Here is a 72089-nt window from a genome sequence, read left to right as displayed (position 1 = left end):
TATTAACAGTGTAGGAGACAAGAAATTCTAAATCAAACAGACTGTGCAATAAGCTATAAGGTCTAGCAAGCTATTAACAGTGTAGGAGATAAGAAATTCTAAATTAAACAGACTGTGCAATAAAGAAAGTGTAAACATTGTATCTCACTTTACAGGAAGTGTTTAGGAAGGGTGTGCATGTTGCATGCAGAGAGGTGTGACTAAGGCTGCATAAGCAAAGTGATTTACCTCCTAAATGGCAAAGAATTGAACAGTGAAACTGCAGAGACATGAGCTGTATAGCAATACAGCTTCATTAAAGGATCACTATATGGTCAGGAACACAAACATGTATTCCTGACCCTATAGTGCTAAACCCACCATTAAAGTGGCTTTAAAAGCAATTCAAACTCACCTTATTCCCAGCGCCACGCAGGTCCGCCGGAGCTGGTCCCGCCCCCTTGGTGACATCATCAGAATTGCCAACATTTTGGAAAATCAGCACCTCCTCACAGAGGTGCATTGAATCAATGCATCTCTATGAGGAAAATTCAGCGCCCCCATGCAGAGTGTGGGGACGCTGAATGGCAAAGCTGCCTACTGTGCTGCACTGAGCCAGGAAGCACCTCCAGTGGCCATCTGAGGAGTGGCAACTTGGAGGTGTCCCTAGGGGCAATGCAAACACTGTCTTTTCTCTGAAAAGGCAGTGTTTGCATTAAAATGCCTGCAGGCAATAATTATACTCACCAGAATAACTACATTAAGCTGTAGTTGTTCTGGTGACTATAGTGTCCTTTTAACCCCTTAAGGACACATGACATGTGTGACATGTCATGATTCCCTTTTATTCCAGAAGTTTAGTCCTTAAGGGGTTAAGCTCCTTAAGTCACCAAAATCAGCTCTCTTCAAGTCCATAACTCCAACATTTGTGTGACAAATTTCAGACAATTACGTGAAATTATATTTATAAACCCCATCCATGTTGTTTTAAGCCTTCACTCCATTGCATTTAAAAAAAGCCTACACCCACAGCAATACCTTACACTGTGATGTAAATTTATTTAACTCACAATATGGAACCTTACAGTGACACTTCATCTCAATTATATAATTGGAGATATTATTTATCTGCCAGTATTACAGGGAACTTGGGGCTAATATGGAAATGGTGCCAACATTAGACATGGGGCTTTTCCTGACTCCACTAGGGGCTCAGTCAGATCCCTCCCTAGTAACACACATGCAAATCCTAGACCACTGATGCACCTTGATGACTGGTTTGGGAAACACAGCCATAGAGAACACAAAATCACTCATCTTAGATAGGAATTGTTTAGAGTCCGTAATGGGATTTCTAAGATATAATTTTGTTGCCAGGATTGTCCTTGTCAGGTGCAATAGATGGAGTCACGGTCAAAGAGACAAACTCAAGGAAAAGTGCAAGCATTGTTAGAAAACAATAACATATTTTGGATTCCGTTATCGTTCTGGGAAATCTTGCAATTTTGTATAGGATTTTGCAGTTCTAGCCGTGCCTTGGTTCATCCATAATAATAAACATAAGAGTCAACAGCGTATAAAACTCAGAAACACATTTAGTTCACTTTGTAAATCTCTGGCAAGGTCTTGGTCTTCTGGCAACTCATCAAGATGTCTTGATTAAAACCTGCATTGGAAATTGTTAATCAAGCTCAAAAACTGTCATAATTGCATAGGGTGAAACAAATATTATCATTGTATCAGCTTTGCCAGGGTTTGCTGTTTTAATACACAAAGTGTTATGTGTTAATAGTTTCTAAATTCATTTGAGCAGAGCGATGCTCTAATAATATTAAGTATAAAAATAAAGGAACACAGAAATGAAAGATACAAAAAAGAACACAAAATAGAATTTGTTAGTCATAAACAATTGTCAAAATAATGATTTACGCAAACTGATCCACCCTCTTCATAATCTTCAGAAACACAAGTGATCAATGACTTCTGGCACCGGAATTTGTACCTCTACTCCAGAAGTTGGGGGCAATGCTCTTACATCCATAATGCTGGCAAAGCATCAGGGAACATGAAGTCCACAACATCTTAAAAGCCGGAGGTTGCCTACTCTAGGCTTCTGATCATTCCTGGAGTATAAATGAGGATGAGTGAGGTTTTATGGACTATTATTCAAAATGCATGAAAGTAAAGACGTTTAGACTTGAGTTTGCTATTGAAATAATTAAATAGAAAATTTGCTCTTTAGTCTCCGCATGGTGCATATCATGTTCAGAGTTTAAAATAAACATTGTTAGAATGGACATTTGTTTACGGTTATGATTTATTTTTGTGAATCTTAAACAAAGGAAATATAAGGAAAAATAATGAAATGCTATCATTCAAAAAGCCGTGTCTAACTCCGTAGGTTGTTAAACAATACAGTTAATAGCAGAGTCTTGGGAAAAGATGCCAAACATTTTACAAAGATAAAACCGTACACACCCTTCTTATTGCTGTGCAAAGCTGAACAATTTTGAAGACATGCACTTATATTTCAAATAAATAAATATCTGGGGAATTTTTTTTTTTTTATTCTTATAAACTTTGTTGAGGAATATCATGTGAAAGATGAGTCATGTTATCCAAATTAAATCTATCTGTAGCAGGTACTAGTTAATAAATCTTTTCAAACAGTTGTATAAAAAAGATCTTCTCATGGTTATACACCAGCAATAAAAATTTTATGGCTCGTATTTAGACCTCTATTCACAAAATAGAGTTGTGGTGAAGTGAGAAAAAAAACATTTGGAAACTAAAGCCTAAGGCCTCAACGTAATACTGTTCGATAAACTTTCCAAATGATGAACCTTTAAAATATATTTTTTCAATATATTTAAATATTCAAAAAAATGATATGTATTAAAAAAATTGAAAAGCATTGCAAAATGTAAATATTTTTCCTGATATTAAATCATCAAAAGTTCAGCCTATAATATAAAATAATTTGGAAAGCTTATATAATAATATTAAATTGAGGCCAAAGTTGGCAAATATGTAAAATGTATCTCAGTTGGTACCTACTGCACCAGAAATCATTTAAAGGGATGTCCCTGACCCCATGTCACTTCAGCTTGCTGAAAATCTTGATGTGTGATGAGTGTGTTCTCTTTTTCATTTTGCAAAAAGTGCAGATTTTAATAGAAATTGACACTTTCATAAATTAACCTGGTTACTCCCCCTTGCTTTCAAGCAGACACCAGGTCCTGTTACTTCCTGGTTGTTTAGCTCAGTGGAGCGAAACTCAAGAGGCAGCAATTGCCCAGAGCACCTGCCTTGCAAAGACTTCACATAGAGCTGTGGTTGGAAATCCACAGAAAGTGTGGGCATGGTAAGAAGGAAGAGTTTGCAAAGTAGACAGTAGACAAGAGATATGCAGGTTTTGCAAGCTGTTTTTAAATATATCACCATGAAAATAAGCATAAATAAATGTATGCAAGTTTTCATTTAGGGTATACCTACTAAGCAATGACTGTTGTTGTGTTGGAGGGCACTTGAGTGTAGCATCTACTCCCTAGAGGTTAAATACACTGATTAACCACAACATTAAAACCACTGACAGGTGAAATGAAAAACATTGATTATATCATGTGACGGACCGCCTGGCACCCCGACCCGGTGCCACTGCCAATCAATGCTCCTTGTGCTCACCGAGGACTCCAGCACCATCAGCAACATACAATCTCTCCTCTCTGCCTGGGAGATAATTTAGTCAGATACTGTGTTAACTTAATTATCTCCAGGCAGAAAAAAAACACATATTTCCATAAAACCTCAAAAGTACCCCAAAAACACATAATATCCCCACAAATGTTACATCCCCTGATAGCCCTGATCCAGGTGACCAAGATATCCAAATATTGTCAGTTCAGGGGCTCAGGAATTCTATGGAAGTCACATTTTGACTGACCGCACACATGGTCCATGCCCAAAACAGTTCCAGAGAATCAGGCTGTGCGATCGGTCTACTTCGAGGATTCAAAGTAAAGTCCAATATACCAAATGTAGCCGTTGTGAGTAAAGTAAGTTTATGTCTCTCGTTCGGGAGTTTATTCTTACCGAACGCCATTCGACTCCCGTTCGAATAGCCGAACATCCATGGAAGGTAAATAGTTAGCGGTGTTTGTTGTCAGGATCGGGACAGGGATCCAACACGCAGAGTACAAACAGTAGCCAGATACGTATACCGGACCTTAGAATGGCCGGACTAACGTAAGTAGTACAGTATAGAATGGTCAAAGACAAGCCGAGGTCGAGGGTAACAGAAGACAGGTAAGCGAGAGACAAGCCGAATCAAGGGTAACAGAGATAAGCAGAGTAAGGTAAACAAGCCGGGTCAAAACCAAAAGGGATAATAGAAAACACAAGCACTGAGTGACTAGAACAAGCTAGAACCACGACAGGGCAATGAGCTAATGAAGGAAGCTCTGTTAAATACCCTGTTCAGAGCAGTAACCACACCTCCGAGACGTCCTGATTGGTCCTGCAGCAATTGACTGACAGGTCGATCCGGGGGAGTGTCCTGATGATGACTTCCTGCCTAGATGGTGTAAAAGGCAGTCACTCCCTCGCGGCCGGCCTTGCATGACCGGATATACCGCAGGGAAGGGAGTCATCAGACCGTCTGAATGGTGGAACAGCTAAGTCTCTACCTCTTTTGGAGGTAGAGACCACAGGTACCCTGACAGTACCCCCCCTCTCAGATACGCCCACCGGGCGGAATGAACCGGGACGAGATGGGAAGCGAGAGTGATACGCCCTGCGGAGACGGGGAGCATGAACATCCTCCTGAGGTACCCAACTCCTCTCCTCAGGACCATATCCCTTCCAATCAACCAGATATTGTACTCTCCCCCGGGAGATTCGAGAATCAATAATAGAGTTGACCTCATACTCCTCCTGACCCTCCACCTGAACGGAGCGAGGAGGGGCTATTGTGGAGGAAAATCTGTTACATATGAGTGGTTTCAGCAATGAAACGTGAAACGAGTTCGGAATGCGTAAGGTATTAGGAAGAGCTAAACGATACGCAACCGGATTGATACGGGTCAGCACCCTGTAGGGTCCAATATACCGAGGAGCGAACTTCATGGAGGGCACTTTTAAATGGATGTTCCTCGTGCTCAGCCATACCCTATCACCTGGAACAAAGACCGGAGCCGCCCTTCTACGTTTATCAGCGTGTTTCTTGACCAACATAGAGTTGTGCACAAGGATTTGTCGAGTTTGATCCCACAACTTCCTCAAATTGGCAACATGAACATCAACCGACGGCACCCCCTGGGAAGGAGAATCCAAAGGAAGAATAGACGGATGAAAACCATAATTCATGAAGAAGGGGCTTGAATGAGTAGAATCGCAAACGAGATTGTTGTGTGCAAACTCCGCCCAAGGAATCAAACCGACCCAATCATCCTGGTGTTCAGAAACAAAGCATCGTAAATATTGTTCAATTTTCTGGTTGGTACGTTCAGCAGCTCCGTTAGACTGAGGATGATAGGCAGAAGAAAAGTTTAATTTAATACCAAGTTGAGAGCAGAAGGACCTCCAAAAGCGGGAAACAAATTGGGAGCCTCTGTCCGATACAATTTGAGAGGGTATCCCATGTAGGCGAAAAATCTCCTTGGCGAATATCTCTGCCAATTCGGGAGAAGACGGAAGTTTCGGCAGGGGAATGAAGTGTGCCATCCTAGTAAACCTGTCAACCACGGTGAGGATAACAGTCTGTCTTTTAGAGATAGGTAGATCGACAATAAAGTCCATGGCCAAACAGGACCATGGTTTCTCTGGAACCTCCAAGGGTTGCAGGAGTCCACATGGAAGCGTATGGGGTTGTTTGGTTTTAGTACAAACTTCACATGCAGCGATGAACTCCTCAACATCCCTCCGTAAAGCAGGCCACCAGAAGTCCTTAGAGATCAACGCGTAAGTCTTGCGAATACCAGGATGTCCCGCCATCTTGCTATTATGTAAACACTGTAAAAGTTCCAGTTGAAGAGCAGGAGGAACGAAATGACGGCCCGCAGGAGTCTGTTTAGGTGCTAGATGTTGCAACTTAATGATCTCGGCCAATAATGGAGAATGAATCCTGAGATTCGTATTAGCAATGATATTGCATTTCGGAACTATAGAAGAAAGAACTGGTTCAGGTACAGTAGAAGGTTCATATTGGCGAGATAATGCATCGGCTTTAGAGTTTTTAGAACCAGGTCTGTAAGTCAGTACATAATTGAAGTGAGTCAGGAATAAGGACCAACGAGCTTGTCTAGAGGATAAGCGCTTAGCCTCCCCAATATAGGACAAGTTTTTGTGGTCCGTCAAAATCGTAATAGGGTGTAGGGTCCCCTCCAACAAATGTCTCCACTCCTTTAAGGCTTTAATGACTGCTAACAGTTCCCTTTCCCCGATGTCATATCTGCTCTCAGGCCCAGAAAATTTCTTAGAGAAGAAACCACAAGGGTGTAACGGTTTATCCACCCCTAACCTTTGAGACAGAACAGCCCCAACTGCTGTCTCAGAGGCATCGACCTCGAGCAAGAAAGGCAGAGTCGTATCAGGATGGACTAGAATGGGAGCCGAGGCAAAAAGTTCCTTGAGAGTCTTGAAAGCACCCAGAGCCTCCTTAGACCAGAACTTAGTATCAGCCCCTTGTTTGGTCATATTGGTAATAGGCGCAATGATAGAGGAGTATCCTTTAATGAAGCGCCTATAGTAGTTGGAAAAACCAATAAACCTTTGGATAGCCTTGAGTCCTTTGGGCAAGGGCCAGTCTAAAATAGATTGAAGTTTTACAGGATCCATTTTAAAACCTTCCCCAGAAATCACGTATCCAAGAAAGTCTACCTGAGACTGATCAAAACTGCACTTCTCCAATTTGCAATATAGACCATGTTGCAGCAGCTTGTGTAATACCTTTCTGACCTGTCTATGGTGAGTCTCAATCTCCTTAGAGTGTATTAGTATGTCGTCCAGGTAAACGATAACACAATCATGCTGAAACTCCCTAAGTACCTCATTAATCAAATCTTGAAATACTGCAGGAGCATTGCATAGTCCAAATGGCATCACAGTGTATTCGTAATGGCCATACCGGGTATTGAATGCCGTCATCCACTCGTGACCTTGCTGGATTCTCACCAAATTGTAAGCCCCTCTGAGATCTAACTTGGTGAAGATTTTGGAGCCCTTAAGACGATCAAATAACTCGGTAATCAGTGGGATAGGATAGGCATTTCTGACAGTTATTTTATTCAAGCCTCGGTAATCGATACAAGGTCTCAGCGTGCCATCCTTCTTCTTAATGAAAAAGAACCCAGCCCCGGCCGGAGAAGAAGACCTCCTGATGAATCCCTTTTCTAAATTCTCCCGAATATACTCCTCTAGAACCGAGTTTTCCTGAACAGACAAAGGATATACATGGCCCCTCGGAGGCATAGTGCCGGGTAGAAGCTTAATCTTACAGTCAAATGACCTGTGTGGAGGCAAAGAATCGGCATTCTTCTTGTCAAACACTGCCCTTAAGTCTAGGTAAAGGTCTGGTATTTGTCTTTCTGTGGACTGAGTAGGATTCTCCGGTATGTTAATATTAGCTAATGGAGAAACCTTGCACAAACACCGATCCTGGCAGCCCTGGCCCCACGAGAGTATCTCTCCTAACTCCCAATCGATAATAGGGTTATGTTTTTTCAACCATGGGTACCCCAGAACTATGGGAACGGAAGGAGACGAAATGAGCAGAAGAGATAAATTCTCCACGTGTAGGATACCAACATTTAAATTAATGGGTATGGTCTCACGAAAGATAACAGGGTCTAGTAGTGGTCTACCATCTATGGCCTCAACGGCCAAAGGTGTCTCCCTTAGCTGGGATGGGAAATTGTTCTTACTAGCAAAGGCTTGGTCGATAAAATTCTCAGCAGCACCGGAATCTATCAATGCCTTAGCCTTTACTACTTCCTTCCCCCAAGTTAAGGAAACTGGTAGCAGAAGCCTGTGATCTTTATAATCAGGAGTAGAGGACAAAATAGAAACACCCAAGGCCTGTCCTCTAGAGAGACTTAGGTGCGAGCGTTTCCCGGGCGGTTAGAACAGTTCGAGAGTAAATGACCCTTGGCTCCACAATACATACACAAACCCTCTCTTCTCCTGTGCTGTCTTTCCTCCTCAGAGAGGCGGGTATACCCTATCTGCATAGGTTCAGTAAGCAAAGATATCGTGGAGTCAGGACTTGGAACAGCGGGAGCTAACCTAAAAGAAGGTCTCTGGTTCCTCTCTCGAGTGTTCTGTCTCTCTCTTAGACGTTCATCTATACGAGAGATGAATGAAATTAAATCCTCTAAATTCTCAGGGAGTTCTCTGGTAGCAACCTCATCAAGGATTACATCAGATAGGCCATTCAAAAATACATCCATATACGCCTGCTCATTCCACTTGATTTCTGCCGCCAGAGACCTGAACTCTAGTGCATAATCCACCAGTGTTTGGTTCTCCTGTCTCAGGCGCAACAGTAATCTGGCTGCATTAACCTTTCTACCTGGAGGGTCAAATGTTCTTCTAAAAGCAGCTACAAATGCGTTATAGTTATAAACTAATGGATTATCGTTCTCCCATAGTGGGTTGGCCCATCTCAGAGCTTTCTCAATGAGTAGGGTGATAATAAATCCTACTTTTGCCCTATCTGTAGGATAAGAGCGAGGTTGCAATTCAAAGTGGATACTAATTTGGTTTAAAAAACCACGACACTTCTCAGGAGCCCCACCATAGCGTACTGGGGGGGTAATGGGAGAAGAAGCACCCACTGTGGCTACCTCTAGACCTGAACCGACAGGAGAAACAGGGGTATTACGTATCTCCTCTGGTGGGTTATTGGCACCAGCTAATAGAGCCTGTAGCGCAAGCGCCATCTGATCCATTCTGTGATCCATGGCTTCAAACCTAGGATCAGGAGCAGCCAGCTGACTGTTTGTACTTGCAGGATCCATTGGCCCTGTCGTAATGTCAGGATCGGGACAGGGATCCAACACGCAGAGTACAAACAGTAGCCAGATACGTATACCGGACCTTAGAATGGCCGGACTAACGTAAGTAGTACAGTATAGAATGGTCAAAGACAAGCCGAGGTCGAGGGTAACAGAAGACAGGTAAGCGAGAGACAAGCCAAATCAAGGGTAACAGAGATAAGCAGAGTAAGGTAAACAAGCCGGGTCAAAACCAAAAGGGATAATAGAAAACACAAGCACTGAGTGACTAGAACAAGCTAGAACCACGACAGGGCAATGAGCTAATGAAGGAAGCTCTGTTAAATACCCTGTTCAGAGCAGTAACCACACCTCCGAGACGTCCTGATTGGTCCTGCAGCAATTGACTGACAGGTCGATCCGGGGGAGTGTCCTGATGATGACTTCCTGCCTAGATGGTGTAAAAGGCAGTCACTCCCTCGCGGCCGGCCTTGCATGACCGGATATACCGCAGGGAAGGGAGTCATCAGACCGTCTGAATGGTGGAACAGCTAAGTCTCTACCTCTTTTGGAGGTAGAGACCACAGGTACCCTGACATTTGTGCCGTTGAGTGTCTAATTTGAGTTCCATGTACTCGACGACCAAACACCGCTTATTGTATTCGCGGCTTAAGATGGCAGCCGCCACGTGTTCGAATGCCGCTTTGAACCGCTTCAGGAGTTTGGGAGTTCGAAGTGCCGCTTCAAACCACTTCGGGAGTTTGAAGTGTTACCATATAAGTCATAAACAGTGGTTTTAACCAAGGTTTATCACAGTGGCCATATTCACAGTGTAGGAGGCTGGCAAACAGGCCCCTCCAAAAGCCTATGGCGAGGTGACTTTTGCCACATATCATTACAATAGCATCAGTCAAGGGGTAAGATTTAGGCAGCAAGTGAACAGTCAGTGCTTAAATTTCAGGTGTTGGAAGGAGGAAAGATAAGCAAAAAGAGAAAAAAAAGAGAAAATATCTGAGTGACTTTGACAAGGGCCAAATAGTGATGGCTAGACAACTGGGTCAGAGCATCTCCAGAACTGCAACTGGTATTCCCAGTATGCAGTGGTTAGTACCTACCAAAAGTGGTGCAAGGAAAGACAACCAGTGCACTACTGAAGCATGTGGGGAACAACGTTCAATGGGGATGTGAGCGTCAGATCTGGACCATGGAGGAATGGAATGAGGTTACCTGGTTGGATGAATCACGTTTACTTTTAGATCAGGTAGATGGCCGGGTACATGTGCATTGCTTACCTGTTATTATTATTATTATGGTATTTATATAGCGCCATCAAATTCCGCAGCGCTTTACAATGGGTGGACGAACAGATATGTAGTTGTAATCAGACAAGTTGGACACACAGGAACAGAGGGGTTGAGGGCCCTGATCAATGAGCTTACATGCTAGAGGAAGTGGGGTAAAATGACACAAAAAGGTAAGGATAGTATTAGCCTAGTGACAGTTGCAGAAGAGGAATCAGTCAGGAGCTATTAACAGTTTAATTGATACGCTTTTATGAAGAAGTTGGTTTTTAACAATTTTTTGAAGGAGTAGAGACTGGGTGAGCATCTAACGGAGGAGGGAAGCGAGTTCCACAGAAATGGTGCAGCCCTCGAGAAATCTTGAAGGCGAGCATCAGAGGTGGGAGTACGGACAGAAGATATACGTAAGTCTTCAGCAGATCGTAAGTGCCTAGACGGGACATACTTATGTATAAGGGAGGATAGATAGGTGGGAGCAGTATTATGTAGAGATTTGAAAGCAAGAACCAGAATTTTAAATTGAGCGCTATATTTTATAGGAAGCCAATGTAGAGACTGACAGAAGGGTGAGGCATGGGAGGTGCGGGCGGAGAAGATGAGCCTCACTGCCGCATTCATTATGGACTGTAACGGTGCAAGTTGGGAGCACGTAAGACCACTGAGAAGCGGATTACAGTAGTCAAGGCGAGAAAGGACAGTGGAATGGACCAACACCTTAGTTGCATCTGGCGTTAAGTAGGGGCGGATGCAAGCAATGTTTTTGAGATGGAAATGACAGGATTTGGCGATAGATTAAACATAAGGCTTGAAGGAGAGGTCGGAGTCAAAGAAAACACCTAGGCAGCGAGCCTGCGTGGTGGAGCTGATGGTAGCAACGTTGACTTAGAGGGAGACAGACACAGGAGTAACAACACTTGAGGGAGGAAAGACCAGAATTTCAGTTTTGGTTAAGTTTAGTTTAAGGAAGTGGGCAGCCATCCAGATAGAAATAGCAGAGAGGCAGTCAGAGACACTAGTCCAGAGGGACGGGGAGAGATCAAGAGAGGACAGGTAGATTTGTGAGTCATCTGCGTAGAAATCATATTGGAAGCCAAAGGAGCTAATGAGTTTACCAAGGGAGGCAGTATTGATGGAGAACAGTAGGGGACCAAGAACTGAACCTTGGGGGACATCAACAGAGAGGAGTTGGGGAGAAGAAGCAGAGCCAGAGAAAGAAACACTGAAAGAGCGCTGGGAGAGGTAGAAGGAGCACCAGGAGAGAGCAATATCTTGTAGACCGATATTGCGGAGGATGAGAAGAAGTTGTTGATGATCAACAGTGTCAAAAGCTGCAGACAGGTCAAGGAGAATTAGGATAAAGTAGTGACCACAAGATTTTGCAGCGAGTAGATCATTGGATACTTTGGTCAGTGCCGTTTCCACAGAGTGCTTAGCGCGGAAACCAGACTGAAGCGGGTCTAGCAGAGAGTTGGACTCGAGGAAGTCTGTCCATCTCGCATACACAATTCTTTCAAGGATCTTGGATGCAAAAGGCAGTAGCGAGATAGGACGATAGTTGGATGGGGAGTTAGGGTCAAGATTGGGCTTCTTTAGAATTGGGGTTACAGTTGCATGTTTGAAAGGCAATGGAAATATACCAGAGGAGAGAGAGAGATTGAGAATTTTAGTGAGAGGTGGAGAAAGAGAAGAAGACAGAGTATGAATGAGATGCGAGGGAATTGGATCTAGGGAGCAGGTGGTGGGGCGGGAGGACTGGAGCAGAGCAGAAACCTCTTCCAATGCAGCGGGTGCGAATGCACATAGAACAGCAGAGGGAGTGAAGTTAGGGGAAGTATTGTAAGGGGAAGATGAAAGATGAGAGATCTCTTCTCTGATTGTAGAGATCTTGTCAGTGAAGTGAGTTGCAAAGTCTGAGGCGGTCAAGTTAGTAGGTGGAGGAGGAACAGCAGGGCGAAGAAGAGAGTTAAATGTGTGAAATAGTAGTTTGGGTTCGCGGGAGAGTGTGGTTATGAGGGTATTGAAGTAATTAACTTTTGCAGAGGAAAGAGACAAGCTGTATGAGCTCAGCATAAATTAAAACATAAACATAAACCTGTGGAAGAGATGGCAGCAGGATGCACAATGGGAAGAAGGCAGGCCGGCAGAGGCAATGTTATGCTCTGGGCAATGTTCTGCTGGAAAAGCTAGGGTACCACCTGTCTACAAAAGGTTGAAGATCACATACATATCTTCTTGGCAATGGTGTACTCTGATGGCAGTGGCCTCTTTCAACAGGATAGTACACATTACCACAGTGCAAAAATTGTTCAGGCATTATTTGAGGAACATGACAAAGAGTTCAAGGTGTTGTGCTGGAGCAACAAATCCAATCCCACCTCACAAATTGCAGGTCTTAAAGGATCTGTTGCTAGTGTCTTGGTATCTTGGTGCCAGATACCACAGGACACATACAGAGGTCTTGTGAAGTCCATGCCTTGACACATCAGAGCTGTTTTGGCAGCACGAGATGGACCTACATGACATTAGGCAGGTGGTTTTATTGTTGTGGCTGATCAGGTTAAGTCATTCATATAGCTCACAAGAATGCAATATCTTCCACTTGAGTTATTAAAGTCAGATGTTAGAAAATTTTCACACCAAGTAAAAATGATGTACAATTATTATTTAATCATGTGTATATCTAATCAGTTACCCTGGCGTAGATAATGAACTCTTGGTAAATTTACCATTCTAAATTGGATTCTTTAACGTCAGGAATCCATCACTCGCCCTAAGCATTTACGCTATATTCCGATACTACAAGCCAGACTAGTAAATCTTTTTTAAAAAGAAATACAAGCGTAAATCTTTTTCCTGTTAACATTGGTTTTTATGTGCACTAATAAATCCAGCCATTAGAATCCAATACAATCTTCACAAGAGCAGCACCTTCCTGGTGGATCTTTAGTCATTTTGGTGTACATTACATACCAGAACTGATCGATTACAATTTTCTGGTGTTCAGCCTGTATCATTAGATGGTTTAGAAAGCAAGATTCACAGACCATTTCTCAGCCATTCAAACAGCTGAACTCGTAGAGCAAAACATTAATGGCCTAAAACCCGGTATACTTATTTTTTAAATGTTAATCTTTCTATGTCACTCTCAACAGACCAATATCTCGAGAATGAGAACAACCACAAAAGATAAAAAAAAATCTGGTGCCTTAGCAGGCTTTTTAATTACATCACAGAAGGTTACATACAACCAAGGGCAATAATAAATAGGTACCAGGTGTGTAATTAACCGTTAATTTTTAATATGGATATTACATGTATTGTGCACACGTGTATTTTCTTATGTTATCTCTTTCACAATGTTATATTGTAGTTGCAGTGTCTCTGGGTCCTTTAATTGGTCTTTATGATTAATGAGGCTTCATTAGTTAGCATTGTTTTCACACATCATCAAATCATGGAGATTTTTGTTTTCGTTCTACTTATCCGCCAACACTTAGAAATAATTTGCGGAAATAGCTAATTGTTAGAAAATAATTTTCATTGACCTAAGTAACCTATGTGTATGAAAGCCTTATTATTGTGTTGATAACTTCCCTTCAGAAGGATTGTAAATGTGAATAGTTAAAGGGACACTATAGTCACCTGAACAACTTTAGCTTAATGAAGCAGTTTTGGTGTATAGAACATGCCCCTGCAGCCTCACTGCTCAATCCTCTGCCATTTAGGAGTTAAATCCCTTTGTTTATAAACCCTAGTCACACCTCCCTGCATGTGACTTGCACAGCCTTCCATAAACACTTCCTGTAAAGAGAGCCCTATTTAGGCTTTCCTTATTGCAAGTTCTGTTTAATTAAGATTTTCTTATCCCCTGCTATGTCAATAGCTTGCTAGACCCTGCAAGAGCCTCCTGTATGTGGTTAAAGTTCAATTTAGAGATTGAGATACAATAATTTATGGTAAATTACATCTGTCAAGTGAAACCAGTTCTTTTTCCATGCAGGCTCTGTCAATCATAGCCAGGGGAGGTGTGGGTAGGGCTGCATAAACAGAAACAAAGTGATTTAACTCCTAAATGACAGTGAATTGAGCAGTGAAATTGCAGGGGAATGATCTATACACTAAAACTGCTTTATTTAGCTAAAGTAATTTAGGTGACTATGGTGTTCCTTTAAGTGTTCATATTTTACTGATCTGATCATTGTGAAATAATGTAAAAAATATCAAAACAGTGGAACTCGGGTTCCTGCATGGTTTATCAGCAATTTCCTCCATTATGTCCTAGTAAGTTATCTGCCTTAATAAACATTGAAACACACAGGCATTAAGTCTTACAATAAACAGATAGAGAGAGTTTGCATTAGCAGACAGTGTTAATTGCTGAGCGAAAATATATTTTTATATTGTATCTGTGTCTAAACATTTACTAATGCTAAAACACATAGCCTGCAGTAATACGCACTTTACCAAAATTGGCCTCCTGGAGCAAACGGTTCAAGAACCACTAATGAAGGTATTTCAGTATTGCTTATGTTAATGAAATGGGAAAAAGTCTGTTGATGTTGAAACAGACACAGAGTCTGTAATGTGCATTTACTCCGAAAGTGTCATGAAGGAGCACAAGACAGATAATGATTCTATTTTCTTGGGTGGCCTTGTTTCAACTCGGCTTCGGATAATGTTACTTCAGTTCATAACTTGATTTTTTTTTTTTTTGATCACCGTATTTCAGACTGTGACTTGTTGTCTAATTTTAAGGCTTGTGTCAACAACAGTTACTGACTTCTTTTTATTCTTAACATTTTCCTGACTAGTTCAACTTTGTTTTCAGCGGGAAATTTTCTGCCGCCAAGAAAAACTCGATTTCTTTACAGTAGTGAAATTAGTTTCTGGTCAGGATGCAGTAAGTCGCTCATCAGTGTCAAACTCTTGGCCACAGCAGTGAAATGCTATGTGTCTGTCATTTCCAGAGGATGAAGATATCATGAGAGCCCATTACCCTTGTAGTGATGGAGGATGAAGTTTTTCCGAGGTACCTTAACTCTTTAATTGCATCATTTAAAGTAGTCAGCTTGATTTTTGTGTTTTTCTCTCCAGTTAAAGCAAACCTACCGTTTACATTTTCTAACAGTAAATGTAACTATTCCAGGCAGCTATAAATATGATTTCGCTTTATAATTATCATCTCATTAAAATGTAGATTTCAGTTAGGTTTTACTGCAGCATTGTTAATGGCCTTCAATGGCCTCAGTGGTTGTGGTCAAATTTACTTCTGCAAATTCATTTATTAGCAAATAACCCTCACAATGTTCGGACATCTAACTTAGTGCTCTAAAACTAAGAAAAGCTTTGAATACATATGGGTTCATTTGTTATGTCTAGAAAAAAGGTGGATCTCATCTCCCACAGAGCACAGATTTTGCTGGCGGTAGTCCTCGTATGTGAATTGTTTTTGGAATGCCTTCTAACTTAGATCAAATGGTTACAGACACAAAATGCATCACTAATCTATATTGTATAGTCATGCATTGTTCTCTGTCTGTCTGTCTGTCTTTCTGTCTGTTATGACCTGTATATTATTTTAATGGTCAGGTCATTATTTCGAATCCCGATCTGCCATTATTCCCCGCAATAAACTGGTAATAATTCACAGATCACTTCAGTGCAGTCTGTGGGCCCTAATCTCATCAGATCGAGACACACATGTTCCGCTCTGAGAGTAGTGTGAGTTACACTGCTAAGGGGCATCCAGCATTTTGATGGACTGTATCTCCCACTAATCTCAGGCAGCACTAATACATGCATGCCCTGCCTTTACAGTAAATTCCTCTCCTTAATCTATACACTATCCCAGTACAATATACTACACCAGGCATAGGCAACCTTCGGCACTCCAGATGTTTTGGACTACACCTCCCATGATGCTTTGTCAGCATTATGGGTGTAACAGCATTATGGGGGATGTAGTGCACAACATCTAGAGTGCCAAAGGTTGCCTATCCCTGTACTACACTATACATTAATCCCTACATTATCCTAACACACTGTACATTAACCCCTACATTACTCTAACAAAGTACAGAATATCTAAACATTAACCCCCTACACTACATTAGCACTAAACATTGAGCTCTACACTACCATAAGACTAACCGTTACCCCTACAGTACCACAGTACCATAACACTAACCATTATCCCTTACACTAACACTAACCTAAACATATAATGTAATATAACAGATACAAAACAGTATTACTATACAGCTTGTGGAAATTGTAGGGTAGTCTTATAATTGATCCTTGTATTCAGAAAACCATCCTAGCGATTATTTGGGGCATGTTTAGATAAAACATTTAGAAAGTCTCTCATTTGAAGGATTCTACTGTATTCCAAATCTGCAGGAGATCTTCTATAAAATAAATTAATCATTATACCAACTTCAGCCAGTTTCCTTATATTTTTATGACCTGGAAACCATTCTTCTGTTTGCCTGAACATATTTTATTTTGGACATTTGATGAACTACTTTATCTCCTTGTAATTAAAATTATGAGGCTATTCAAAGCTAATGATTCACTTGTTTGTGACTATCTTGAACATCAAACGAAAGGTGAATATTTGCACTTTGTAACAAGCTTTCTGTTAAACCTGCAGGTTAAGCAGATGTTTATTAAGAAGAAACACAATACAGTAACACACTCGGGGGCTTTTTAACTAAACAGTGAGTAGTGATAGATTAGCAACCATATATATATATATATATATATATATATAAGGTGTCCTGATGAATGCTCCTGTGAGGAGCTGAAACGTTGATTCTTTTTCTTCGCAATAAATGAAGACTTAATTTGCTGAAAACCCTTGAGTGCCGGTATTTTTCGTGTTTTATATATATATATATATATATATATATATATATAAAAACAGCAATGTAAAATATATATATATACTGTCACCCTATGGAACAAGAATAGCAAGTTCAATGTGATATGATATGATATAGCAAGTTAAATGTGAGATGAAACTAAGAGCCTGTCCCTCCTCCAGCCCAGTTGTTAGCTGTCATTAAATAGGGAGTTGTTATGGGAAGCTGGTAGGAGGGATGTAATAAGATTGTAAACTGATTTCTTCATATCTAGAGCAGATACTGGAGTTACAGTCTCTTTCTGCCATAGATCTCTGGAAAGATTTGGGGACAACATGGCAGCGTGCCGCTGGCTTCTGGGTACATGGATTGTCATCCAATACGGTAAGTTCATAATGTCATGAGTTTTCAAAAACGGTAACGTTCAACTTTATCATATCATACGTTGGGAAGCAATCTAAAGATATGGTGCAGTTTTAGAATTTAATTATTCAGGTTTATTAACTTAGCTGTCTTGAACCGACCAGAGAATTGCAAATTTTAGGCCAAAATAATAGTGCTAGGAGATGGCAGAGATGGAGAATCTTTACATTTCAGCTATTTTGGGCAAAAATGTGCAAAATAGAATTTAACATCAGTGTGCTTATATATGTATTAACGTTGCAATATACTGGTACATGTTGGTAAGAGAAAGTATGTGAACCCTTCAGAATTATCAGTGTCCCCACTTTGCTTTGACCTAAAATTTTATCTCAGTACTGATAAGCGATAAGGGGGAACCTAATTAAACATGTCATTTTAACTTTTATAGTTACTTAACACAATGAACAGACAATCAATATCTTTATTGCAAATACTACGTATATCTCTCTGTGCCCCACACTTTTGCAGCGATCACTTCACAATTCGTTTGTATCTATTTATCAATACATCACTCCAGATACTTTCGATACACATATATATAAAATAATGCGAAAAGTCAATGTATAGTTCAGACTCATGTATTTTCTCAAGTGTCCGAGTAACACCCATCTGTGTGTCCCCTTGATTCTTCACATAGAGATGATTAATAGGGCCAAGTAAATTAATGGTTCCAGCTTCTGGGTCCCCTATCGAATTCATATCTTATGTATCTTATTCAGCCGTCTAGGGTCACCTTATGGTTAATTCTGCTCTGCTTACTTTTAATCTGAATCTGTGGTGAGGCATAAAACTGCATTGTTTTGAGAACAGTTGTTCGAAAAACACTGTATAAATCGGAACTATCATTATTTTTATCAGATTTATAGACTCTGCTTATTAAGTGCTCTCTTCAGGTTATTCCAGAACATGTCAAATGAGTTAATTCTTCACTGCTAAATTGTTTTTTTTCAGTAAAAAAGTTACATTTATTTGAAATATGGAATGATTAGCTAAGGTATTAACTCAGGATAAACTCGTAAATGTGCGGGTAGATTATTGTCCAGAGATATCTAAAAAAAATGCAGTTATACAGATTTACATAATTTTATTTTCAAATTAATTTATTTTAGCCTTTATGAAAATATTGAAATAAGAAAGCTTTGAGGATTACACATACGTGTTAAGCCTTATTTTGCAATGTTTCTGGCAGGGTCTATGTATACATGGGGTTGGATGTCAAAGGGTTAATGTTTAGACATTCATTGGCTCCAGACTTTTAGTTGTAGCTTTAACTGTTGCAGTAAAAGAATATCATTAAAAAGCTCACTGTAGTGGTTGTGGTGCCAGGAGGGCCCTGGCACCACCCATTGTAAAGAGTCAATCTGTTTTAGAACAGTTTAGCGTCTTACCTGGTTTTTGCCAGATGCTACTCCTCAACCTCCACTACCTCCTCAACCTCCAAGGAGGAGCTTCCTTTAGTTCTCCTGAGCTAAACACTGCAATTCACTACTTGGCCAAGCTCAGACGTAGAGCTCTATCGTCAGTAGTGGAGTGGGGAGCAAATCCCTGCAGACCCCAGATAAGTCAAACTGTTGTAAAACAGTTTGACTCCTTGACAAAGGCCCTGTTGTGGGCCAAAACATTGCTTTCATCTGCTCCACAAAACCTGCTCACTTTGGATTTTCCGTGAGTGCCTGGACCATCATTTATTTCCTTAACATGGGGAGGCGTCAGGGAATTCCTAGCACCATAACCACTACAGCAAGTCGTATTGCTTTTGGTGCTGAAAGTATATCTTTAAAAAAACAAAAGTATATTTGTATTAATATTATAATCTCCTGTTGATAACAACATCTAAAGAGTTCAACATTCGAAAACAATAACAAAAAAAAAATCTGAAACATAAAAGTACTTTTACTTGCTTTTTATACGAAATGTATTAAATGTTTAAAGAACATTTATATTTAATGTTAGTGGCTGTAATTCTGACAGCCACTAGAGGCATATTAATGGCCCAATGTAAAATATTATCAGGCTTCAGGGACAGTGTCTACTGTCTATGGCTGCACTCAAATCACTTCATTATGATAAAGTGGTTTTGGTGCTTAAATTGTTCTTTTAATCTGTTTATTTGTGTCATAAGACTCATAATATGTTTATTGTATAGCATGTTTATGATATAATATGTTTACTATATGGTATTTATTTTATGTTTATGATATAATATGTTTACTATATGGTATTTATTTTATGTTTATTTTATAATATGCTCATTTATTTTATATTTTGTTTATTTATACACAGGGTGTGCAGTGGGTTATCCTAAAGCTACTCGGGATTCTACTATGAGGGACTGTTCCAAAACACCTCCAGTATGTTCATAAATATATGCTTTGTTATACATTAACTATATTATCACCAGTATTAAACTATTCTCTGTATAGGGTTTGATGTCTTATGTGTTTTATATTTGTAACTAGCTCACATTAGACAAAATGGGCCAAATTATTATTAGTAAAAATGAAACGCAACAGAACTCACCCCAACTTGTTTTGCTGTTTGCCACCTGGCTTCAAATTCCCTACACACGGTCATATGGAGTCTACATTGATTTAATAGTTCATTGGTTTATTAGCTACATTTGGGGGAAACTGGACAGAAAAGAAAATAGATTTCACGATATTTGGAGAACAGATGTAACTAACAAATTTATCGCAGAGAAATAACCTCACTTTTGATCTTAGTATAGGAATGAAAATATGCTTGGTCTCTTTACGGAACCTGGGCTCCTTGCTAACACCTGGGCTCTAGACAGGGACTTTAGATTTGTCATGGTTGATTAACCCATCTACGAATTATACCCTCACTGCACAGGCGTAGCTAGATTACATTGTTCCTGGGCAGAAATGTACTTTGGCACATTTTCTCCCCCCAGAACTGTAGAATTTTTTGTATGTTGTCTCACGATGCATTTTGTTAGGGAAATTACATGCACATACACAAATTCATGAACGCATACACATACACATTCATATACACTCATATAGTCATATTTATGTTCATGCACAAACATACATCCAAATACACACATATACACAGACACAAACTGATATATATACACTGACTCATATGCAAGCAAATGGGCACATAGACACACACACAGACTCGTACACAAACACACATTCACACATACATAAATTCATATACACACACAGACACATACACAAATACACATTAACATACATTCACACAGACTTTTACGGAAACACACAGACAAATAAACACAAACATGGAGTCATACACTTGCTCACACATAAATTTATATTCACACACACTGAGTCACACAACACAATTTTTATCTTGTTTTTGAGGGAGGGTTCACAGTGAGGTCCACCCAAATGGCAATCTTCCCATGGGGCAGGGGGGCACAGGTGGCAGGGGTGTGTACCAAGCAGACCCCTCCACAAAAACAGGCACTTGCCTATCGGGTCATTGCTGGTGGGGGTGTCGCATGGGAGGTGCCTGCTTCAGGGGACCCCAGGGATGTCCTTCAGCTCTCAATTTCAAAGTAAGAAAAGGGTGCAGTATAAACTGTAACATGCCATGTATTAAAACAATGAATAAATGCATTAAATATTCACTCGCACTCATAGCAGATATATTTATTTTCCATTTTTTCTTACCTTCCAGTATCTCCCCGCAACTGTTAAAATCAGCACAGAAGATCTTCGTAATCTTCGCCAGGAGATGCAAGCCCAGAACATCAGTGCCTACATCATTCCAGCTACAGATGCTCATTTGGTAAGAACACTCACAGCATTCCGTCTTCAGAACAGTGAAGATTATTTTGTAGCTCTAAAGTTTGCTTATTCAGAAAAAAAGTAGTTGCCTTGTCCCCAGCTACAATCAGAGGCTCACAACATTCAATATTGCCTGGTGCGTTTATGCCACTTGGAAACGGATGAATAACAGTAAAAAGATCAATTTCTTTTATGTCAGGGATAATTAAAATAAAAACATTTTGCATCCTTTAATTGTTAGCCAAATTGCCCTGTAATATGGAGAGAGATATAACAGATTTAATGCAGTGGGTGCAGGGTTAATATCTTGATTTTGGTTATTACATCCTAATAATATAGTCTAGAGTCTATATAGATTTATATAATCTGATTTGTGTGATTATGGGATTCATAGAAGACACTAAGGTTTTGTGTTGGATCTAAGGCCAGTGGCTACTCTAGGAACAATATATAGGATACCACAGTCAAAACTGGGGAGTCACAAAATATTTCCACTTAAGGGAAACTTGTCGCCATTAGTTGTCTGACACCAACATGCACACCAAATTTGTCTGACTAATGACACCTCTTAATTTTGATCTTTAAACTGTTTAATAGATAGTTCCCCTATTTGCTATCTTTATGTAGGATTGACATATTTAAGGACACCAAATAATGGGGCAATCTGCTAAACAGTCACCTAATTTGGTATCCTTAAATATGGAGATCCTATATATTGGTACCAATTTAGGAAGTTATCTACTAAACACATACATATTTTCATGCACACACACACACACAATCACAGAGATATATAAACATAACCAGAGACATGCTCACACACAACCACAGACATACATACACACAATATTAGACACGGATAACCACACAAATACACACAATCCCAGACACACACACATACACAATCATAGACACATTCTATACACACAATTTGTATTTATTTAAGGGTGCAGCCGACCTCACTAACTTTCCCTATAGAGGTGAAGTTAACCCTGCATTGCAGGGTTAATGTAAGAGACCTGGGACACTGCACCCAGACCACTTTGATGAGCTGAAGAGGTCTTGGTGTCTATAATGCCACTTTAAGGGGAGGGAGAGATGTGTGAGCAAGATTCAGTTTGACAATGTGTTGTGTTTGACCCATGTACTTTCATTTAGCAAGATGTCCTTTAGATAAGTCCCAGTAGTCTTCAGTACTACCTGCTGATAGGGACATTATGAAACTTATGAAATATGTGACAATGTAAATAATGTCTGCAGGCACAGAGTAACAGCTATTTATATATATATATATATATATATATATATATATATATATATATATATATATATATATAATAGAAAATGAAGGGAGCACACTAGGACTCTTCTCAGTGGAAAAAAACGGGTATTTACTGTATCAACAAGTAATACATATTCTGTGCAAAGTACAAAAAATCGACGTTTCGACCCTCCTTGGGTCTTTATCAAGATCTTGATCTTGATCTTGATAAAGACCCAAGGAGGGTCGAAACGTCTATTTTTTGTACTTTGCACAGAATATGTATTACTTGTTGATACAGTAAATACCCGTTTTTTCCACTGAGAAGAGTCCTTGTGTGCTCCCTTCATTTTCTATTATATATTTACGCGGGATTGCACCTAGGCAATTTATACTTTACATTTAGAAGCTTTAAGGGGAGTGCCTTGCTTACTTATTTGGGTTATATATATATATATAAATATATATATTTAAATTCTAATGTCTTCATTATAGGTAAAAATCTAATATCCCCATGATAAACAGTTTATTAGTATGCCAGGCCAAAAAAAAAGAATATTTTCCTACACACAAAATAAATTGTAGACATTTTAAGACAGACTTGCAAAAGTAACCCAGATGTTGGTCTGCATGCAATGTGTTTTATAATAGGAGCTTCAGCACAAGACATAAATCTAATATATCCGCAGAAAAAGAATTCAGTAACGCTACATCAGTTATCTAAGTGAATGACATTTTCAAATGCAGATTTTATGCTTCAGATCATATCATTTATTTTGCCAATTCGTCACACATTTTGACAATATCCCAACTTTTCAACACTTTACAATGATGCTCTTTCTACAGCTTTTTATTTATGTGTTTGTTTCTTTATTGTTATTTTATTTTTATTGAGAAGTTTAAGCAGAGGAGTATATGCAGAAAATCGTTGCAAGTACATTCTCTTTGTAAACAGACAATAGATAAATCTGCTGTATTGAAAGTTAGCAAAACAATAAGGGCAGCAAATTGTGTATCATGGCTTATTTGTAGTCAATAAAAAATAAGACACACAAAGAAAGATTCAAACAGCATATATCAGCCACTTTCAGAAAAGAAAATAGGAGGCATCTGAATAAGAAAATCCATAGGGCTACAAAATTTGTGACATCGCTAGGTTCCAGAAAACCCTTGGATTTGGACCCAAATCAAAACTCGATGACCTCTAGACTAACAGTGAGGTGGGATATGTATGGCATTACACACTCCAACCTTTCCATACTATGTCCCCTTCTCTCGCCCCTTGACTGGGCCTAGAAGTTGATGCAGATGGGTCTTGAGCTTAAAGAAAGCATTCCTGCATACAAGCTACACAGCCAGGTATTGAATGTTATAATGACACGCTAACTGACAAACATAGAGACATTCAGAAAGTTCTGTTCCCCAGCAAACTCTCCTGAAATTCACGTCGGGACACCACCATCTCTCCCTTTCTAGTCTTGCAGCAGACTCTGCTAGTGATCTGTCCACGTGAATCAGGTGGCTGCATTTGAGAATCAACTGCTTTATATAATTTACAAAAATAATAGTAATATCCTCCTGCCCTCTCCACTAACTGTAGAAATCCAGAGCTAAACAGCCCACATCTGGGGCTTGAGTTTCTAATGCCCTTCCACCCTCCAACAATGCCTATGGCTACCTTTGAAAGAAAATGAGTCAGAATAGGAGGTCAAAAAAGAAAGAAAAAGAAGGAGTAAGAGAAAACAAGGAATACAATGATATACAACACACAATAAACAAAAAAAACTTTACTAGCTGTATTTATCTATTTATTTGACATATGTATTAATTTACTTTCTTTACCCTTAAAGTCAAAAAGGGCCTCTTGGATATAAGTCAATCACTATATATATATTCACAAAGTTTGTGAAGTAGAATTATTATTTAAAGTGTTTTTCCAGAAATTACACCTGAAAATAAAAAAATAAAAAAATAAAAACACAGCTTAAAGTCCATTTTGTTGCACTCCTCTAATCTATCCTGTGTCAATTGATATATGATCAACTGACAACATTTCCACCACCAATGGGTCCTTCTCAAGCTTCTGAACGGTTGATATTTTATCACAAAAGAAATTCAAGCTGAATAAATTAGAGGGGTGCTTGAAGCACTTTGTTATTTGTGCATTTATATTCAATTTAACTGAACTGGAGGGTCTCCCCAGCACCATTATTTGTATTAAATGCTCAATCATTCTGAGAAATGAAATGTATGATTGGTTGATAGACGGGAAGAAGATATCACCACCCCGCCCCCTCCACTCCAATTTGCATATTCTCAATATAATATTTTTTCGTAGTTACATTTATGCTATAATGAACATGTGATATGCGGGTCCTTTAATTTCTACATTATTGCATGATCAGGGTGGATATTCAGCACCGCGAGAGAAAAGGAGACAATGGTTGAGTGGCTTTACCGGATCTTCAGGTAAATAAATCAATTAATTAGTGTTTGCAACAACTTAACAGCAATCTTCACTATAGAATGAATAATATATTATTAATATAATGAAAAATACAATGAATATTACATATACAATAGATTAAATACCAATCTGAATTTTACGTTTTGATGGTTTTCCTTTATTTTGCAAGTATTTTCCTACTTAAAGTGCTACTCGTTTTCTTTAATATTGCCGTTTTCGTAGAAGCAAAAAAAAAAATTGACTTGGAATTTGAAAAATGTGATTGTATTGTTCCAATTATTTTCAGTCCAGTATCTGCATTTTTCATTGTTAAACATCCAGACTAATCAACCCTACAGATGTTATCTTACGTCATAGCATCCAACAAGGAGAGGTGTGGAATCGGAATTTGTTGGGCAGACCCTGATGTTGTGTCACCAGTGACCGAACAGTGTCACCAGAGATGCCCCACTGACAAGCTGTCAGGCTAGCCCTAGCCTTCAGGACCATGCAGGAGGCATTCTCTACATGGACCTAGTACTGTACAACAATGTTTGCTCTGTGCTGCCTGGAGAGTATTCTCTGATGTCCCCAGATGCAGGCAAGCGAGATACGGGATAGGACCCTGCAATCAGGATAGTGTCCCTTTAAATGCAAAGTGAGCCTATTGCTGCAATTTTATTCTAAGGCTGCAATACAAAGAAATGACAACTGAAAGTACCTTGAGAATACATGGCCCTTGACATACCTGTGTCCTCTAACCCAATTAGAGTTGGACAGCCCCAATTCAGACCTCCTTCTTGGCCAATCTTACTGCATTCTCCATTGACATCTGGGAACACTAAACAAGTGTAGAGGAAGTAAATGTTCCAACTTCTCTTTAGCTGTTCTTTTCCTCTTGTGTCAGTGCACTTCAACAAAGCTAGTTTTCTTTCTGGACTAACATGTCCCTCTAAACAGCGACACATATTGCTTTACTGACATAATTTCATCCCGGCTTCCTTATGTTCTTTGATAGAACCCAAAGCAGCCAGGAAACTTGAATTACAGAGCAATCACCCCTGGTTAAAGGAATTACACAATACTAGAATGAACCAGCAGTTTTTAATGTTATGCAAGAAAAGAAGTACGGTAGTTTGAGTTTAGGTATAATAAATGTAAATATATTGTTAATGGTTATCCTTTTGTAGATAATAAAATACAGATTCTAACCAAGAGATAAGAGTAATCATGGATTGGAATGTTGCACATTCTACCTGTCACTAGTGAATATTCCTAGATGTTTTTTTTTAATACATTTAGTACATTTTATACATTATGTCATCCGATAGTTTATTACAGTTTCACGTGATCTGTGACCTACAGCTGTGGTTCTTTCCTGAAATTTGAAATTGATTATATATTTTAGTAGTTACACTGTGTTTCCGTGATTTTCAAGATTTCCATGTCATTCTGTGTCACATTGGTCATTCACTGTGCATTACACAGGAAGGGTTTTATATTGAAGAGTTTTTGTTCTCCAGGCCTAGGGTACAGGTGTGGTAGAGCAGGGGCTTAATGTATTTTTAAGGCCCAACAATCAGATTTCTGATACCTTGCCAGACTTAAAGGATCACCCCAAGCATCATAACCACTACAGCCTGCTGTAGTGGTTATGATGCCCTCAGTACTCCGGCTCTGTTTCTCGGTAAGTGGCCATGGTGCTTGGAGTAATCCTTTAATAGCAGTCTTTGTAGATGGGGCATTGTCCTGTGGGGTTGGAGGTTTGGTTGTACTAACCTCCACTTGAAGGATATTTGCCAGGTCATCTTCCAGGCAGTTGACTTCTGAAAAGGCTAAGGCGTAGAACCAGGCTTCATCATAGATGGAATAGGCCTCTAGGTCTGTCTAGGTAATGTTCCCATATCGCAAGAGGCAGAGCCAAGATCCTTCCCATTTTCTGCAGCCAGTGACGGCCAGGTTTGGAAGTTTATTTAGTTTATTTGCAATATGGAACAGTAGTTAGAATCATTATAAATTAGCTTTCCTGGTCACTATTGAGGATAAAAACTAAAGATATTATAGGGAGTAAGACTTCACATCTGAAACAAAAAATTAAAATCATCTCATTAAAATCTGCTATTCATCTCTTTAAGGCACTCAATTTTTATTGCTTCAATATATTGTTTTAGTTTTTACTCATCAATGAAACATTTAGTATAGAATATTGTTGTTATTATTATTATTTATTATTATTATTATTATTATTATTATTATCATCAATGAAACATTTAGTATAGAATATTATTATTATTATTGTTATTTATTAAGTGTTCTTGCATAGCAAGACCACTTAATGTTATCTCACATATATATTATTATTATTATTATAGCCAAATTTACCACCCTAACTCCTCCCACAGTTTTTACACTACATAGACAGTAATATACCGAAACGTGCGGATTGTTCCCGAACGTTTCACCGAATGGTTCACGGAATATCGTCATTCTTGTGGCGAAATTGGTCCCATAGGAATGAATGGCAAAATGTTCAAAACTAGCGTGGGAGCTGGCAAAAGCTGAAAAATCAGGACATGATTTCTAAACTGCCACCACTCCCTCATTTTCAAGCCCACCTGCACAAATCTTATATCAAAATGTTCAGCTATCCCTGCTGCCACTAAAAATGTCCACGGCTAAGCCATAGTCCTGATAGTTTTCACAATATGACCATTTGTTTGCAACTCACGCTGTCCATTGACATTCATTGAAACTCCACTCTAGCCAGCTCAAATTTGAAGGGCAATTTCTAAACTGTGACTGTGCCTTCATTGTTAATATTTCAGAGACATACTATGCATCAAAATATAGGTCTGGGTCTTGTGATTCTCACAATATTAAGCTCTTCGCTGTAGGATGTATAGTTAAAATACGACCGTTTGAAGATGGCAACCGCTAAAAAATACTCTGAACTGTGCCAGGCTGGAGCAGCAAGTGATGTCATAGACAGACCCTTTTGTACACCTGCTAATGTTTTTATAAATGTATGTTTTAATGTAACTGTGAAGCACTTTGGGCAACAACGTTGCAATTAAATGTGTTATATAAATAAATAATAACAGTTACTCTGCCCACTCCAGTTGTAGACTACTGGTGGAGGCAAGAACACTTCACACAATTTCTCCAGAAATTTTAGCTTTTCTAGTTATTATTATTATTATCAATAAACATTTAGTATAGAATATTATTATTATTATTATTATTATTTATTATTATTATTATTATCAATGAAACATTTAGTATAGAATATTATTATTATTATTATTATTATTGTTATTTATTATTATTATTATTATTATTATTATTATTATTATTATTATTATCAATGAAACATTTAGTATAGAATATTATTATTATTATTATTTAAGGTTTAGTTAATTTTAACTAATTTTTATTAATAGACTGCAGTTTATTCAATAAATAGAATGGCGTTTAAGAGCTCATAATTTATATCTCTGATTTTTCTGTCTATGTAAAATAAAAAAAATAAAAAAGGTATGAAACCATTAGTATTAAAGACATTTACTCTTTACAATATTGGACTTGCAGTGTTCCATGTATGTAAGAAATTGCTGTTCTAATTTTAGGTACTGCAGTTGTGACAAGTTCTCGGGCAGCTGTTTTTACTGACAGTCGATACTGGACCCAAGCAGAGCGACAGATGGATTGCAATTGGGAACTTCAGAGGACAAGTCAGTGAACTATCTATAACAGTATATTACAAACATGCCAAAATATACATTTATATTGGCCAGACAATATTTTGTATAGATTTGCACACAGACATCTGGAAAAACAATCATCTCCACACTTTTATTATAAATAAGCATCACATGCAGATTTGCAAGCCTATAAAATAAATAGATTACATTTGAATGTTGGCACTGAGCCGTGATGAGCAACCAGTCTAACATAGAATGTCATAATAATAGCTAGCCAAGTGACAATGGCAGTCAAATGACAATTGTGAGTGACCCTATTCTCATTAAAATATTTACAATTTTGTTTATTTTTTTTCCATGTTCTTTTTACAAGATACTTAAAGGTATACTCTGGGCATCATAGTGATATAATAGCGATAAAGCTATTATGGTAGCTAGAGGTACTGTGCACCATCTTAACCATTTATTAACAGTTGAATTCCAAAGTGCTTACAAAAGTTGCCATTCCCCTGACTCCTCTATCTCCTCCCCTAGACCCCCCTTTAATGCAGAAGCCTTTCAGTTTTCATTTTTTATCAATATGGTGCCAAAATTGTTCCAAAATGAATAATCCACAGCAAAACATTCTAGTCATACCCAAAATTGATAACTTTTCTCAGTGATTAGCAAATGTAATGTTATAACTTATTATGAGTATGTAACGGATCCCCTACACTCCGACTGAGTATATCCGTTGAAGTCTCCCAGGTCCAGAAGTGAAGCAGTGATTATAACTCTGAGCTACCCTAAGCATCAGCCTAGACTTGATGAAGGGTACAAATGAACTGGTTTATTATGGCCAAGTTGCCTGCTTATATACACAACCCCCAGCAAGGGTCTCCACACAATACAATGCAAACCCCTCCCAAAGATCTCTGTGCCTGGGGGATAATTGCGTTAAAAACTGTAAGCTAATTATCTCCCAGGAACAGAGACGCAAACATAAAAATATAAAACATAAAAATACCCCAAAACATCATAAGAATATATAATAACCACACAAAAATACATCCCCAAATAGCCCTGATCTGAGCGCCCAAGTTCTCAATAGCGAAACACAACCATGTTAAAGTTCTGATCAGCCGCACACTTGGTCCTATGCCCAAAACGGTTCTAGGGCATTTGGTGCTTTGGCCGGTCAACTGTCAGGATCTCCGGCAGCCGCAATACGGGGTGGTCCACCTGGCTCTTAGGTAGCATTCGTTCCCCTTAGTCTCAGGCACGTTCCCTCCAAAAAGCGCTCTCCTGGCGTGTCGTTCAAAACCACGGACCAAGTCACGGAACGATCACGGCTAAGTACCGCTGAGGACAAATTATGGCTTTTGTCATGAGAACAGCCGCCAGTGAGCTAGTATTCGGTTACATTCGAATGATGGGAAAGTGCCAAACCAGGGGCGCCCAGGGAAACCTGCTAATGGTGGCTGGGGAGATTTAACTCACGAATAGGGTCTTTGTATATGACCCATAGTCCTTGGGCAGGAGGCTAGCTAGCAGACTCCTCCAGGTGTATGTGTATCTTGTCTTTTTTAATTTAATGTTTGTGCAGGGTGATACAATGTAACCAGTACTTAATTTTCCATAAGGTATTTATATTGATAACTGACTCACATTTGAAGCTCACTCATGGGATTGCCCTTCCCTCTACACTGGTAAGAATGCAAAAACATCATTTTAATATCGGATTCTTAATGCCAAGTTGTCAGCCATTTTCCCCTTTAAAAGATTCTTAATTGGTTATATTTAAAAACGTGCACTTCATATACTAACCTGTGGATGACAGTATGACAATGTAACTTTATCTCAACAGTCTGAGCTTCATGTGCAAGAATGATAAATGATGAATACTCCTTCAGTGAAATTCTTCATTCAGTTACCATACACAATGTTTACTGATGTTTCATCCCTTTCATGTATATGATTTGATTTTGAAGACTGAATGAAAAAGACGCTTCACTACAAACTAAGGCCCTGATTTAATATTGTTGGACTAGCTTTTCAAATTATTTAATATTTTTGGATAAACTTTTAAAATATTTTTTTCAAAACGTTTAAATATCAAAAAATATATACTATATGTAAACTATCAATATATAAAATAAAAAATCAACATATCGAAATATTTTTCATGTTATTAAACCATGTTAAAGGTTTATCCAAAAATATTAAATTAAGGACTAATTAAGAAATGACCATTCACCTGTATCGAAAGGAACCCCTCAGTTGTTCCATTCGGAATGCCTCCTTGCATAATAAATTCACATACAGGAAGTACCAAATATGACCTTGCACTTTGGTTTGATATTAACCCCTTACAGCAGGCTATACGGTCTCAAAGTTATCATAACCAATCTGGCAAATGTCAATGTGTATAAAACCTGTAAATGGGAGGTACTGTTGTACTTGTGAGACATCACTGAATTTAAATATTCTTAATTTCTAACACTTTTTATTTTATTTTATTCATATTAATTTATAAATATAAATTGATGTGAAATGAAAGCCCTGTTTCTCATGAATAAAATGTATAATAGGTGTTGGTGCACTTAATATGAAAGAGGTGAATTACGGTTGAACAGAGATATAGTCAAATTCCAGGTTTTTTCTTGATTTTGCTTTGATCATAATGTGTACAACTGCCTCCGTCCTTAAGGGGTTAAGAATATGTTGTGTTTTTACAGACTCAGATCTGGATTAATTCTTTAGAGTTTCAAACTTGATTTCATAATTTGCTTCCCACAACGTAAGCTCATAAAGATTTATCACATTTTACTTTAAAATAAATAAATCATTTGTCAGCTCTGGGTGCAAAATGGTCAATGCCTTTTTGATTCTGGAATTCAGTAGATAACTAATTGTCATCATTTATCTGCCATTCATCAATGGCAATGGCAGGCAGATGATATACCTTTAAGACTATCAGTTAAAGAAACATGTAACACTTACACTGGTCTGATATAGCTGATATGTTTAATGCAGGAAAATGAACTGGGTTTGTTCGATAGTCAATAATCCGCTGTGGTTATCTGTTAAAAGATCCTGAATCCTGGCAATTACAGAATTAATACACAACTAATCATAATAATCACGGTCACTTTGACTTCAGTTTCAGCTAATACCATGTTTTTGTTTTGTTATCAACAGTATCAAGTGGTGATATTGTAGCATGGATCTTCAGCGAAGTATCTTCTGGTCAACAAATTGGTTTTGACCCCTTCCTCTTCTCTATTGGTATGTTTACTGCAATAGATCAAACAGCAAGTTCATTTACATAAAACTGGTAGCGGCAGCAGTAGCGACTTAATAAACCAAAAGTTATAACAGGCAGCATGATCCTCATAATATGCAACATAACGAACATGGATAATTCTAAATTAGTCATAAAACTGTGGCATCTCAGTGAGAACCAAGATACTAGATCCATCAGAAACAAATCATGTACAATAGTCCTTCTACGTGTAGACTGAACGGCAATGTGAATGCACTAAAAAAGTATAAAATATAACAAAATTGCATACAAAATGATAACCAGATAACTTAATCACATTCAATATGAGAGATTAAAAATTTGGTAGGATGGCGACATTTTAGGTTTATTTGATTTTTTTCGAAAGCAGGAGAATAAGACAGGCTATATTTTCCGTGTGCCCCTCCCCAAACATTTTGCTCCAATAATATAGCGGGCATGCTCCAAGCCTGGCATGTTTCATTAAAACAAACTCATTACACTTTGGCAAATTTCTGTAGCATTCATAAATATAGCTGACTCTAGTGTTGTTAACTACTGGTCCACTAGATGGCAGCAGCTGTTTGTTAGAATGTTATTTTAACTACAGGTTCATCTGTAGATTGGACTAAAAGTTAACATTTTGCAACATGTAGATTATTAGCACTCTTGCTGAAATGATGGGGTAAGAAAAGATTGTAGTGGATGAATGATTTTACAGGAGTTGATTAAGGTAGTTGTGCATGGGAACACTGGAGCTTTGGGAAGAAGTGATACATGGAAGTATTTAAAAAAGGAAGTGGGTATTTGATCATTATCTTGTCCAAAGACACATTACTATCTGAGCTTAAACGTACTTCCTGGTTTCGTTAGCTCAGTGCGGCAGCAATTGCCCAGAGCACTTGCCTTGCAAAGGCTTCTCATTTAGTTGCATTAAGAAGTCTGTGATTGGACAGTCACAGAAAGTCTGGGTGGAGTTAGAAGGGGAGGGCTTGCAAAGGCTACAAACCAGAGATCTGCAGCTTTTGCAAATTGTTATTAGATATACCCAGGGCCGCCATCAGGGGGTGACAACCATAACGGTTGTCACGGGCCCGGCGGCCCTGGGGGGCCCGGCCGCCCGGGCCCCACGTGTAGCGCATGCTGATGGGGCCCATCGGGTGGCCCACTCACTTAGGGCCACCCCATGGGCCCTGTATCTTCAGGGGCCCGGTCAGCGCTGCGGCCGTGCAATAGCGCGACCGGGCCCCTTAAAAAAAAATCCCAACCGCAAAGTACTGCTGGGAGGAAGTGGCCGTCACTTCCTCCCAGCTCCCTCCCCTCCCCTCAGCACCGCGCGGGAGGCAAGAAGGACAGGCCTGCAGCCCGCTGGAGCCACGCCGACTCCCATCAGCCACAGCCTTTCACCTGCAAAAAAAGGTAAGAAAAATTAGCTGTATTTGTGTATGTATGTCTGTGTGTATGTCAGAATGTCTGTATGTATGTCAGAATGTCTGTATGTATGTTAGAATGTCTGTGTGTATGTTAGAATGTCTGTGTGTATGTTAGAATGTCTGTGTGTATGTTAGAATGTCTGTATGTATGTTAGAATGTCTGTGTGTATGTCAGAATGTCTGTATGTATGTCAGAATGTCTGTATGTATGTTAGAATGTCTGTGTGTATGTTAGAATGTCTGTGTGTATGTTAGAATGTCTGTGTGTATGTTAGAATGTCTGTATGTATGTTAGAATGTCTGTGTGTATGTTAGAATGTCTGTGTGTATGTTAGAATGTCTGTGTGTATGTCAAAATGTCTGTGTGTATGTCACTATGTCTGTGTGTATGTCAGTATGTCTGTGTGTATGTTAGAATGTCTGTATGTATGTCAGTATGTCTGTGTGTATGTTAGAATGTCTGTGTGTATGTCAGTATGTCTGTGTGTATGTTAGAATGTCTGTGTGTATGTCAGTATGTCTGTGTGTATGTCAGAATGTCTGTGTGTATGTCAGTATGTCTGTGTGTATGTTAGAATGTCTGTATGTATGTTAGAATGCCTGTGTGTATGTTAGAATGTCTGTGTGTATGTTAGAATGTCTGTGTGTATGTTAGAATGTCTGTATGTATGTTAGAATGTCTGTGTGTATGTTAGAATGTCTGTGTGTATGTCAGTATGTCTGTGTGTATGTCAGAATGTCTGTGTGTATGTTAGAATGTCTGTGTGTATGTCAGTATGTCTGTGTGTATGTCAGTATGTCTGTGTGTATGTCAGAATGTCTGTGTGTATGTCAGTATGTCTGTGTGTATGTCAGTATGTCTGTGTGTATGTCAGAATGTCTGTGTGTATGTTAGAATGTCTGTGTGTATGTTAGAATGTCTGTGTGTATGTCAGAATGTCTGTGACTGTCTGTGTGTATGTCAGTATGTCAGTATGTCAGTATGTCTATATGTATGTATGCCAGTATGAATTAATGTATGTCTGTGTGTATGTATGTGATGTCGGTGTATGTGTGTGTAAGTCCTCATGCATGTGTGTCTGTATGTATGTATGTTAGTATGTGTCTATCTGTCACTATGTATGCCTGTGTGTCTGTATATGTGTGTATGTCTCAGTATGTGTGTGTCAGTACGTATGCCTATATGCGTTGATTTCTGTTTCAGTATGTGTGTCTGTTAGTATGTATTTTTGTGTGTGTGTGTGTGTGTCTGTGTCCTTTTGTATCAGTGTGTGTTTTTGTGTCTGTGTGTATTCCTGTGGGCGGGATTTGGAGGCGGACCCTGTGGGCGGGATTGGAGGCGGGCCCCAGGGGGCCCAGACCCTGAGCTGAGTTAGGGGCCCCAAAATTTCTGGTGGCGGCCCTGGATATACCCCATTTAAATAAATGCATAATTAAATGCATGCATGTTTTCATTGGGTTATATCTACTAAATACTAAATGCTAAATATCTACAATTTTTTTTTGTTTGGGCAGTGGAGTCTCCCTTTAAGCAACTAAACAGTCAACTAGTAATTTAGTTTGAAATGGCTTTTTTTATGACCCCAATGAAACAGAGCTTTGGATTTGGGATACATGATTTGAATGTAGTTTTCCCCAGTTAGGTAGTTTTCATAAAAGTATAAAATGTATGACCCTGTGGCAGGCAATATCTTTATCTTTTTTATTTTTCACAACCGATATATATTGTTTTATCATTAATATTTAATATGCCTAATTATAGAATATAGACTCAAACCAGTTTATTATGACTCTATTATTAGTGGTGGTCTTAGGTCATAGTTTATAGATTGGTAGGTGTAAGGTGTAAGGTGTAACCCTCTTGAGATCTATTTTATACATTTGTATACTTTGTTTAATTATTATATCTGCTTGCTTACAGATGAATGGACACGTTACAATAATTTGATAAAAGATTCTGGAAGGATTCTACATTCAATACCAGACAACTTAGTGGATAAAATATGGGGCAGTCAGCGTCCTTCCTTGCCAAACAGTGAGATTTATTCACTGCCGAATGATTTTGTAGGTAATGTATTTCTACCATCTATCTTCTAATTCAGCTAGAGTATGAATAATACCAATACATTTTATTTATATGCCATTTGCCTTTCAAAAATCAGAAGAAGTAATCACAAACTGAGAGAGGTTTACCCAATGTTGGTCTTGCTAATAGTCAGTTTAATGAGCAGTGAATTGCATAGACAACAACATTGCGATAAACAACATAAGAAGATTTTGCACTGTATAATGAAGCATGAGATTTATAATAAAACTTGAAAACAAGGTTTTACTAATACAATTTACAGGTTTTGAAAGGTAAACTTAACGGGTTCCTCTAAAATGTCAGAATTTTGTTAAGCACATCTTTTTGAGAGATTCAATACTTTTGCACTTGAGGACCCTTATCCTACTAATTCATGGTAGAAACTGCCCACCATACAGAGCAATAGAGTTTATTTTGACTGGATAGTAGATTGCCACAAGCTAACACCCAGACATTGAGGAACACACAATTCACTGCTGAGGATATTCCTAATGCTATAGTTATATAGCTATGGCAATATCCACTTACCATAGCTAGATTTGAAGGTGGAAATATCCTTTCAGTCTTCGCCATGTTGGTCTACACCCTGCAGGCACACCTCCTTGCTTGAGATCATTGAGATCAAGAATCTCAGCCAGTCCGATGCTTTCCCATAGAAATGCATTGTGAAGCAAGCGCTATGAGACTATCTGATAGAAATAGCAGTATTTTACTCTGCTATTTTAGAAAAAGCACATTTAGTGGCTGTCAGGAGGGTAAACACTAGAGGCATTTAACCCCTTAAGGACCAAACTTTTGGAATAAAAGGGAATCATGACATGTCACACATGTCATGTGTCCTTAAGGGGTTATTATTTATTTATTTATTTATTTATTAAAAATTCTTAAGAAACGCAGTCTTGTTACCCATAGGGTCTCGATGCGCATACCAGCAATAAAAACAGATAAAACAATATCCAGCAAACAACAGCATTAAAATCAAGTGCATTTAAAACCAGGGTTAAAATTTTCATGTAATCCCGTACGCCTGAGCAAATAAGACTGTTTTTAAGCTCCGGCGGAACTTCAGTAGATCATTCTCAAGTCTTAATGTCAGGGGCAGGGAGTTCCAAAGTTGCGCTCCCTGAACATCACTCGTCCTCCCTCCGCACTTTTTCTTTTTGAAATTTGGAATCTTCAATAAGTCCAAATCAGCCGATCTCAAGGATCGACTGGGAGCATAGCGTGTGAATTTATCCTTCAGATAGTCTGGTCCCATGCCATGGATAGCCTTGTATACCAAACAACCAGTTTTAAACAGAACCCGTTCACGAACGGGCAGCCAGTGCAAGGCTCTTAATGATGGAGTGATATGGTCATTGCGGGCCACACCCGTAAGTAGCCTTGCAGCTGCGTTCTGTATCAACTGGAGCTTGTGTATGATGTTCTGGGGCAGTCCAAGGTACAGAGCATTGCAGTAGTCCAATCGACTACCGATGATGGCGTTGACCACCGAGATTTGATCGGAGGGGGCAATGAATCTAAAAGTAGACCTCAGAAGTTTCAGGTGGTAGTGGCAAGAACTTACCACCTGATTAATCTGGGGCTTCAGTGTCAACCTGGAGTCGAGGATGACTCCCAGATCTCTGACCTTGGCGGCAGGACTCAGAGATGGAGAAAACGAGTCCGGCCATGAGGGAAAGATACTATTCACCTCCTGGTTACTGAAGATGATACATTCAGTTTTGGAGCCATTGAGTTTTAGATAATTGGCTCCCATCCATGACTGGATATCCTGTAGGCAGGAGGAAAGATTGATTTGATCCTCCTTTTTCTTGGCCAGGCGAAAGTACAACTGGGTATCGTCGGCATAGATATGATAGGGAAGCATGTGGCGGCGGATGATATGGGTCAGTGGCCTCATATAGATGTTAAACAGGATTGGAGATAAAGCCGAACCCTGGGGGACTCCACACGTCAGGGCGATGTTAGAGGAGTAAAATGTTCCCAATTTTACCCTTTGAACCCTGTCGTGGAGAAATGAGGTCACCCAAGCCAGGGCCCTGTCATCCACACCAGTCACAGTGAGTAGCCTCTCTATCAATCTATCATGGTCGATGGTGTCAAAGGCCGCCGATAAATCCAGGAGTACCAGGGCAATTTCCTCCCCTCTGTCCAAGGCCCACAGGAGATCGTCGTGGACTTTAACCAGGGCAGTCTCTGTCCCTCTACCAGGTCGAAATCCCGATTGGAAGTCATCCAGAATGTGATTAGACTCCAGGTGAGGCTGAATTTGCCAAACCGCCGCTCTCTCGATGATCTTGGCCAAAAAAGGCAAGGTTGAAATAGGTCGATTGTTGCTCAACTCGGAGCGTGGCACAGTTGGTTTCTTCAGCAGTGGGATAACCACAGCCTGCTTCAGAATGCCAGGAACAACTCCGGAGGCAAATGACATACTAACAATGTCTGCAATATAGGGGGCCAAAACATCAGCGGCATCCTTCACCAGCTGTGCAGTGCAGGGATCAAGCGATGAGGACGATGCCCTGAGAGACTTGAGGATGATCAAAATCTCAGGCGTACTAACGGGTTTAAAATTCGAGAACATCGAGCCATCATAGGGTGTAAAAGTTTCTGTATCAGGTTCCACCACTATGTTGCTCCTAATTAGGTCAATTTTTTGTTTAAAAAAGTGAGAGAGGGATTCGCAAAACTTTTGAGATGTTTCTTCTTGGGGAAGCGAACAGTTAGGATTTGCTAGGAGGTTTGTTGTGCGAAAAAGCTCTGCCGCTGAGTTCTTCGCTTTTGTAATCTTATCTGTAAAATATTGTTTTTTCGTATTTTTAATACTAGATTTATATAATTTTAAGGATTTTAAATATTCCAATTTGAGGTCGGCATTATAATCTTTTCTCCACCGTTTTTCAGCTGCTCGACATCGCCATTTCATCTCCCTGGTCACCTGATTAAACCAGGGAGGGTTTTTATCTACTTGTCTTACTAGACAAGTTTTTTTCATGGGGGCTAAAAGTTCTATTGATTCTACAATCACTGAATTAAACAGTAAGATTTTCTCTTCTACTGTGTGGGAAGCATGAAATTTAATGGAGTCCATTTTGCTGGAAAAAGTTGTACTAAGAAGAGGTCCGGTGACTTTGGAAATATCTCGAGACCAAGAGCAGATATTATTTCTTTTTGGGATGTGGGGGATTTTCTTCATTTCAACACCTACTGCCTCAAACTTGATCAGATTATGATCACTCCAAGCCGTGGGTTGAGGAGTAGTAGTCGAAGAAATCAACCCATTGTGGAAAATCCAGTCTAGCGTGTGTCCGGCTCTATGTGTGGGGCCGGACACTGCTTGGTTATACCCTATGGTTTTTGCGTAAAGTATTAAACTCTGGGCATGAGAGTCCGTAGGAGAATCAGCCCATAAGTTAAAGTCTCCCAAAATAATGGAGGAGGCAAACTTAAGACTAATAGTAGTTAGCAGTTCAGATATCTCCTCCATAATGACGGGGGTACTAGTATTAGGCGGGTGATAAATGAGAGCTAGCCCTGCCGTCTCCCTCTCAGTGCGCTGCCATAGGAGGGAGAGATATTCAAATGTGGTAAAGGATGTCACCTCCATCTCATTTTCCCTGATTTTAAGATGTTCTTTAAAAATAATCGCAATCCCCCCGCCTCTTCTTGTTGCCCGATTGCACATAAGTATGTGATATCCAAGGGGGGCCAATTCATCAAGACGAGGTGGGGCTGAGGGGGAAAACCATGTTTCCGTTAAAAATAGAAAATCAAGATTGTTATCTTTAATTATGATGTTGATGGCCTCAGCGTTCTTAATTGCTGAGCGGGCATTCAATAGTGCACCCTTAAAAGACGGGCCATGATTGCTCTTTGGAGTATTATTAGTCTCGCTAAGGTTGCTGGCCAAATTAAGAATAATTTGGGAGCTTCCATAGTAAGATAATATTTTATTTTTCTTTAATTTGAGGGCAGTGCGAATACTTATTGGGCCATGAGTATTTAAAGCCTTTAAATAAGAAGCAGAATAATTCAGGTTACTCATGATGCTACAAGGTTTCAACAGCTGAGGCACAATCAATTATATATAACAATAACAGATAACGACAAGTTTTACCAATTGTCAGAGATATATGATCTTAACATTTAGCATAAAAATGATCGATAGCGATAAAGAATGCGCAGAGTAACACTTACAGTTTGGAGACTGGATGAAGTTTCAAGAATAACAGCGTTAAAAGAAATGAATAGGTAAACAATAGGGGGGAGGATTAATAAAGATGGGGGGGAGGATTAATAAAAACAAAGTGAGAGATAGATAAGTTGTTGTTGGTCCGCCCGTCCGGGGCACGGACGGGCACAGACGGGCTTCCCTCTGGCGCGCCTCCAGTGCGCCGCCGGAGCGCCGCCTGCGCCCGCTGCGCTCCGCGCAGCACGCGGCAGCAAATAAGGGGATGCCAAGCCCCTCCTCCTGGTAACAGGGTAGGCTCCGCCCACAGTGGTGCTGTCAAATCAAGATGGCCGCCAAAGTGGTGAAATAGGTGGCTTGTGAAGATGAAGGCAGTGATGCCCACGGTCTTCCCCGCCTGGGCAAAGTGCAGTTCAAAGTGCAAGGTGATAAAAGTGCTGGGGTGCAGTGGTCACGGCCACGTTTGTAGAGCTGGAGCTTTTGTTCACGCGCAGCGCGCGGCGGCAAATAAGGGGATGCCAAGCCCCTCCTCCTGGTAACAGGGTAGGCTCCGCCCACAGTGGTGCTGTCAAATCAAGATGGCCGCCAAAGTGGTGAAATAGGTGGCTTGTGAAGATGAAGGCAGTGATGCCCGCGGTCTTCCCCGCCTGGGCAAAGTGCAGTTCAAAGTGCAAGGTGATAAAAGTGCTGGGGTGCAGTGGTCACGGCCACGTTTGTAGAGCTGGAGCTTTTGTTCACGCGCAGCGCGCGGCGGCAAATAATGGGATGCCAAGCCCCTCCTCCTGGTAACAGGGTAGGCTCCGCCCACAGTGGTGCTGTCAAATCAAGATGGCCGCCAAAGTGGTGAAATAGGTGGCTTGTGAAGATGAAGGCAGTGATGCCCGCGGTCTTCCCCGCCTGGGCAAAGTGCAGTTCAAAGTGCAAGGTGATAAAAGTGCTGGGGTGCAGTGGTCACGGCCACGTTTGTAGAGCTGGAGCTTTTGTTCACGCGCAGCGCGCGGCGGCAAATAAGGGGATGCCAAGCCCCTCCTCCTGGTAACAGTGTAGGCTCCGCCCACAGTGGTGCTGTCAAATCAAGATGGCCGCCAAAGTGGTGAAATAGGTGGCTTGTGAAGATGAAAGCAGTGATGCCCGCGGTCTTCCCCGCCTGGGCAAAGTGCAGTTCAAAGTGCAAGGTGATAAAAGTGCTGGGGTGCAGTGGTCACGGCCACGTTTGTAGAGCTGGAGGGTTAAACCCTGCAATGTAAACCTTACTCGACCTGCAGAATGGCAATATTTTCACTTACAGGGTTAAAATGAGGGGGGCATGGCCCTAAACCATAAACATAAAAATCAAGTTTATATTTTTCAGTAGAGCATGAAAATCTAGCAATACTTTATAGCAGTTTTGTTTTTTTGTTTTTTAAGAGAAAAAAACATAAAAGAAGACAAAGACATTGCCAATAAATTTGATACAGAACAATTGCAAAATATAAGAGGATCATTTGTCATGGGTGAACATAGTCAATATAATGAGTTCAAGAATTACAGAGAAAGGAGCGTGGACAGACAAACAGTAGTCTACATTCTAACTGACCTTGAAAGTCAAAAAGATAAAAAAGAAAGAAAAAAAGAAAGAAAGAAAGAAAGAAAGAAAGAATGGAAAAACAGGAAACGAGTGAAGAAGGGATCAGAGAAGCAGTGACATTTAAGGACCAGGCTTTAGTTGACCAATGAGATGATCAGATCATAGCCTTAATGTTATCTTTTTACATTTTTTATTAGTTTTAAGATTAACAGTGGTCAGAATGGAAGGTGCTTAGTGTAATCAGCTCTCCACAAGAGCTACATTATAGCAGTTTTTTTTAAATCGTCCATAGCTCGCTTTTTAGTGAATAAAAAACTAATGTGAGAATTCAGAGTGAATCAAAGTGAAGTTTACATTTAGAGGCAGAATAGCTGAACTGAAAGTATAGCTGCCAATAAATGTTACAGATTCAGAAATTTTGGCCTTGAGTTTAAATTCACCTTGAATTCACCTTGAATTCTCACTTTAGTAAATAAACCCTTATGCCGAGCGAGGAACACTTTGAGTCAGTAATTAGTGTTTGTCAGGAACTGAAACCACTGTGTTAACACAATGACATTAGGTGTAGTATTTACTTACTTTGGAGGTTATATAATGAAAGACTCTTGTTACACGTATGACTACACAAGGTTCAGAAACAGCGCAGACTTTATAGACTGCAGCTCAGCAACTCCGGAAACAGAACTGTAATCTGCATTTTGAATGTACCTCAGTTCATATCCATATTTATTTCTGTAATATCTGTCCCTGTGAGAAGTTAGTCTGTGTCATTAACATGTACAATGAAATTACTTTTACATTCAAATCATTAAAATTAAAGTATGGAGCTATATCGTTTAGTTGTTTGAAATTCTTTAAAAAAAATGATATATATAGTATACGTGTAGGTACATGTATTGGTGCTTGTGTGTGGATGTGTGCATGTGTAGGTGTGCATGTACATATATTTGGGCATTTGGTTGTATTTATATGTATAGCGGATGTACTTGTGTATAGTGTTCTTGTGTATACTTGTAAATATGCACTACTACTGTATATGTACATGTGTGTGAATGTGTGCGTGTGTCTTTGTATGCTGGATATAGGCCTTCATGCATATCCTGTAACTCTTGGATGGAAATTTAGGCATTGTTTATATTAATACTCCCCCCTTCTAGCACCATTTTCAGCACTGTTTGCTTGTTTTTTTTTCTCTCTCTCTCCCCCTCACTCTGTGATCTTCGCATAAGATATTTACCACCCTCTGCAAGAATGGTGTCTATGTTCTATCAAACCTGTGTCTTATCTGTACTCATTTCGCTTTAACCTCTGTATCACAACTCAACTTTGAATTCTATGTGTCGTCTTGCTCAGAAATGCTTCAGACTTGAGAAAGGGAGGTTCTCCCGAAAGCTTGTCACTAAAAAAATATGTTAGTCCAATAAAAAAGATGTTACAACATTGTATCTGTTTTTTACATATATAAATTATAAAATCTTGTTAGCTAAAGAGACAGATTGCAAGAGAAACAGAACTCGTATAACTTGTCCATCTTTGGCCCCTGATCAGGTCTCATGCTAGTTTTTAACTCACTTGTTATTCTACAGATAAAATCTACACCATTTTCATATTAAAGTGATCCCACTCAAAAGGGCAATCCATAGCCCATGCACCTTTCTATACACTATATGCTTTAGTCTAATACTATACTAGATTAAAACACAAATAGAATCATTTCAAAATGGATGTCTGTATTTAACAGCAAACATAAGGAACTGCACTCAATCCCATCAATCTGAGCCAGGGTGCAACTAAACCAGGACCAAGCACCAGGTTCCAGTGGAAATTGTATAATATACAAGAAATGGTTCAGGCCCTCCAAGGTTCAGAATGGCAAATTTATTTGAGCCCAAAGCAACGTTTTGACCTTACAGTCTTTGTATTTAACAGAAGACATCATGTTTCCATTAGTTTGTATTCTTCTGACCACTACAATTACAGAATCTGTTATCTGGTTGTTAATTCTGGAACAATAGTTAATTTTAAGTACCCAAATTAGATTTAATTGTTTATTTTTTTATTTCCAAATTTTGCGATTACGATGAATTTTTGAGGGTATCCACTTCCTTTCCTTATGTTCCCTTGAATGAGATTTAGTGCTCTTTAGGCACAGTCTGATTTTCTAAAAAAGGAACGGAAATGAGAAGAATGGTACCTCAATCTGGGTTGTTGTTCTATCATACTGTTAATGGTGGACTTTTCAAATGGTACATGTACGAATGGTGGTCAGTCTTATATGAACCAGCTTGAAATCAATGCTAATAAATACTTTTATAACCTTTAGCTCTTACTATTTATTTTTTTCAGGGGATACCTGGCAGCAGAAAGTGGTGAATATTCGTGATCAAATGAAAAACCATGCCCAGAAGCCCACTGCTGTGCTACTCTCTGCCTTAGAAGAAACTGCATGTGAGTAGAACAAATTTATCACCATAGAGTTACATGCTCAAGTTACAGTGGAGCTGACAAGCTTAACCTAGGAGAAACAAGACATAGTTACTAAACATGGAGATTTGTTTCTTTTTGAACTGCAGTTCGTCTGAATTTGGACTGATCGGTTAATTGTCTAAATTTCCAAACTCAGAGCCCAAATCACGAACCAAGCTAAAAGAGCAAAGGACAAGGATAATTTGTGATACAGAATTCAACTGGTGGCTCCAAAAAAAAAGAGATGATTGAAGGGGACAAAGCATGGGGGCAACCACTAAATCCTGATTTTATTCACAGAGCAAGAAAATAAAAAATGATATATATTTATATAATTATGTGGCATTATAATATATTTACTAAAGTGAAAATACAGCATAATTTACTAATCATGTATCGCTAACTAATCAACGCACTAAAATGACTTACTGTTTCTGTTTCTTAGGGCTTTTTAATCTCCGTGCGCAAGACATTCCTTTTAACCCATATTTTTACTCATATGCATTGCTGGCTGAAGATTCCATCAGGTTTGCAAGCCCACTCTACTTAAACTGCTGTGTGTAGTGAATGCTTTATTTAACAACAATCCAACAAATTGTCACTGCAAATGTAGACTTCTTGCACAAGTGCATCTAAATAGTAAAGTGTTAGAAAATAGTTACCCATTGGAAAGCTGCGTCACCAATCATAGTTACTCATAAAGTACCATGCTACGTATTAAGCCTGGATCTAAGATACAATGTCTGGACCAATCCAAACTCTATTTATGGTCAGATTTATTTTGTATGTATATATAGGACTAAGGCCAGCCAGTCCAAAATATCTGAAGTGTACCTTTTATGTACCAAGGATGACTATTTACTAATGGATTACAATAAGTAACCATCTACATGTATTTCTTAAATTAGAGGGACAAAGGTTTAAAAATAATATCAGGAAGTATTACTTTACTGAGAAGGTAGTGGATGCATGGAATAGCCTTCCAGCAGAAGTGGTAGAGGTTAACACAGTAAAGGAGTTTAAGCATCCGTGGGATAGGCATAAGGCTATCCTAACTATAAGATAAGGCCAGGGACTAAATAAAGTATTTAGAAAATTGGGCAGACTAGATGGGCCGAATGGTTCTTATCTGCCGTCACATTCTATGTTTCTATGTTTCTATGTTAATGTTAGTCAAGGTTAGTAACTTAACAGGTAAGAAGGTGATTAAAGTATTTGGGATGGGACTTTCAGTGATGTGTAAAGACATATGTACATCTGCAAGGTCGCAAGCATATGCCTGAATTCATCTAAATTACTAGGCTACAAAGTCCAAGCATTGTACAGAATAATGCTAAAAAATGCTAGAGTTCAAAGTCTAATTCTTTTAATTTTTCATTGTAAGCTACGTGTTATATATTACCTTTGCCATTGCAAAATATTCAGCAAAATAAGTTAAAAGGTTTTCAGTGAGTTTGATTAGGTTTATTAATTAGAAAAAAAAAAAAAAAAAACACAATTTTATTTGTGGGGAGTAAACACAACAGGTTATCCATAGCAAAGACCTATTTTCTCCCTTGGAATTGACCAAGACAGAAGCGATAGAGGATGCATAGTCAGAGCCAGAAAATAAGAATTCACACGTTTCATTACCTTTAAAACATTAAAGGCAATAAAGTTCTCAACATATTGTCCTGTAGGTCTGTGAACATGAACCGTTAATGCTATGTATGTTTGTGTAACTATATGACTGTGAAAGAATATAAAGAAAGAGTAAAGTGTTCCATGAATGATGACCCTGTCTATTTCCAAGTTGTTTATTCCATTTAGAATACTGACGAGCAGACACACACTATTTCTGTTCTAATGTTTTCCTCTTTTATTTTCCCCCAATAGTTTGTTTGTAAATAACATGTCACGCATCACTCCTGAACTTTCAACTTACCTGAACACCAATTGCCCACAGTCAACATGCGTCAAAGTGCTTGACTACAATCAAGTTCGGGAGAGTGTAACTGACTATGTGAAAGGAAATGTGATAGTATGGATTGGAACCAAATACACCAATTATGGACTGTACGAAATAATACCAAAGGTACTATTTTTAATAATTTATACTTTATACCATAAATGTCCTGAAACTTGTATCTAAATGAAAGCGATTACAAATCGGTGTCTTTATTTCATAACCAAGAATTTTCATTTTGCTTGATCCATGTAGATTTATCCGCATACCATAAGTGTTCATGAGTCCAACCTATATAATTCTTGTTATGTTGCCTGGTTGAGATCAATGTCCTGTCTGCCAGCAGTTAAAGGTGTACACAGTGATTTCTTATAAAAGAAAGGGTGCATAAAATATATGGTAGACTGGGTTTAGGATTATTTAGTTTAATATAGTATGACTTTTATACGATTATGGTTGCTGTGATTAGTGGAATGATCAAGAAGAAGCCTGTTTATAGATATAGATTTTTGAAAAAGAGTTTGAAGATAATGAGCGATAGAGTCAGGCATTGCATGTTAATCCTATATGTTAAGGGCAGCTTTGGAAAATTGGGTTATACTTAGTAAGATGGTTGTGATGTAAAATGGAAAATGTTTTTTGTAAATTAGGATAAGGAATTTCATTTTTATTCTTTATTTGTTTTTTTTTTTTGTATGGATGATACAAAGTGAAGGGTTTTGCAGATCCGTGGATGGTTGATGAGCAATGAAGATGAGTCAAGAAAGGAAACATTTTGTGTAGCTTGGAACTGAGTCAAATGGTTGCCAGGATGACAGATAAGGAAGAGGTGTAAATAGCCAATATTCTCCTTCAGTGAATGAATACATTAAAAGTGTTTATTTTAGTAAGAAATGTCTATGTGTGCAATATTTTTGAGATGGAGGCAGCAAGACCAGGTGCGGGGATTGAACATTAGGAATATACGAGAAGACAGTCGAATAAAGCACAACTGTTGGAGATTTAGTAATGCAGAGTAGAAAGAAAAATTATTTTCACATTGACAGACAATGTATAAAATATCTACCAGTAGCACTGGTTTAATTCATTGTATCTGTGCTTGTTTCTAGGAAAAGCTCCTGGCTGAAGAATACTCACCTGCTATGATAACGAAGGCTGTAAAAAACAAGAAAGAGCAAGAATTACTGAAAAACTGCCATGTGCGTGGAAATATTTTATAATGTTCTTTTCACCTGCAATCAGTCTGTTGATGATTATAGTGAATGTCAGCTTGGTATAAAATAAATCAGCACCTCACTCTTTCGTAGCCGTCGACATGAATAAAACTAACCTTCACAAATGAGAATAAAGGAGGGATATTGTGAACAAATACACAATCCCTGAATTGTATGTATGCACATACATAACACTATGCAACAGGTAACACTAATTTATTTTGTAGATCCGAGACGCGGTTGCAGTAATTCAGTTCATGATCTGGCTAGAGAAGACAGTACCTTCAGGGACAGTAAATGAAAACAATGCAGGAGACTATGTAGATTCACTTCGAGCGTGAGTGCACTTTTTTCATAACTTAATTTGCCTACTTAAACTTATCATCATTCTGAATCAAAACTATAGCATGAATTGAATTCTGCCTTGGAGGAACACTCCAAACACCTAAATAATTATAGCTTGCTGAAGTGTTTTGTCTGAAGGTGAGTCCTCTTTTTCATTTCACGAACAGTGCAGATTTTGACAGAAATGGGTAGCTTTATGGATTAACCTTATACCCCATGGTGGTCAATCAGACAACCAGCCTGTTACTTCCTGATTGTTTAGCTCAGTGCAACTAAACTCAAGAGGAAGAAATTGGCCAAATGACCTGCCTTGCAAAGACTTCTCATGGAACTGCATTGGCAAGTCTATAACTTGATGTTTCCTTTATTCCACATGCTTACTGGCATCAAATGCATACTATTATTTAGATTTCGATTCCTGGAATTCTGCTTAACATTGTATCACATTCCTGAAATAAATGTTATTGTATTTACATTTTTGACAAATCTATTCTAATATAAAGTGTTTTAGATGACAAACCTTAACATCCTTCACCATGTGACAAGATGTTTTTCTACATTTTGGGGGGGGGGGGGAGTGAAGTGCTGTAGCCCCCTAAACCCTGAAGAAAAAACTGTTCTGTTTTCCCCAAGGTTTATGTATTACATGGATTAAATTGTATTCTGAACCAATATCAAATACATATTTTTACTAATTCCAGGAAGCAGGCCCACTTCAAAGGTCCAAGTTTTGGAACTATATCTGCCAGCGGCTTGAATGCAGCTTTACCCCACTATAGGTAAGACGTGAGAGAATGAGGGTGAAGGGGGGCTTAATGTAATGTCTGCCAAATCTAAAGGTCTAAGTAGTGTATGTTCATGTGGATGACTGGGTGTAAGGGATGTTTCCATTATCCAGAATGCATTGTAATGCCTAAACATTGTACTTACATGGATATAAGATGACATCCATATGTCAATAGTATGTGACAACATTTACATATTTAATTGCAACAAAGATCCAGCATTTTACATATTTAGATACATCATTTAGAAATGTATTGTAACAGCATTGAATCATTTGAAAAACTTATTAAATCAAGGCCAAGGAAGGCAAACAAAAATACATTGGAACTTCGATCTGATTGGCTGCAATGAATGGAGTATGGCTGCTACAGTATACATTTTTATTATGGGTAGTTGCCTAGCTACCTAATTTCCGCTGAATATTATGGAGGAATGCAAACCATTAGGTACCAGTACAATAACAGGTATAACATGTGATGACAGCTTATGTATGTATGATGAGAACTGTTGAAATAGTGTCAATAGTGTCAATAGTGTCAATAGTGTCAATAGTGCATCAATCATTTTTTTTTTTTTTTTTATAGAGCATCTAATGAATCCTACCGTGGACTCACTGTAAATGAAATCTACCTGGTTGATTCTGGTGGTCAGTATTTGTGAGTATTTGGTAATTATTTATTTTCTTTCATAACACTATCTGTATTCATTATTATGTCTCCTCAAATAATCTTTGACTAATTTATAGATTCATTCAAAACCTAAACTAACAAAGATTTAATTTTGTGCATTTACCAAAATATTTACTGTTTGTATCATTAGCATTGGGTTACATAGCCTTCCTCAAATCTGTTTTTTGCTGTTGATCCAAAAGAAGGCCAGCAAACTAGGAAAAAAATGCCTTCTTGAACCCAGAATGGCAGTCAGATTTATCCCTTGATCAAGAAGCTATTACCCTACAATTGAATAATGATAACTTTGAATATTATGTTTTTGCAAATATGCATCTAGTTGGTGTTTAAACATCTGTACAGACTCTGATAAAACCACTTCTTCAGTCAGAGAATTCCACGTCCTTATTATTCTTACTGTAAAAAATTTCCTTTGCCTTAGACTAAATCTCCTTTCTTTCAGTCTACATGCGTGACCTTGTGTCCTATGTATAGTCCCGTTTGTGAATAGATTTCAAGACAGTGGTTTGTATTGGCCCCAGATATATTTTTATAATGTTATAATATGCCCTCTGAGGTGACATTTTTCTAAACTAAAGAGATTTAAATTTGTTAACCAGCGCTGAAATTATATTCCAATACAAAAATGAGAGCACTCACTGGATTCCAAAATTCCAAATCATGTTTAAATGGTGCAAAAATAAATAAATATATATATATATATATAAAACAAAATGTGGTCCAATCAATTGACATTTTCCCTCTTCGGTTCTTTTTCAAGATCAGTGTACAAAGAGGTCGAAACATCATTTGGGTGGATGTAAAACTTTTTTGTTGCACAAATAAATACACACTGGTAAAGTCCTGTGAGTTAACCACATTTTTTCGTTTTCTTAAATATTTAATGTGGTTTTGTACGCAGGCATATTAATTCTTGTAATTTTTTTTTCTTTTCTTTTTTTGTAATTCGTATGTGTACAAACAAGTTGGGCTAGGCCAGTGTGGAGACCAAAAGGTCAGATGGAGCCAAGAAAGGGTTAAAGCATTAGAGGTAAAATGAAGACTGTTGCGAAAAGTCACAAAGTTAGTCGACTGTTTATGAAAAGAGAGTTTATTCCAGTAAAATATAACAAGGAAGAATGATTGCAATCAGATCAGGAGGAGGTAATACATTGATATTCAGAATATTCTGATAATTCAAGCATTAGAAGGAACCTCACTGCATTTGAAATTCAGTTTTGCATTAACAATTTTCACATTAAATGTAATAACATTGACTAACTCGTTTCCAAATATTTTTCAGTGATGGGACAACTGATATAACAAGAACTGTCCATTGGGGAAAACCAAGTGATTTTGAAAAGGTTTTATTATTTCTTATGAAATACTGTGTGATTTATTAGATATCTTCTACCAATGCATTCATTTTGCTAACCTTCACCATGGAGTCTCAGAATTTAGGAACATTGTAGTCCAAAAATAAATGTAACACACATAGGCTATTTCAACATATGGTTATGACTTTTCAAAATGTGCAGTTCAATAATATAATTATTATATGTAAAAAAGAGAATGTAATAAAAATATAGTTAGTTCTACAAATAGATCAAATAAATTTAGGTGGATCTTACGGTACATGGTAAGAGACAGGGATGGGCATGGTTAAAGGAACTAATGTCTAATACCCTCTTAATATACATTGACTGGATGTTTTTTTTTTTTTTAAATCTTTTTAATCTATATCATTAATACTGTGTATACCAATATAATCAGGCTAGTTTTTTTGCACTTCTTTAAAAGAACCAAAGGTTAAACAAAAACAATGCAGTTATCCTATTATAAAATAAATATGAAAATATAAAAACAAATGAGCTATTATAAAGAAAATATAGAAAGTTTAGAATTAAGGGAATTTAGGCCCAGAATTTAGGCTACAATAGCCAAGCTATATTTTGCTACATTTGCAATTCCTTTGTCATTCCCCACCGCCCCTCCCCCCCCCCCACTTCTTCATTTAGTAAATAAGGACTTCCCCTCTCAGCATAAGTGACAACAACTTAAACTTAACAAAGGAGTTTGTATGTAACATTTAAGCCCCAGCAGTCTCACTGCTCAATTCTCTAATGTTTAGGTATTAAATCACATTGTTTATGCAGTCCTTGCCACACCTCTACTAGTTACAACTAACACAGCCTCCATGAAATAAAGGTTTAATTTGTACAGCACAATGTGTGTATATTAGAAGTTTTTATCTCCTGCTCTGTTAATAAAACTTTAATCACAGGTGGCATTTATATGCTATAGAATGCAAATAAAAGTGCAAAAGATAAGAAATCCTTAATTAAACACACTGTGCAATAAACAATGTTTAAAAATGTGATATCTCTTTACAGGAAGCATGTAGAGAGGCTGTGCAAATCACAGGCAGGGGAGGTGTGGCTAGGACTGCATAAACAAAGTGGCTTCATTCTAAAATGACAGTGAATTGAGCAGTGAGTCTGCATTAGCTATACACCAAAACTGTTTTATCAAGCTAAAGTTGGGTTGGTGCTTAGCATATCCCTTTAATAGTTTATTTTATTACATTGAGTACATGCTAATAGGACAGCTCCATTAGTGTGCTGCTTTTTGCATACTCCTCCTTGAATTTACAGTAAGATATTATACCTGATTGAAATGGGCTGAATTAAGTTGTATTGCCTTAAGTGTCAAATGTGAACGATATGTAATTAAAAAGTAAGTCCAGACTAACGTTTCCTAATATTTCATCATGTATCTCAATAGGAAGCATATACCAGAGTCCTGATAGGAAATCTTGAGTTAAGCATGCTTGTTTTTCCTTCAGATACATCTGGTAAGTAATGTATTTGTTTCACTATATATTCGTAGAGAAGAATGTTCTGACTGTTTACTAAAAATCTTACAAACAAATTTTCCCCTGGTATGTTCTTTTTTTGAGAACCACTGTAAAAAACATACGTAAAAGTAAATCTTCTACCAGTGATGTCTTAGGAACAGATAATGTTCTTTATTCGTGAATCAATAAGTTGCAATCAATTGACATTAACAAACCTGAGGCCACAAAATATAATACTGCTATAATATAACTGCTCACAATATAGTTTATACACTCTAAAAGAAGCAAAATGTCACAATTTTAAAGGACTAGAATTTTAGTTTGATGCAATTTTTGTTTTGAAAGCGGGGCAACAAAGAACATGTACTAGACATTGCACATGAAACCATATTTTTGGAAAAAAATACTTTTTTTTCTTAACAATTATTTGCACATGGGATTGAAATAACTGACCCATCTTACCTCCTCTCAATCAGTAAACAAGTTTGGTAAAACTTTATTACCTCATTTTAACCGTGAAGGAGGGGGAGGAATGGATCATAAATAAATGACATAATGAATATGTTCTGTGACCATGTGACATTTTCCATTTTCTCTTCTTTTTTCTATCAGGACGAGTAATAGAGTCTTTTGCCAGGCGAGCTTTGTGGGAAATCGGGCTTAATTATGGTCATGGTACCGGGCATGGAATAGGAAACTTCTTCTCTGTCCATGAATGTAAGTAAGAATTAGCTGTTTATTGCATTTTAATAGTGATGTCCCGAACGGTTCGCTGGCGAATAGTTCCTGGCGAACATCGCATGTTCGCGTTCGCCACGGACGGCGAACATATGCGATGTTCGGTCCGCCCCCTATTCGTCATCATTGAGTAAACTTTGACCCTGTACCTCACAGTCAGCAGACACATTCCAGCCAATCAGCAGCAGACCCTGCCTCCCAGACCCTCCCACCTCCTAGACAGCATACAATTTAGATTAATTCTGAAGCTGCATTCTTTTTTTTTTGTATAATTTTTTTTTTGTGTTTATTATACATTATCCTCCATAGCCAGTAACCTGTGTTTATTATACATTATCCCCCATAGCCAGTAACCTGTGTTTATTATACATTATCCCCTCATAGCCAGTAACCTGTGTTTATTATACATTATCCCCCCATAGCCAGTAACCTGTGTTTATTATACATTATCCCCCCATAGCCAGTAACCTGTGTTTATTATACATTATCCCCCCATAGCCAGTAACCTGTGTTTATTATACATTATCCCCCCATAGCCAGTAACCTGTGTTTATTATACATTATCCCCCATAGCCAGTAACCTGTGTTTATTATACATTACCCCCTATAGCCAGTAACCTGTGTTTATTATACATTATCCCCCCATAGCCAGTAACCTGTGTTTATTATACATTATCCCTCCCATAGCCAGTAACCTGTGTTTATTATACATTATCCTCCCATAGCCAGTAACCTGTGCTTATTATACATTAACCCCCCATAGCCAGTAACCTGTGTTTATTATACATTATCCCCCATAGTCATTTATCGTTGGACCTAGGCAGCATGATGTCTTAGGCCGGCCCAGAGAGTGAGTGAGTGAGTGAGTGAGTGAATAATATAATATATATGTTCAGAAACATATTAGTAATATATGTAAATCGGGTTCATGCAAAGAGGGTGAAAAGGTATTAAAGAAAAACACACTTATTGCATCAAATTTACAAAGCCAAACTTTTAAAAGCTTTCCTCATTTCTTTCTCGGGATGAGGAATATATCGGTTGTAGACTGAGGATTTCCATCTGCCCAATCTTTTAATAATATGCACTGGAGTGTCAGTGTTGAAGGAGACCGAAGCTGCCCCTATTCTAAATGAAAGACCCGAGACATGGATACAACCCAATCTTAGGAGTAGTGTTCTGATGTAGAAGATGAATTTAGCCATAGTCAGAGGGATTCAGTGAGAGTAGTGGTGAAATGTGTGTGGCATGACTGAGTGTGGGTAAGTAAGAGTCAAGTATTTTAACTGGGCACTAGTTCTAGGTGGGATAAAGTGGTATAGCGGATGGATGAGTAGTTTGGTTCGTTTTAGAGGTTTGTAGAGAAAGTATATAGTGATCATGATTTTTAGCGATATCCAATATTTTTAAGGTGGTCCCAGTGCCACCACTCATATCTGGTGTCACAATAGCTTGCATTTAAAATAAAAAATCTTTTTTGACTGTGAAATAATAGCAGTCAGTTTCCTTTACACGTGTGTGTTTCAGGGCCTGCCAGGGCACAGTGTCACACCAGTGCAACGCATATCTGGTGTAACAGTAGCGTACATTAAAAAAAAAAAATACAGGGGGCTTGTTGTCACCTTTCGGGGACCCTTGGTGTTGTACGTGGATGGGTGGAGGAAGAGACCTTCAATGACATCAGTGAGGACAAGGAACGGGACATGGCTAGCTTGGTATCCAACCTTGTGCAAATAGGGAGTTTGCGGTTGTGCAAATGGACTGTTTGCGGTTGTTTGCGGTGCGTTAAACGGGGAGTTTGGTCTGTCACTGTGACTACCTGATCGATACAACATCATACCTGATGTTTTAAAGCACCTTATTCCAAAAATTTAGGAATGTTAGGTGATTTTTGCCCTTTATGGATTAAAACCAGACTCTGCATCAACTATGTAATTTTCCATGGGAGTTTTGCCATGGATCCCCCTCCGGCATGCCACAGTCCAGGTGTTAGTCCCCTTGAAACAACGTTTCCATCACTATTGTGGCCAGAAAGAGTCCCTGTGGGTTTTAAAATTCGCCTGCCTATTGAAGTCTATGGCGGTTCGCCGGGTTCGCCCGTTCGCGAACATTTGCGGAATTTCGCGTTCGCCATTCTTGAACGGAAAATTTTATGTTCGCAACATCAATACATTTTAATACTTTAGGGTGTGTTTACTGAATATGGCTTTTCAGTGAAATAAATTATAAAGTATAAATAAAGAGGGACAAGTTAGCCAACTAGAGGTTTTTTGTTGTTGTAATTGAACTGTTAACAGTGTGTACTGATACTCGCACTGGGCAACTGGTCATGGACAGAGAGACGATGCACCCAGCCAATAACCACATGAGCGGTCAATGCTTCCCTTTACCATAGTGACCGAGAACACAAGATATAAATGCAAATCCTGTGTTAAACCATTGAAAATGGTCTAACATCATAAGGTAAGAGGAAACATGGCTGTTTTAGGAGTGGAGTGGTGCTTTGATTACTGCAACCTTACCAATCTCCCCAAAATTCACATTGCCTTCTACAGTATGAATGAATAGCTCTTCTAGGCGTATGTTCATCTGCTCCTCCTCTCACACTGTAATCCTTTGTCAACTGGTTATTGAATTTCCATACTCTTCAGGATCCAAATCAAATTACTGATACTAAGCTACACAGACCTCATCACCAATACCCTTGTCCGGGCCCCACGTGTAGCGGCGGAACTGCCGCCGGTGCAGTTCCACCAGGGCCCGCATGCTCATGGGGCCCTATATTTTCAGGGGCCCGGTCAGTGCTGTGGCCGTGGTATAGCACGACCACGCCCCTTTAAAAAAAAAAATGTAGCCGCAGCAAGTGCTGCTGGAAGTAATTGGTCACTTCCTCCCAGCTCACTCCGCGTGGGAGGACCGCAAGCCAGGCAGTGAGGGAGAGCCAGCCGACTACTTCCATCAGCCCCAACCACCCTCCTGCAAAGAAAAGGTAAGAAACAGGAGGGTGGCTGGAAAATGAGCTGTGTGTGTGTGTCTGTATGAATGCATGTATGTCTGTCAGTATGTATGTATGTATGCCAGTATCAATGTATGTCTGTATGTATGTATATATGTCTGTATGTCTGTCAGTATGTCTGTATGTATGTATCTCAGTATCAATGTATGTCTGCATGTCATTATGAACGTATGTCTGTGTGTATGTGTGTATGGATGTCTGTATGCATGTATGTCTGTATGTATATATGTATGTCTGTATGTATGTTATTATGTATGTCTGTATGTATGCATGTATGTATGTATGCAAGTATCAATGTATGTCATTATGTATGTATGTATATATGTCTGTATGTCTGTCAGTATGTCTGTATGTATGTATATATGAATGTATGTATATATGTATGTATGTCAGTATCAATGTATGTCTGCATGTCATTATGAACGTATGTCTGTGTGTATGTGTGTATGGATGTCTGTATGCATGTATGGCAGTATGTATGTATGTCTGTCAGTATGTCTGTATATATGCATGTATGTCAGTCTGAATGTATGTATGTATGTCTGTATGCCATTATGAATGTATGTCTGTATGCCATTATGAATGTATGTGTGTATGGATGTCAGTGTATGTATGTCTGTCAGTATGTCTGTTTATATATGTATGTATGTCTGTAGGTCATTATGAATGTGTGTATGGATGTATGTGTGGATGTATGTCGGTGTCTGTATGTATGTCAGTGTGTATGGATGTCTGTGTCTGTATGTCCTCATGCATGTGTGTCTGTATGGATGTTAGTATGTGTCTGTCTGTCACTATGTATGCCTTTGTGTCTGTATATGTGTGTATGCCTCAGTATGTGTGTGTCAGTATGTATGCCCATATGCGTGTATGTCTGTTTCAGTATGTGTGTCTGTTAGTATGTATCTGTGTGTGTAGGATGAAAGGAGGGGACTAGAGAAAGTCCCTGAGGCGGAGAGTTATAGTGAAAATGGGGAGTCCCTACCTTTAATAATCCTAAGGGGAAAAAACAAACAATAGGGAAGGGTAAAACAAAGGTAAGGGGTAATACTAGCAAACAAGGGACAAATAGTGTCACAGGTCCTCCTTAAAATTGGGAGGTTACCTGATGATGTCCTCGGCTAGATAGGTTCCCCTTAACCCTAGTGGAGGGATCTGAGCTGGTAGGTAGAGCTTGCTACGAACGGAGGAGCAGTGAAGGGAAAAATCCTCTACCAGGGGACACACACAAGGTCCCAATGTAAACCTTAACAGGACTACTGAATGGAGAGGACTGACCCTAAATACCTCGGCACTATATGAGGACCACTAGTGCCTACTGTGACCAGAGTCCCTATAGCTCCCCCAGACCAAAGCCCTTGTAGTGCAGAGCAGCGAGAGACCTCTAAAGAGGGACACACAAGATCCCAAGTAACCTAAGCAGGAACGCTGAGGGAAGAGGTCTAAACCTAAGTGCCTCTGCACTATATAGGAGCAACTAGTGCCTACTATAACCAGAGACCTCTAAAGGGGGACACACAAAATCCCAAATAGCCTAAGCAGGAACGCTGAGGGAAGAGGTCTGAACCTAAGTACCTCGGCACTATCTAGGAGCAACTAGTGCCTACTATAACCTAGCTAGACTCACTTTATAATTTATTTACACTCCTTTTGGTAGCACTAATGGATTTGATTTATTAATTTAATTTAATTTATTTTTAGCTATTAGGACAGGCAGGGTTCCTGGTTATAGTAGGCACTAGTTGCTCCTAGATAGTGCCGAGGTACTTAGGTTCAGACCTCTTCCCTCAGCGTTCCTGCTTAGGCTATTTGGGATTTTGTGTGTCCCCCTTTAGAGGTCTCTGGTTATAGTAGGCACTAGTTGCTCCTATATAGTGCCGAGGTACTTAGGTTTAGACCTCTTCCCTCAGCGTTCCTGCTTAGGTTACTTGGGATCTTGTGTGTCCCTCTTTAGAGGTCTCTCGCTGCTCTGCACTACAAGGGCTTTGGTCTGGGGGAGCTATAGGGACTCTGGTCACAGTAGGCACTAGTGGTCCTCATATAGTGCCGAGGTATTTAGGGTCAGTCCTCTCCATTCAGTAGTCCTGTTAAGGTTTACATTGGGACCTTGTGTGTGTCCCCTGGTAGAGGATTTTTCCCTTCACTGCTCCTCCGTTCGTAGCAAGCTCTACCTACCAGCTCAGATCCCTCCACTAGGGTTAAGGGGAACCTATCTAGCCGAGGACATCATCAGGTAACCTCCCAATTTTAAGGAGGACCTGTGACACTATTTGTCCCTTGTTTGCTAGTATTACCCCTTACCTTTGTTTTACCTGTCCTATTCTTTCCCTATTGTTTGTTTTTTCCCCTTAGGATTATTAAAGGTAGGGACTCCCCATTTTCACTATAACTCTCCGCCTCAGGGACTTTCTCTAGTCCCCTCCTTTCATCCTATTTACTTTCAATTAAGGGTTATTCCCTTCTGGGAGAGTTATTACAGGGCATCGTGACACTGGTCCACCGGTCTTTTTCCTGACCTCTGCACAAGTGCCACCATCTATCTAGTATCTGTGTGTGTGTATCTGTGTCCTTTTGTATCAGTGTGTGTGTTTGTGTCTGTGTGTATTCCTGTGGGCGGGATTTGGAGGTGGACCCTGTGGGCGGGATTGGAGGCGGGCCCCATGGAGCCTAGACCCTGAGCTGAGTTAGGGGCCCTAAAATTTCTGGTGGCGGCCCTGACCCTCGCTATATTTCCTCTTTAATTAATTAGTACCCTTCTTTATCACACTGCTCTTGTCCTCTTTTCATATCCACATTGCTAATTATCACCAACAGCATTTAACAAAGACCACACCATTTCCATATTTCCTACCTCAATCTGTCAGACTTTCCACTAGTCTCCAGTCCTTTAGAGTAACAAGCATGTACTAAACATTGCATATTAAGAAGAAGTTCCTATACCTGGCTTCCTCCTAGATTGTAAGCTACAACAGGACATGCTTCATCTCATATTTCGGTCCACACTCATTTTTTTATTTACTTGTTCTTTTTATATGAAAAATTACAGAGAATCAAGGAATATGTTGAATGAATAATAACAATTTTGATTTAGGGATATGACGCACCACAGTTTGTTTGCACAATGTTTAGTGAACAGACAAAAGAAACAGTTTTCTTACTCAATCCTGGAGAGCAAAATGTGAGTTTCAAAAATTCAGCAAGGAATGAAAATAGTATGTAGCAAAATGGTCCAATTAATGAAAGGAGTCTTCACCTGCTTGGGGAATAAAGTGAGTTCCTTTTCCGTAAAAAACAATCATGAACTTTACAAACCACAGCTTCACTAGAGAGACTAGATATTCAACTTGCTAAATATTAGACTTGTGCATATGGTTTCAAACAAATAGCAATTCATCGAAATCTGGGTGATCACAGTTTCAAAATTGCTCTATTTGCATGTCTTTATAACTCCATATAGCTTTATATAACCACCTTAACCCTATATTCTTGTTTCTCGTCTTAAGATAGTATCAAAATGGCTTTATTCATACAAAAAATTTCAGGGCTTGCCCTGATCGATGCACAGTGGCACATCATTTTATATGCAACAGTCAAACATAGTATAACGGACACGCAGGTCCCAGCGAAGAATGTATGATCAACATTTAAACAATAGTACGTTATTATACAGAAATGTCGTTCAATCACGTTTAACACGTTAGAGTAGTCATATGGGTGACCAGGTTGCAGCTTGTGGATTGATATACTCACAGTTTCAACCATATTCCAAAACGGACAAATCAAGGAACAAAGGAAACAGGCAATAGATTAACGTTTTGTTAGTTTTGGGTTTTAGAGTTCCACCCATGGAGTCCAAAAAACGATGATTGATGGCAAAAAAGATGATTAACAAATATATAATATATAAATACAGATATTTTTTTTTACTGCTTTTCCTTTTGGTCAGATCTTCTCACTTGATCTGTGAATGGTTTGTCCAAAGCATTTTTCCTAAAATGGTTGCATGGCCGATTTTTTTCTGAATCAAAAGCCACATGGACGAAACACAAAGAAAATCTGAATGAAAACATTTTTCAGACGGATCGATTCTGACAAACCAGAAATGTTTTCCTTTGCTCAAGGCTACTTAAAAATATTCACCAGGCTGGTTTACTTACCTAGAGACAGACTTTTTTTTATCTTATCTTCTAAAAAGTACATGATACAGTGGATGGATTAAGATGTAGGGTAAAAAGGAAAATTACACCAAACTCTTCACACTTTTTACGTCACAGTATCCTTGTTAATAGGCGTAAACCAGTATTTAGAATGTGTATTCTTTTTTTATTGTTTATAGCAAAGACCCCTATACATATGCAATGTCACCTAACAGTACAGCTATATATATTGGCAAAGTAAAAAATATATACTTTTTTTCTTTTATTTATTTAATACGAAAATAAAAACATGAACAAAAAGACTTCAATTGCTTCTGATAATATTATTATTGTTAAATCCACAAATCTTTCCGTCATAAATGTATATATATTCGTCTATAACATCACAAAATATAACATTTTGCATTGTTTCCTCTTCTTCTTAGGGCCTGCAGGTCTTCAGTCTACCAATATTCCTTTACGTGAAGGAATGTTCACTTCAATTGGTAGGTAGTAAACCTATCTATCTATCTATCTAAATATGTCTGTCTGTCCATCCGTCCGTCTATCTGTCTGTCTGTCTGTCAACCTACCTACTTACCTATGCATCTGTCTATATACCTATCTATCAACCTACCTACCTACCTATGCATCTGTCTGTCTGCCTATCTATCAACCTACCTACCTACCTTTGCATCTGTCTGTCTACCTATCTATCAACCTACCTACCTACCTATGCATCTGTCTGTCTGCCTATCTATCAACCTACCTACCTACCTATCCATATGTCTATCTGTCTATCTATCAACCTACCTACCTACCTACATATCATCTGCCACTAAAACTTAAAAAAAAAGGAAATTTACTCACCCACTGTCTAATATTTGTATTATTAAAAAAAACACAGAAGGGGCCATCAGTCTTAAAAAAAAATGAGTATGTTTTTGCATACTAATAATTTGATCAAGTTATTTTGCTTGCAAATCCATAGAATAGTATAAAACATCGTTTTAATCCTTCGGTTTCCCTGAACAGCATTCTGTGCACCAAATTTTTTTTTTATACTTTTATTCACTGTTTACGTGGTCGTTATCCATCACACGTTTCAAATAAATGTTTTGTGAAATAAAAAATGTGACCGTGCAAGGGTTAAAATTAATTTTAACTTGGAGTCTGTTATAAGGGCAACTTATAGGAGCAACATAAACCCAATAACATAAGTCAAAGTCACAGTAATGCGTATGGTTAGCTAAACTTTTAGTGTTTTAAGCCACTGTGGTCAGACAACCCCATGTCCATTCCTGCTTTAGTTACAAAAGTTGCATTAGTTTATTTGCAGTAAAACTAATGCTGTGTTTTACTTTGTAGAACCTGGTTATTATCAGGAAGGAGACTTTGGTATTCGTATAGAGGATATAGTCGTGGTGGTGGAAGCAAAAACAGAGGTACTTCTCCATATTTTTGGTATATTGAACTATATCATATGAATATATTGATTATAGGCATTATTAAAGTAAGTATTATTGAATAATAAAAAACCTCTACATGCTCACAATGTTAAACAAAAATCTGCACACCAGTTAAGCCATAAGACTTGCTTTTACTATAGAAATCACAAATCTGCAGTGATGTTACTACCGCAAGGGATTCTGGGTGGGCATATGCAAATTAGTTTAACAAAGAATCACATTTGTAGAATATATATGTGCTTGTATCTCCTTCATATTAGTTTTTTAAAAAATTTTATCCCTTTTTCTGAAGTACATATAAGCTGCCCCACAGGAATGCGGAGTCTTCAATGCTTTCCTATGGGTTTCAGTAGCATGTGACCAAGGTTTATTCAGTATGTGCAACGGATGAGCCTTTTGTGACTGTCGGTATGACTGGTAGATTTAACTGTAGATAAGTTAAGTTACATGTATCTGATTTCACAGAACATTTAAAAAGGCAGGGCCACTGCTCTCAGATCACTTCATTAGGATGAATTGATCCGGGTGACTATAGTGTTCCTGATATGCCCCATTAAATCTTTGTTTCCTTCTTTATTTTTTTGGTTCCTTAACCATTTCAGTGGACATTCAATTAATGTATTATTTAATGTATTTAAATATATATATTTTTTTCTTTCTAAATAGCATACATTTGAAAACCAAAAGTATCTCACATTTGAAAAGGTATCTTTAGTCCCTTACGACAAAAATCTGATTGATATTAAACTCATGACTGAGATTCAGGTAAGATATGAGAATACATATATTTAAATATATTTATGCATTTATGTGTTTTGTGTGTATGTATGTATGTATGATTTCCTTTGCAAAAAGTTTACATAGTAATTGTGTAGTATATTATAGTATAATAGTATTTAGTAATATTGTAGTATATTACAGTAAATTAGTATATAGTAATAGTGCAGTATAGTATAATAGTATATAGTAATAGTGCAGTATATTATAGTATAATAGTATATAGTAATAGTGTAGTATATTATAGTATAATAGTATATAGTAATTGTGTAGTATATTATAGTATAATAGTGTATAGTAATAGTGTAGTATATTATAGTATAATAGTGTATAGTAATAGTGTAGTATATTATAGTATATTAGTATATAGTAATAGTGTAGTATATTAGAGTATAATAGTGTATAGTAATCGCATAGTATATTATAGTATAATAGTGTATAGTAATAGTGTAGTATATTATAGTAATAGTGTATAGTAATAGTGTAGTATATTAGAGTAATAGTGTATAGTAATAGCATAGTATATTATAGTATAATAGTGTATAGTAATATTGTAGTATATTATAGTAATAGTGTAGCATATTATAGTATAATAGTGTAGTATATTATAGTATAATAGTATATAGTAACAGTGTAGTATATTATAGTATAATAGTATATAGTAATAGTGTAGTATATTATAGTATAATAGTGTATGGTAATAGTGTAGTATATTAGAGTATATTAAAGGACCACTCTAGTGCCAGGAAAACATACTCGTTTTCCTGGCACTAGAGTGCCCTGAGGGTGCCCCCACCCTCAGGGACCCATTCCCGCCGGGCTCTGGGGGGAGGAAGGGGTTAAACTTACCTCTTTCTCCAGCGCCGGGCGGGGAGCTTTCCTCCTCCTCCTCTTCTTCCTCGCGACGTCATCGGCTGAATGCGCATGCGCGGCAGGAGCCGCACTCGCATTCAGCCGGTCGCATAGTGCTTTCCTATGGACGCTTGCATGCTCTCACTGTGATTTTCACAGTGAGAATCACGCAAGCGCCTCTAGCGGCTGTCAATGAGACAGCCACTAGAGGCTCTGGAGGCTGGCTTAACCCTCAGTATAAACATAGCAGTTTCTCTGAAACTGCTATGTTTATAAAAAAAAAAGGGTAAAAGCTAGCTGGACCTGGCACCCAGATCACTTCATTAAGCTGAAGTGGTCTGGGTGCCTAGAGTGGTCCTTTAAGCAAAAATAAATCAACCTTTTGACCCTGCTTGGTATTTGTCAAGATGCCATACAATGTGAGTAAAACATATTTATAAGCACATGAATTAAGGTGAGCGATGTACTTACCAATCACGTGTGAAACAAACCGCCAGCCCCAAAGTTAGATTCACAGATCGGTGATCTCAGACCTGTGCATGTGGATGATGACCTCTAACGTAGAGCACCGAGACGTCTCCAGAGCAAGCCCGTCTTATTGCCATAGTGATGCTGGGTCTCAGGAGGATAAGGGGCTGCCTTTTCTTTAATAAAATTGGGTTTTCTGTTTTTCTGCATTTTTATTTGATTCCTAGTTTTCTGCTTAACCCCTTAAGGACACATGACATGTGTGACATGTCATGATTCCCTTTTATTCCAGAAGTTTGGTCCTTAAGGGGTTAAAGGGACACTATAGTCACCTGAACAACTACAGCTTAATGTATTTGTTCAGGTGAGAGCTATAGCTCCCTGCAGCCTTTCTCATGTAAACACTGTATTTTCAGAGAAAATACAGTGTTTACATTGATTGATAGGAATACCTCCAGTGGACGTCACTCCGACGGCCACTAGAGGCGCTTCCTATCATGCAGGGCCCTAAAAAGACCCTGTACACGTCAGACGTTTGAAAATACGTCTGACGTGTGTAGGAGAGAGAAGGCACTGTGTGCGCGCCTTCTCTTTCCAGCCTGTCAGCAGAGGAGGGGGGCAGGCAAAGACCATGCGCGGTAGTGCATGCGCGGTAGTGCGCTGAGGACTTCAGAGGGCGGCATGAATGCCGCCCTCTGAAGTATGTGCGCATGTGCGGCGAAGCCACGCATGCGCACAAGGGAGCAATGACGCTTCCAAATGGAAGCGTCTGATTGCTCCCTGCTCGCGCCCGCCTATTTCGTCATTTTGACGAAATAGGGGACGCGGCTTCACGAGGCTCCCGGCACTGGAACCAGGTGAGTTAACAGGGGCTCCCTGGAGAGTCCCTTTAAATAGATCACCAGCAGTGGGGAAGATACTTTGTGTTGGCAGAGTGATAACTGATTTTGTTAGTCCCTGAGTTGAGTGGCTACTAGAGGTGTAAATCTTGGAGTCCAAATATCGTGTGAATGATGGCTCCTAATAACTTAATTTTATATTATAACTAAATCTTGTTTGTTTTTGTTTGTTTGCTGCCTCTTTCCAATCAGATAAACCACGTGAATAACCATTACAAGAAAATCAGGGACATCCTTGGAAAGGAATTAAAAAACCAAAATCTTAATGAAGAATACACATGGTTGGAGAAGAAAACAGAGCCTCTGTCACATGGACAATTCATTACCGCCTCTTTGACTTTGCTCATTGTTAGCTTCGCATCATGCGTGTTCTTTCAGAATGAGTCAATTTAATGATAACTGAACAAGTAATAATTACAGTAACCCAAATTAGCTATGATGAATATTCTGATGTACTATAAATAAAACATCCACCCCTCTCCTGTTTAACTGTACCTACTATTATTGTGTATAGTTTGGGGTTTTGTATTTGTTTTACTTATAACATACTTAACAATCTTAACGCTTTAAGTGCCAGTATGGTAAGAAAAGAGATCTTGGATTCACTCTGCATGAAGGTTGATCAATAACTCTTGCATTCGGTTGTGTATGAAGAGTTAACACAGTTCCCTGATTGTGAATCCTAAACCAAACAATGTACTAACATATTTTCGCAATATTAGTGCATCACTCACTGTGCAAATTAATCACAAACATGCTTCCTCACAAAATAGTGAATTCTAGGGAACTGTAATGCAAATCATAGAAACGTGCAGCAAATGTAGAATTTATATTATTCCTAAACCAGTGGACGATATGTATTGATGTCATTTACAGGCTGGATAAATAATGACATAGGTATCTGTCACTAGTCAAACGTGACTTGATATTCAATTTTGTTTCCTATAGATATTAAAATATACTAATACATGCTTTGCATAAGTGTTACTCCAAACAAAAACAGAGTTTTAGTAAAATACTGTTTTTGGTTGAAGTTATACTAGCCTTCATGGTTGTGCCCTAAAAGAAATGTAAATTATGAAATAGAGGAAAATTTACCTTTAATCCAGCTCCGTGGTAAATTCTCCCTGCTGCTTAATTGCTGTCCACTGACATCATCAACCTTGACAAAGACCTCATTTAAGGTCGAAACGTTGCTGTTCATGTTCTGACTTTCCAATAAATTTGCTCGTTTGTATCTTTATTGCCTGGATCATACTGTTTTTCCAACTTATTTATGGGAAGTTGCCAGCCTCATGTCTGCTTCTGCAACTAGAATTACTAAATACGAAGAGTGCGAACTCCTTATTACTTTGGAACAAATCACTGAAGTGGTCATGGTGCTTGGGGTAATCATTTAATTAATTTGAAAGTGGTTGCAAAATATTTACATAAAATATGCCTAATAATTATTGAGTAACAAAGGAAAAGAGCACGATTGAAATGTATTTAGGCCCCGAAGCCTCTCGATTTAGCCTTAAACTATCTCCTAGATAAAGATGAAACAGAAACTATACATATCATCTGGTATTCACAAACCATCTCAGTGTACTTTGGTATAATCTTTTCACTGTCAATTTGTCTTGACCATAAAATTTCTCCAAACACTGAAAATAGAGAAAATCACTTCTCTATTTCCCAGCAGCAGGAGAGAACAAATGCTATTTGCTCTTGTCATACACAGCCCACAATAACTTTTCTAATGTTCCCAGGCTGCCTAAACATGTTATTGCATTTCAAAGTTTTTCAATAGTATTATATACAAAAAGATGCACACATTAGTTAATAGGTCAAATCTCTTTATTATACAAACAAAATATGCATTCAAATAAATCCAAAATTAACAATATTACAATACAAAAAAAAAAAAAAAACAGTGATATAGGCTATATAACATGTACTTAAATCCCAAAGGCACAGGTGTCTTGTGCCTGAACCAGAGCAGACGCCATCTAAAACGGCTCCGCTGGAAATCGCCCCCAAAAGCCTGATTTTGGAAACTAACCCGCTCACCTGCACGGGTAACCGCCAGAATGCACACAGACCAGCCCCCAGTAACGACATATGCTGTTTTTCCACACTCCCAAAGCACCATGGAAGAAATGCAGGTCTGGGGCCTACCACGCCAACCGAGACCTTGACATGGTTGCACTACTCAGTGGTTTCCCATTGCCCAGCGTATCTGATGAGTGTCTCACACCCCAGACAGAGCCTGCCTCCACAATGGGATGGCAGTCCCAGAAGTCGCTACCTGACATGAGACAGGGGCATGAGACATTTAGGCTCTGTTCCAGCGGCTGCCTCGGTCTAAAATGGTGCCACCTGGGAGCAGCATGGCCATTGAGGCTCCATTGGGCCCTTCACAGGCCAAAACACCCATGTGGCCCAAGCTGCCGAACACTGAGCAAACCACACTAGCTGTCCCAGACGGGTTGGCTCCCATTACTAAACAAGATTTTCAAAACCTAGTGGTGGAAATTAAATACCTATTGGCAGCTGATGTAGCTATAATAAATGCCGACATGCAGAAGGTTGTTGGTTGTTTTCCATTCACTGCACAACAAAAATAAAGAATTATAAAAAAAAAATCACAAAGGCATAGAAGCTCACTTGCATATTACCTCAAAGGGCTGGACACATGCACCAAACAAAAACCCCAATGTTTCGGCACCGCTACTAGCGCCTTTCTCAAGAGATAATAACATTTACCGATCCTCTATTGGTATTTTAAATAGTCCTTCTTACAACTAATGGCCATCAGGGCTATTACCAAATGAAGCTGAGCATGACATTATCACGGTCATCATTGCCTGGTTAATTTCCATCAAAATACATATACAAGATATTCACAATAAAATAATACTTTAAGATAGCACCCGTATTTTTTCTGTAAACTACAGACTTTTTCCGATTGATTTTGTTTAGCCACCATTAAAGTTCTTTTAATAGTACATGTGAAAAAAATAACAAGCAAAAATAAAACCCCCCCCAAAAAAAAATCAATTAGCATTCTGAGCATGAGAATAAAATGTTCATAGGGCCATAGGCCTCAAAAAAAGTTTTTATGTATCTTATTCACAATGGTTGTTGAGAAATTGCCAAATGTCCAACTATCTAATTGTTCTTTTTAGCATTTGGACTATACATTTATTATTATTATTATTATTATTATTGCCATTTATATAGCGCCAACAGATAGACTCCAGTGATATACGTCTTGTTTTATTTCCCCAGACATTGAGCACAGCTGCTTTATGGTGGTGTTCATGCTGAGTGATTCTAAGCATTTATCTCCGTAGAGTTTGTATGCTAAAACGTTTTGGGGACATTTATAAAAAAAACAAAAAAAAACACAAAACACAACCAAAATAGTTCTAAGACCAGTGAGTTTAATTTCATACTTCACGATACATAGATGTTAAGCTAATTTAATAGGTATAGGTAAACATAGTATTAAGAATCCTAGGAAGTGATTGTTGCTCTTTAAAGTGACAAGTTGCCCTTCCCTACAGATCAAATACTATTCACAACAATATAATATATCTTCAAATCTGATGGTATTTCACAAGGTTACCAAAGGACAACGGTATGGCAAACCCAAAGTATATGTAGTAGTTCCTGTTTAAAACACCAGAAACTCTTGTAATGATGATCAAGTGAAGAAGTTTCTAAACTGGTCTTTAGACGCCTCAAATAGTTCAATTTGTATTAATTTTGTCACTCGAACAGATTTGTTAATTCCAAAAACAAAAATTATGGAAATGTTAGCAGGATTGGATCGAGAGCTGTAAGAATTAATGTCTCTCATTCTCTGCCCAACGACTGCAACTAATAAGGGCACAAGGATAATGTGATATTCATAGACCATGTCCCCTTGGAATCGTGTCAAACAACAGATAATCTGGTATAGAAAAAGGCGCAGTAGGAAAAAGAGAACGTTTGTAACAGACACCATTTTTATATAAAATTTTATGATGCAGTTTGGGAGACATGTCTGTTGTTAGCACACTGACATAAATTGATTTTACCTGTTATGACATTCTAAATTTTACAATTATTACTGTGCCACAATAATTAACTAATAGTGCTTTCAACATTTTACGTAGACTACATTAATAATGATTAATACCAAAAACAAAATGTAATAAACTGCTACTTATGCGGCAAGACCTGGTTCATCTCATGCCATATACTGGACAAAGAAATTAAACAAAAAATATATGAATAACCTTATGCTCACAAGCCCAATGGGTGCTCTAATGCCATATCTAGAACAGGAGTAGGCAACCCTCAACACTCCAAATGTTGTGAACTACATTATTATTATTATTATTATTATTATTATTATTGCCATTTATATAGCGCCAACAGATTCCGTAGCGCTTTACAATATTATGAGAGGGGATTTAACTATAAATAGGACAATTACAAATAAACTTACAGGAACAATAGGTTGAAGAGGACCCTGCTCAATCGAGCTTACATTCTATAGGATCTTCCATAATGCACTTATAGCCATAATCCTGGCAAAGTATCATGGGAGATTTAGTCTACAACATCTGGAGTACCAAAGGTAGCCTACATCTGATCTAGAACATCAGCATACACTGCTTATTTATATGTTTTTTGTTTATTATAGTTACTTTGCCATGCAGAGTGCCCCACAAAAATGAATTTAGATATTGCTGTCCTTCAATGCTATTGCTCGTAATAATTACTTTATTACACATACACTTACCTCCAGGCACTAATCACTCTGTTTAAAATACACTTCAACCAATGCCCATCTCTTATGTTTTTGAGCCGGGAGCTGTAATATTAAAATCCAAAGCTGTGTTGCCCAAATTGTCCTAGTTAGCTTAATATAACAATTTTAATTTCTATAAGTTAATTAAAACAGAAACTATTTTTTTAATGTTATGTTTAGTTCATGCACTGTACATTACATGTTTTTACCAAAAAAAAAACCTCTACAGTACTTGTTTTAAGATAGAACTACCGGTATTTATAATACATTTATGGAGGATTTTTTTGTCTTGTCGAGACAATATTTCATCACGAAGACTGACCCTTAAAAAGTCATACAGGTATGTTTTCAATTTATAATTTAGAAAATCAAAGTAGGTTGCACTCAGAGTAATAAATAAACAAAAGGTTAATGTCCCACTGTGTGAAAAGACGGAAATGTCCTAGCAAGGAAGGCTGGAGCACAAATGTAAAAAGCCAGTTGCTTAGCAACATTTCACAACAGGTGATAGTGAAAAGCAATATTGTTTTAGAGACATGAGTGATTGATAAAGTTGTTTAAACAGAATACAAATGATTATGGTATCAGCTTATTCAGAATGGACACAGCCTCGACTGGATAATGAATGTTAATATTATCAAGGATATTTAGTTCATTAAATATATGAAAAACAATAACTTTTTCAGGGTTATTGCAAATGATAGGACAATATGGTCAAATTGTTCACTACTACCTGTGGGGAATTAAGGCAAAGGGGCTCAGTCAGTCTCCGTAGGCTACGCAAGCTCAGAGGTTATGTGCCTCGGTGATAACTTGAATAGCATTGTGAAGAAAATTCAATTACCTTCGTGTTGTTTTTGTTATATATGATATGTTTGGATCAATGCTAGCAAGTTTGTCTTTGTTAATGTTCTTTGCACAAAGGAAGCTATAAAAAAATGATTCTAAAGTATTATTAATGAAACAATTGCTAATTATAGGAATTTTTATGAGTTCTCTCACGTTCATACCTTTAATTAAACGCAGAACTGTTAAGGCGGTTGGAGAAGGACCGGCAGAGTGTAGATGTGCTGATCCAGCTCCTAAACTCAGCACAACTTTTGAACAAATAAATTCAGTCAGTCTGCAGATCTTGCCACTAAATAGCACTTACCTTCAAGGGGGCACCTTGGTGCATCAGAAGATACCATATTTGGTGCAGCCTTTAAGCTGGGCGGACGTAGGAGAGAAGACTGCTCTCCTAACGCCTTATCTGGCAGGAGATCTATAGCTATATGAAGAGTGATGAGGCGGGCATACTGATAATCTGCTCCGTGGCCCCATGTGATCTTAATCCTTCTCTGCTCATACCACAAGTGTCCCTGAGACATGTATCACAAATATTCCTGGGACAAATATCACAAGTGTCCTTGTATACGATTAATTTTCTTTGTCTTGTCTATCTTTTAAAATGTTATTACTAGCTTTCTCTGCATAGATAACTGTCTCTCTCCAGTTTATATTGAAAGTTGGGCTTAGGGTCTGTCAGGATCCCGCGGGCGGCTGCGAGGGGAGGCTGCAATCCGCTCGCGGCACTCACCCTCCAGCCGTCCACGGTCCCCTTCCTGCCATGTGTTCGGCGGGCGGCATCCTCCCAGCCACGGGTGCCGCCCGCGTCTTCTTCCGGGTCCCCCGGCGGCAGCATGCATGACGCTGCACGCTGGGAGACCGGCCAATTTGTTACACGCCGGGGTCAGTCACCTGACCCGGCGTTAAAGGCACAGTGCCTCAATCACAGTGGGAGGTTTAGATATCTCCCACGTGTGATTGTTAATTCTGATTGGAAATTAGCCAATCAGAATTAACCTTCTGGTTTATATTCTTACCTTTCCTGTTCCTCCCTGCCCTGTTGTGGTCTTTGCTTTATAGTATTGATACTGAACGTGTGCTTTCTAGTTACGTACTCTCTAGCTTGTTATACTGACTTTGTGACTTTCTCCTACCCTTTGACCTCGGCTTGTTTCTCGTTATTCTGTTTTCTGGTTCCCCTTACTCGGCTTGTCTCCTGACTATTCTGTGTGTGCTTAGCCCGGCCACTCTAAGGACCGGTACGGCACACTTTCTGTGTGTGTGTCTGTGTGTGTGTTAGCGTGTTGGGTTCCCCGAATCGTGACATTACAACAGGGCCATAATGGAACCTGCTGACATACCACAGCTCCTAGTTAATCAGGAGGCTAGAATGGATGGCTTGGACCACCGTATGGATCAGTTTGCTCAGGCTTTGCAAACCATACTGGCTCGCACTGCACACTTGCAGCCTGCCGTTCTGTAGGCTGCTGCTGCTGTGCCCGAGCCCATTCCCACTCCGGTACCCGTTCCTGCCCATGTAGTGCATATGACGTCGCCACAGCGCTACAGCGGTGACCCGGCATTGTGTCGTGGTTTCCTCAACCAAATTGACATCCATTTGGTGATGAATCCACGTTCCTATCCCACTGACAGATCTAAAATAGCCTTTTTGATAAACCACTTGTCAGGGAGAGCTTTAGCATGGGCTAATCCCATGTGGGAGAATGCTTCCCCAATGTCCTTTGCAGACTTTTTGACCGCTTTCAAACGCACATTTGATCAACCCGGTAGGGTTGCTTCTGCTGGCAAAGCTCTGCTTAGGGTACGACAGGGTAATAGATTTGTAGCGGATTACACTATCGAATTCCGCACTCTAGCAGCTGAAGTGGTTTGGAACAATGACGCCCTCGTAACAGCCTTTCAGGAGGGTTTGGCCGCTTACATACTGGATGAAATAGCATCCAGGGAATTGCCTGTTCTTTTGGATGATGTTATAGACTATGTGATCCTTATTGATAACCGTATTAGAGAGAGGCGTAGTCAAAGACGGCTGGATACACGGGTGTTACCTGCTCTACCCAGTACTGCATTACTAGCACTACCCGCTCCTAGGCCACCATCCCCTGAACCCATGCAATTAGGCACTACGGGGTTAACTGAGGCTGAAAGAGCGTACCGTAGAAGGGAGGGGTTATGCCTTTATTGTGGTAAGAGGGGGCACCACTGTAATGCATGCCCTAAGGTACAGGGAAACTACAGCACCTAAGGCCTAGAGAGGGGTCGGCCTCGGGTGTTATGACTTTGTCCCCTCATGTGTCCATCTCCAGACCATTTATTACGGTTTCTCTTTTGGTCAATAAAACCACCATAACAACTAAAGCCTTGATCGATTCAGGTGCGGCAGACAACCTTATGGATGAGAACTTTGCCAAAACCGCAGCCTTGACTTTGATCCAAAAGGCCACACCCTTGGCCGTTGAGGCCATAGATGGTAGACCGCTTGAGAAACCTCTGGTAACCCATGAAACCCAAGAAATCATTATGTCTGTGGGTGCT

General features: G+C 38.8%; 1 protein-coding gene across 1 annotated transcript; it reads left to right on the top strand.

Annotated features, from left to right (window-relative positions):
- The first annotated feature begins 17362 nt into the window (after window positions 1–17362).
- XPNPEP2 (X-prolyl aminopeptidase 2) lies at window positions 17363–65160 on the top strand. The gene is made up of 21 exons (XM_063431875.1): window positions 17363–17517; window positions 19840–19907; window positions 21226–21336; window positions 25002–25065; window positions 28669–28773; window positions 31924–32010; window positions 35360–35506; window positions 43630–43731; window positions 44195–44276; window positions 45625–45823; window positions 46804–46893; window positions 47136–47245; window positions 47955–48032; window positions 48624–48695; window positions 50011–50071; window positions 51492–51561; window positions 52177–52281; window positions 59901–59960; window positions 60823–60899; window positions 61590–61688; window positions 64112–65160. The coding sequence occupies exons 1-21, from the start codon at window positions 17469–17471 to the stop codon at window positions 64310–64312; spliced, it is 2037 nt and encodes a 678-aa protein (XP_063287945.1). The 5' UTR covers window positions 17363–17468; the 3' UTR covers window positions 64313–65160.
- Window positions 65161–72089: the final 6929 nt, after the last annotated feature.

Source organism: Pelobates fuscus, chromosome 9, assembly GCF_036172605.1.
Source record: "Pelobates fuscus isolate aPelFus1 chromosome 9, aPelFus1.pri, whole genome shotgun sequence".
Classification (NCBI taxonomy): Eukaryota; Metazoa; Chordata; class Amphibia; order Anura; family Pelobatidae; genus Pelobates; species Pelobates fuscus.
This window is presented reverse-complemented; position numbering and strand designations above follow the sequence as displayed.

Coding starts and splice junctions, on each gene's coding strand:
- XPNPEP2 (XM_063431875.1), top strand. CDS start 17,469: ATGGCAGCGTGCCGCTGGCTTCTGGGTACATGGATTGTCATCCAATAC. Junction 17,518..19,839: donor ATGGATTGTCATCCAATACG/GTAAGTTCATAA, acceptor ATTTATACACAG/GGTGTGCAGTGGGTTATCCT. Junction 44,277..45,624: donor CTGGCTGAAGATTCCATCAG/GTTTGCAAGCCC, acceptor TTCCCCCAATAG/TTTGTTTGTAAATAACATGT.